The 70195-nt window shown below is 40.3% G+C and overlaps 3 protein-coding genes across 4 annotated transcripts; 1 reads left to right on the top strand and 2 right to left on the bottom strand.

The window, feature by feature from the left end:
- Nucleotides 26053-33335, bottom strand: LOC109223241 (methionyl-tRNA formyltransferase). 2 transcript variants are annotated; one of them, XM_019387467.1, is made up of 12 exons: nt 33025-33335; nt 32887-32949; nt 31989-32123; nt 31400-31502; nt 30737-30807; nt 30545-30649; nt 30117-30150; nt 29606-29706; nt 28142-28201; nt 27880-28083; nt 27119-27236; nt 26053-26418 (listed from the first exon to the last, which is right to left on the bottom strand). In XM_019387467.1, the coding sequence occupies exons 1-11, from the start codon at nt 33151-33153 to the stop codon at nt 27150-27152; spliced, it is 1092 nt and encodes a 363-aa protein (XP_019243012.1). In that variant the 5' UTR covers nt 33154-33335; the 3' UTR covers nt 26053-26418; nt 27119-27149. The 2 variants fall into 2 exon arrangements, with proteins under 2 accessions (XP_019243012.1, XP_019243013.1); XM_019387468.1 differs by having other exon boundaries at nt 26053-26415.
- On the top strand, nt 33817-38755 carry LOC109223240 (ATP-dependent Clp protease proteolytic subunit 3, chloroplastic). The gene is made up of 5 exons (XM_019387466.1): nt 33817-34205; nt 34804-34918; nt 35001-35176; nt 38020-38115; nt 38216-38755. Exons 1-5 carry the CDS (start codon nt 33900-33902, stop codon nt 38504-38506), a joined length of 984 nt encoding a protein of 327 aa, XP_019243011.1. The 5' UTR covers nt 33817-33899; the 3' UTR covers nt 38507-38755.
- Nucleotides 39102-43852, bottom strand: LOC109223239 (dentin sialophosphoprotein). The gene is made up of 4 exons (XM_019387465.1): nt 43477-43852; nt 42269-42681; nt 40504-40546; nt 39102-39894 (listed from the first exon to the last, which is right to left on the bottom strand). Exons 1-4 carry the CDS (start codon nt 43598-43600, stop codon nt 39440-39442), a joined length of 1035 nt encoding a protein of 344 aa, XP_019243010.1. The 5' UTR covers nt 43601-43852; the 3' UTR covers nt 39102-39439.

The raw sequence follows: 70195 nt of genomic DNA, 5'->3' as shown, positions 1-70195 counted from the left end.
ACAAAACCATTCTTCAACATTTCATTTGCTACCATGACAGATGCGGAGGATAACTTAGGACCCGGAATGCATTTTCCTTCAGGAATCTTCTCAACAGACACTGTTTCGAAAGTTTGTCAGACCCAGGGTCCCTTATCACCTCCAGCATCAATAAAAGGAACAATTGTGTCATTACAAGCTGATAAGTCCTCATCACCGTGCACAACTATTTCCTGTCTATCCCATTCGAACTTCACCATTTGATGCAGAGATGATGGGACTGCCTTAGCAGCATGTATCTAGGGCCTGCCCAACAACAGATTGTAGGAGACAGCCACATCTAACACTTGGAATTCCATTGTGAACTCAATTGGCCCTATCGATAATTCGAGCATTATATCAGCAACAGAATCTTTACCTCCCCCATTTAAGCCTCGAACACATACACTGTTCATGTGGATTCTTTTGGTGCCGATCTTTAACTTTTGCTGAGTAAACAGAGGGCGAATAGTTGCACTAGAGCCGTTGTCAACCAGAACCCTTGAAACAACAGAATCTTCGCACTTCACCGCGAGATAAAGAGCTCGGTTGTGTTCCGTACCCTCCATAGGCAGTTCATCATCTGAGAAAGTGATCCTGTTTACTTCGAAGATCTTGTTAGCTATCTTTTCCAAGTGGTTCACCGTAATATTATCACGAACATGTGCCTCGTTCAAAATCTTCATCAGGGCTCGGCGGTGTTCATCTCAATGTATCAGAAAAGACAAAAGAGCAATCTGAGCTGGTATTTTCCTTAACTGCTCCACAATGGAATAGTCTTGCACTTTCATCTTTTTCAGGAACACTTCATCCTCTTCTTCGGTGACTGATTTCTTTACTGGCATTTGGCTATCCTTGAATGGCTTGGCTTTCCTTAATTCTTCTGGGGTGAAATATCTCCCAGAACGAGTCAATCCTCCAGTTTCATTAACTTCTTCCTCTATTTCTTTTCCTTTGTATGTCACTATCACTTGTTTGTAATTCCACGGAACGGCCTTGGTATTAACCACTGGCAGCTGGGTCATTGGCTTAATCACAACAGGGGTAATAGAAGCCCCTTTTACAACTATGACAGGCTTACTTGGGACCCCTAGCACTACCACTTTTGGACTTTCCTGACTTGCCCCAATATCTTTCGACGACCCTTTCACGATCAACACCGGTGGCTTCAAATTGGGCGAGCTCAGCTTCTCTGTCACCCTTTCAACTGTCAAGGGCGTTGCTTTGGTAGAGTCAGGAGCTTTAACCAAATTACTTTCACTGGCCCGAATCGTCATGATGGACTTGGAAGACTTCCTGAGCTCCCCATACTTATGAATTATTTCAATCATATGCGTCTCTGCATGGGCTAGAAAAGGGGTTTGGTTGATGTTCGGTGTGTCTGGGCTTTGGACTACAATTTGGTTTGTTCAATGAGCTCCTGGATTGCCCTTTTCAAATGCCAACACTTCTCTATGGCATGCCCGCATCAGAACAGTAGGCGCATCTGAGGGAATAATCAAGGTTCTTTGGAGGGGGATTTGGTATCTTTGACTCAATCGTCCTCAAGACGTCCAACTGCCTCAACCTTCGAAACAAACTGGCATAGGACTCTCCAAGCGGGGTGAAAGTTTGTTTCTGCTGCTGCCTTTCTCTTTTATACTCTAGCCTTGGTCGAAAATTTGGACCAGTAGGGTTTTGGTAGGGTTGTGGAGGTGGATAAGTATTTTGTGTAACTGGAGCACGCCATTGCGGGTAAGGAGGGGGTTGGCATATGACTGTGCATGGTGAACATGGTATTGGGGAGGTCTGGCTGAGTATTGGGGATTGTGCGGGGAAAAGTAATGTTGGGGTGGATTATATGGAGCTTGGGTGTAAGATTAAGGTTGGGGTTGAGGATGGGTGTACTGATGAGGTGGACCCTCTGGCCATGCCATGGTCTAGAAACAACCATAGCGACATCGTCCTTCTTCTTCTTGCCTAGCAAATTTCCGGTACCACTCTGGATTGCCTGTGTGGCTGATTTAATAGTGGAGTAGCTCATGATCTTGCTCGACTTGAGCCCCTCTTCCACCATTTCTCCCATCTTTACCACATCATTGAAAGGCTTACCAATGGCTGAGATCAAATGGCCGAAGTAAGTAGGCTCCAGGGCTTAAAAAGAGTATTCAACCATCTCGTCTTCTTCCATCAGAGGATTGACCCGTGCAACTTGCTCCTTCCATCGGAACCCATATTCTCTAAAACTTTTAGTGGGCCTCTTTTCCACTTTGGTCAAATATAGGTGATCTGGGAAAATGTCTATATTGTACTGAAAGTGCCGGGTAAAAGCCTGAGCCGTATCATCCCATGTGTACCACCTCCTGGCGTCCTGGCGGGTGTACCATTCTAAAGCTGCCCCACTCAGACTCTGGCTAAAGTACGTCATCAGTAATTCGTCTTTTCCCCCAGTGCCTGTCATGTTACTATAATAACCTCTCAGATGAGCTACAACATCCCCATGTCCATCATACAAGTCAAACTTGGGCATCTTGAACCCGGCAGGCAGTTGGACATCAGGGAACAAACACAAATCCTTATAAGCCGCACTCACCTGGCTTCCTAACCCTTGCATATTTCTCAATGATTACTCCAGACTCTTTACTTTCCTAAATATCTCCTCTTGCTCCGCGTTTTTGGGTGGTTTCTCAGTTTCAACATGAGGCTCAAAGTGAGGAGTGTAGGAGTAAGGATCTGGGACTTTGAAGGTGGGTTCCGGGGCATAGTATTGGGTATCTGGAGCTTGGTATGCGGGCTCACTAGAGGATCGATGGAGGGTAGCTTGTGGAGGGGGTACAAAAATAGGAGCAGATGTCGGAGCAGGGTATGAGGTTGTTTTGGCTGGTAGAGCATGGAAAATTTGGGCCGAAGTGCCAGGGTAATTGTGGTAAGGGGTGAAGCCTGGTGCGTGTTGTGGGGAAAGATCAACGGTACTTAGCATCTGGGCTTGGGACAGTGGTGGAATGGAAGCAGGGTTTTCTGCACAATTGGTAGGAAATGAAGGTGGAGGGTGTCCCTTAATCTAGGCCTGGTACATTTCCTCAATCTGATGCTTCAACCTTTGGACCTCCTCTTTCAGTTCCGATTCTGACTCAAAAATCTCCCTCGACGGGTCTACAACTCCTGTGTCTGTTTTTTTACTAGTCATGACTATTTGGCGCTTTGACCTGGTGTTGTATGGATGACTTGCCAGGATGCCAACAAACTAACCACCTTCCTGAAATTGGAATAAAGATAATAGAGAAAAACAACACAAAGCCACCATGTTAGCGTTAGGGCATTTATCAGATAATACTATCACGTTACGTGCAATGCACCTAGCAATAATTGGCGGTTCTAAAATGGCTTTGAGGGTCGCAGGGTCATATGGCATCATCCCAATTTGCTCATTTCGATCTTCTCTTCTCTTTCTTTTCTAGCACCTCTTATCCTACATCATTTTCTTCCCACTCTTTTCTTTTGGCCTATCACTCTTTTTTTTTTTAAATTTAAAAAAAAAATGATTCGATCGAACCCGATGTAGGTTGCCTACGTATCATGTCCCTCATGAATCAAACCAAGCGTAGTTCTGCAGAAGTGGCAAAATATAAACTAAAAATAAAAATCTTTTTGGATTTTTCATTTAAAACTTTTCGGTTTACAAAATTGGAAGCACGATAACGAAAGACTGACAGACTCAACTACGACGGACTCTGACACTACCTTCAGTACTACTAGACAAGACTAGAAAATAAAAGACAACATAAACAGACTCAAACATGTGAATAATAAAAAAATCTTCCTCAAGCAACTCCTGGATGTGATGCCCCCGGCTGGGATGGTCCTGGGCTGTCCGTCATGCTCAAACTCTGTAACATGCCTCGTAAAGAAACACCGATGCTGGGAATAAAGACCCTGGCATGTGCCCCCACCTCCTAAAGGCCGGCCCTAAACAAATACTGGCCATGCTATTCCACGTTTGCTGGAAATCCCGCTAACTGAGACTTTATCAACTCAAGTTTACCCCAAGGATCCTGATCCGAAGACTCCTCAAAATCATCTGTCTGAACTGCCCGACCCCTAAGCTGTGCTAGCAATGGGGTGCTGACCCCTGGTGGGATAGAGTGCAACCAGATCAAGTACCCCTGAGTACATTCGGGCCTGCTACTGTCCTCTACTAATGTACTTTTCTTTATCCTCTTTGCATTGTTCCAGTATTGCACGTACTTGATTTCATCAGCCGCCTTTCTGCCAAAATTCATGATGTGCCTCCGGAGATTCAGAATTGGCGGCTCCTCTTGTTTCCTGCCCAACTCTCGCATCACCCTAATGGGAGTGTACGACCTGACACACTTAAGTCCTATCAATATCAAGAAAGGCTGCATGCGACATCCTACCAAGATCTCATCTAAAGATAGCCAAAGGTAAGCCCACAAAACATTCCATTTGTCCTCAAACCAAGGAACTCAATCCAAGCTATGACGCCTACTGGTATGTAAACTTAGGAGATTTCATCCTACACTCAATGCATACCACTCAATCCCTCAAGGCACGATCAATGGGACAAAGTAAGGAAGCGGTGTGTAAATGCTCCATCATTCACAATTGCAGCAAAAGGTTACTTCCCTTACAATACCTGACACCTCCCCTAACCTTACTCAGGGCTGGATACAACTCTGCTAAGATCATCGGCACAACGGTAATAGTTTTGCATTGCTTCTCATGAAATAGTGCCATTACCACTGATTGTAGACGGGTGCTAATGTGCCTCTCATCTAAAGGAAACACCAATAATCCCAACAAAGCAAGGCTGAAAGCTTTAAGGCGGTATCTTTGCCACTTTGCATTGGTTGTGCAAAACTCATCCCAAAAGACGTCAAAACTATCCTGTGGTCCAAATCTAGCAAACAAATAATCCAAGGATATCCAGGACTGCTCGAGGCATCCTAAATGCTTGTTGTCTTTCAGGCCCAGGTCGCTAAGGAATCTTATCCTAGAGTGATCTCGGGGAAGTATCATGTCTTTGCCTATATAGTTTAAACGAGTGAGACCAGCCATTTCTGCCAAGGTAGGAGTCATCTCACACTCTCCAAATCTGAAAACCGAATTTTGGATCCCAATAGGTCAACATCGCCACCACAAAGTTTGGGCGAGGTGTGATATCAAGAAGGGAAGTGAGGGGCCCAATTTCTCCATTAACTCATGTTGCTCTAACAGTGAAAACATTTTCCACCACTTGACTAACTTCCTAGGAATCTTTACTACCATCAGCACCTTAGATCGAATTAGCGGGTCCATATCTGAATGAAGAGAACATGGTTAGCGACTCGGGACACTACCTGACACCATAACACTTCCTAGTGGACAGATGCAAGACAAGATTGGGCTATTTTTACAAAATAGCGTAAGTGGTCGAGGGTAGCTAGAAGTGCAAACTCAATAAAGTTGACCTCTAATGCATGAAAAATACCCCATTTAAGGCATACACGGCTTCAAACTCCCAACAATCATGGCCTTAAACATTACTTTGCGGAGATGACCCATTTTGCAAAAATGACCGATATGGCCAAATGTGGCTAGAGATGCAAAGACGACAAAGACGGACCTTAAAGGAACGGGACACCTAGTTGGGAACCAAGATTGTAAGACATGGGCCACTGAACCACTTTTGCGAAAATGACCCCATTTTGCAAGAATGGCCGATGTGACCAAAGTGGCTAGACATGCAAGCTTTGGCTACGACCCCCGAAGCCAAGAACCTAAGACTCACTAGGAAGATCGGACCCTATGTGGGTTGCCTACGTATCCCGCCCCGAAAGAGGAGAATCAGGTTCGCGTAGTTCGAGAAGATTGGATACGGGATAGAATTTAAAAAAAAACACTAATTTAAAGAAAACATATTTTTGTCTCTTTTTTTTTTTGAAAAATGATGAAACATGTAAAATCTTTTTGGATTTTTCATTTTCATTTTTTTTGGTTTTTTCTTGAAAATTTTGTGAAAGAAAAATATAATTGGGCCCTACTTGCTTCATCTTTGTACTTCACCCTCTTTTCTTTCTCATTTACCCTCAACCATCATTGGTCCGCCAAATGACCTCTTTACCCATAAAGAATGCAGCATGTAGCACATAGGGATGATTAAATATCTTTTTGGGCCATGGGCATTTTGACATAATTTGGATTGGCCTCCTACAACGGGACACTGTACCTGGGACCGAGCCCTGCTAGGTCTAAATGACATGATGCAAATAAGAATGACCTAAAGGTTGACCTAAGTATGGGGTTCACTAACAAGAAAATTCGGGGGAGCGTATGGTCGATGGTGGCTGCTCAAGCTTTTCACCCACTCCATACGTCCGACGCCCCCCCCCCCCTCCTAAAATAAGGGTGACTCAACAAAGAGTTCGTGTACGCGACGCGTACTCCGAGACTTGTTGCAGAAAGAATTGACCGAATAATACATATAATGACAGTTATAATGCGGTTAACACATAAAAAGAAAACTGTAAACACATAGACAACTAGCAAATAATAACAAAGTATAAAAACATAATAAAAATAAGATAAAACTAAAAATGCATAAAAACCTCAACCGAATATTCTAAAAAGCCAACAAGATCGTAGTATCAGCTCGAACTTGCAAGTCCCCAGCAGAGTCGCCAGTGGTGTCACACCCCTTTTTACCTCTTAACCCCTTTAAAGATATAAAAGTGGTTTTAAAGCTCAAAAGAGTTTTCGATTATGAAAGTGGCAAATATTGTGTTTTTAAAAGATCTTTTAGAGTCGCCACCTGACATTTGATTTCGGTTTGTCAGGTCACCGTTTTTTAGAAATAATTTTTCCTTTTAAAACACTTTGGATTCCAAAACTAAGTCTACACCAAAGAATCAGGGTAAGGGGGTTCATATGACTCAGGGAGAAGGTGTTAGGCACTCCCCGAGTCCCGTAACTAGTACGGTTGTGTACCCAATCAAGTTGGCTTTTAAAATATATAAATTGAGGTAAAAATAAATGCAGAAAAGAAAAATAAACACACAAGAGGCTCGAGGTCATTCCCACCTACTAAAAGAAAAATGAAAATGAAAATAAAAACAAAACTACTACGAGTTCTGCTTTCGGCCTCCAATTACAGAATACTATAGAGCATTCCCCGGAATAGACTATATACAAATTCTTCTGGGCATTTCGCGGATAAATTTAACTAAATGAACGACCTCTCGCCTCAAAAACTAACAAAAATCCTAAGGCTTGCCTACCCGAGTGTGGTCGGCCTAAACATGCTGCTAGCAAATAATATAACTAAATAAGCGAATAAATAAAAGAGAATTCGAAATCATGATCAAAATCTCTTGACTTTTATTTTTATTTTTTTGGCCAAGCTCGATTCCTAAGATATGCAAACTGTTTAATCACTAATGAGCTCGGCCTTTTCCACCACCACGCCCCATAGTCATTCAAAATAATTCAGGCAAGCATCCGTACATAAAGATAATAGCAAACGATAAACGCACACATAGGAAAAAACGCAATGGACTGAATGAAATAAAATAGCGGATCCGAATATGATGAGAGGCTATTAAATAGCAAGGACTCATGTCAAACAGATTATTAAAGAAAAAACCAAGCAGACTATAGTTCAAGATGGATCAATTCCTTGAAGCAAGTTAAAAAGATAAAAGAAAAATCCTCAAACTTATCAGACACATCGACTGTTTTTCAATAGCAAGGACGGTAGGATTTCAAACAAATAGAATTTTAGAATTTCATGTTATCCTGACTATACACAAAAGGGTATTTCCTCATGAAGACATCAATTCAAGCATGATACTTTAGACAAAGTCATGACTCCAACAGATTTTAGGCAGACTAAAACATTAAGCTCATATTTGAACTCTAAGGAAACGAACAAGAACTTCCTGTAAGTTATCAAACAAATGCCCTGAGTGATCCTATTTAAAATCAGCATATACGAACAGGGGCTATTGATAATCACCCATGAATGTGCCAATTATTGGATATCAAAAGCAATGGCGAAACTATGAACAACTGTTCAATGCAACGACAACCAAACAAGACAGAATTAAGATGAAAGTTACAAAATAGTCGACGAGCTCATGATTGAAGCCACTAGCGACCTTTATACATCACAAACAGACTACTCGAACTGGATAGACTATTTCAGTCTCTTGACACCATATGGTCAATCCTTTAACAATGGAAGGAAACAAACAGTTTTTGAATTAGGATGTATTTTGATAATAGGTAAATTGGACTATAATTAGGCCCTAAAGAACCACATTTTTGTATAGCTTTTACGGTAAAAAGTGATAACAAAATGCTCTGATTAGTGCTTTTCATGCTTTGCAGGCTATATCCAATAAAAGAAGTCCGTGAAGTACTTTTGGGATTAATTACGGAGAAAAGGAGGCCAATCATACAATATCCACAAAGTGCACCAAGCGAAGGGACAAAACCGGAACTGAAGCTGGTCTGCCGCTGTCCGGGAGTAACCGCGGTAAGACCGCGGCAGAACGCTGCTGCAGATTCTGAAGGCCACTCTGGCCGCGGTCCTGGCGTAACCGCGGTAGGACCGCGGCAGGACGCATAAAATTTAGGGACCAAAGTGCAAAACACAGGATTTTAAGCCCTAAACCCTATATTAAACGAAGGAAGTCGGCCAAGAAAGAGGAGAATGATTTTTGGAAGTGAAAAATATCAGAAGGAAGGGCAAGAGGCAAGGAGGATCATTGGGCATCAATCTTTAATCTTCTTCTTTGTTCTTTTACCTTTGAATATGAATTCTTTTGTGATTTTTGTTATTTTCACGAGTAGCTAACTTTTCTAATCTAAGGTTTTGGTGGAACTCGTTGGGGATGAATTTATTGTGATGTTAATATAGTTTTGATTGGTTGTTAATCTCTATTTGTTCAACTACATTCTTGTTGTAGTTGATTGAAGGGCCCTCAATTAGCTGTGCCTATTTATTATGTATCTACTTGAGAGAGAGTGCATATTTAGGTAGTTGTTTGAACAACATCACTCCCGGAGTATAGACGAGAGTCATAACCGAGGGCTTAGAGGTTGGATTAGAGATAACGATACCTCAGGTGCAATCTAAGTGAACTGTAATGCGAATCTAGCTAGCGTAGCTTGAGAGAGTGCGTCTAGTAAATTATCATAATTGCTTGAGAGAGATTTATGATAGCTGGAGAGTTCATGATTGATAGAGGCAACTAAGTCAACGCTATAAGAAACATACAACCAAGGAAATCAACAACGGGGGAAACCATTACCTTAGACCTATTCCAATTGTTTACAAATCAAGCATAGTTAATTTTTAGCTGTTTATTTACTTTCAGTTTTAGTTGTTAGAATTACCATCAACTGTTATTTACAACGTTTGGGGAAGTTGATTCTATAGAATTTAGTAAGTCCAACAAAAGTAATTGATAGGTTAAGTCCCTGTGGGTTCGACTCTGGGCATAAATACTAAGATTATATTTGCAACGCCCGCGTAGTCTTTTGCGAGATTCAGTTGAGCGTGATCAAATTTTGGCGCCGTTGCCGGGGAATTAACGGTGTTATCAATTACAATTGAAAGAAGTACAAAAATTCTAAGTGTGGTCAGTTTTCCCTATACCCAATCTTTTCATTGAAATTCTAACGTTTGAACTCTTGTGGAAATCAGGTGTATGCCTAGAAGTTCCTCGAGGACTGGAGAACTGCTAGAAGGACTTTCAGACTCCGAGAAAACATTCAGGGCATTGAACCGCGCTAACAAGAGGCTCCAACAATCACATCAGTCACACCAGCTCGAATTTGACATGGGTGACGCAGAAAACAACACTGGAAACGTTGGGGATCTGCCGGCAAACCCCAACGTAAGAGTAGTGGCACCCCTTGTGCCCGAAGCTGCACTTTATGACTGGGCACAGTCCACAGCTGATAACTTGGCCACTGCCATAGTTGTGCCCGCAATTCAAGCGGAGACCTTCCATATAACCAACAACATGCTGCATCTACTGCAGAATAAAGGATTGTTCTCCGGATCACACATTGAAGACCCTCAGCAGCACCTGAAAAATTTTCTGTCAATTTGTGTGACCCAAAGGCAGCCAAATGTGACCCCGGAAGCTATCAAGCTGCTACTTTTCCCATTCTCTGTGACCGGGGAAGCTCAGACTTGGTTAAATTCGCTCCCTATCAATTCCATTGCCACCTGGGAGGAATTAGTCAAGCAGTTTCTGAACAAGTTCTATCCACCAAACAAGACTGCAAGACAGATTGATGAAATATTGCAGTTTAAGCAGCAGCTGACTGAGTCCTTGCAAGAAACTTGGGAAAGATTTAAAAGAATTCTAGTGAAGTGTCCTCACCATGGCATTCCAAACCAGATGCTCGGCCAGAGATTCTACATGGGGCTAGCTGACCATTTAAAAGCAAATGTGGATGCTTCAGCTGGAGTTGCATTATTGAGTAAGACATTCACCGAGTGCAAAATCCTTCTTGACAAGATGTCACAAAATTCGGGGTGGATGACTAGAGCTACAACACTGGCACCCATAGTGCACTCAGTTCCTCTTGACCCAAACAATTCACATGCAGAGAATATGGCCACACTCATGACCCAGATGAGCATATTGACAAAGAAGATTGATGAGATGGGCACAAAACAGGTGCACATTGTTGATACAACAAATGGAGGACTGTGTACACCTTGTATTAATCAGTCTTATGTGTGTTCATGGAGCGGAGAAGGCGAAAATCAAGGGGCAAGGGAAGATATGAATTATGTCAACAACTATGGGGGGCAGAGACAGGGAGCACAGCAATGGAGACCGCAGCAAAATCAGCAGTACAAGCCTAATATTCAACAGCCTGGGGGTATGCACCCTCAAAACCAATTAGTGCCAGTACCATATCAGAAACCACAGGGCTATCCACAGCAAAATCAGCAACAATTAGCTTATCAACCGCCTCCTCAGAAGCAAGATAACAATATGGTGGAAATCAGGGGTATGCTTCAGCAACTCATTGGGACAAATAATAAAGTGCAGGAAAAATTGGCAGTGCATGATTCAGCCATAAAGAACATAGAAACGCAGCTGGGACAGCTGTCCATGGCTTCGAACAACCGTCCTCAGGGAACCTTGCCTGCAGACACTAACATAAACCCCAAGGAGCAAAACCCAAATCAGCTGATGGCAGTAAGTCTCCAGAATGTGAGAGATTTAGATAGAGAACAGGAGAATCTACAAGCCAGGAAGGAGAGTACGACAGTCGCTCCAGTTCCGTTAGAGGTGGAGGATCCAACAGAGCTTACTGAAGTGGTGGTTGAGCAGAGTCAGGAGAAAGAAAAGATGAATGAGCAAGCTGCAGAACAGGTGGCACCTCTTGTGCCAGAAAATTCCAAGATAGAGAAGCCAGCAAGCAATGCACAAAGTTTGATACCTGCACCCTTCCCTCAGAGACTGGTTAAACAAAAGAAGGAAGTTCCATATAAGAAATTTATGGAGATGCTGCGTCAGATTCAGTTGAATATTCCTTTGATGGATGCTTTGAGGGAGATGCCCGGTTATGCAAAGATGATGAAAGATTTAATGTCACGAAAGTTTGATTTTCAGGATCTATCCATTGTGACGCTCGCACAGACCTGCAGCGCAGTAGTGTCAAGATCGATGGCTCAAAAGATGTCTGATCCAGGTAGTTTCACTATTCCGTGCACAATTGGGAGCTACGCCTTTGCAAAGGCCTTATGTGATCTGGGGGCCAGCATAAATCTGATACCGCTGGCTGTGTACACTAAATTGGGCATCGGCAGAGCTAGACCGACTTCTATGCTGCTACAGCTGGCTGATCGCACGGTGAAAAGGCCAACTGGTATTCTTGATGATGTGTTGGTGCAAGTGGGGAAGTTCGTGTTCCCAGCAGACTTTGTTATCCTGGACTGCCAGGTAGATGAGGAGATACCTCTCATTCTGGGTAGACCATTTTTGGCGACTGGCAGAGCACTGATCGATTGTGAGACTGGGGAACTAAAAATGAGACTAAACGATGAAGAAGTCATATTCAATGTTCAGCAATCTATGAGAAGACCCAGCGAATATGCTAATTGCTCTTTAGTGGATGCAGTAGATGTGATTCTGCAAGAGGATGACTCGACCCTTACTGTGAATGACCCATTGGATGCATGTCTGAAAAATCTAGAAGAGATGGATGGTGAAGGGTTAGCTGAATGGGTCATGGCACTTGAAGGCCGAGGATTCTGGACAAGGGAACTTCAATTTGAGTCCCTTGAATTAGAAAAAAGGGCTACACCTCCAGCAAAGCCATCAATAGAAGAACCACCCAAACTGGAGCTAAAGCCACTCCCAAATCACCTCAGGTATGTGTTCTTGGGCCCTGATTCGACCTTGCCTGTTATTATATCATCCGGTTTGCTAGATGTGCAGGTAGAACGGCTCTTACAGGTACTGCAAGAAAACAAGACTGCCATTGGCTGGACTATGGCAGACATAAAGGGTATCCGCCCAGCCTTCTGTATGCATAAGATTCTCCTGGAAGAGGGGCACAAATCTTCCAGGGAACATCAGCGAAGGCTGAACCCAAACATGAAAGAGGTTGTAAAGAAGGAAGTGATAAAATGGCTAGATGCGGGAATCATCTTCCCCATCTCTGATAGTAATTGGGCCAGCCCTGTCCAATGTATGCCGAAAAAGGGGGTAATGTCTGTTGTGAAAAATGACAACAATGAGTTGATCTCAACTCGTACAGTCACAGGGTGGCGAATTTGCATGGATTACCGGAAATTGAACACCGCCACCCGAAAGGACCACTTCCCCTTGCCTTTCATTGACCAAATGTTGGACAGGCTGACCGGAAGATCGCACTTTTGTTTCTTAGATGGATATTCGGGGTACAATCAGTTATCAATAGCCCCCGAAGATAGAGAGAAAACATCCTTCACCTGTCTGTATGGCGTCTTTGCCTTTCGGAGAATGCCTTTTGGGCTTTGTAATGCACCAGCAACTTTTCAACGGTGCATGTTAGCCATCTTCACAGATATGGTGGAGGATATTATGGAAGTCTTTATGGATGATTTCTCCGTGGTGGGAGATTCATTCGAAGACTGTCTTCACAACTTAAGCAGAGTGCTCAAAAGATGTGTGGAGACAAACTTAGTGCTAAACTGGGAGAAGTGCCATTTTATGGTACAAGAAGGGATAGTCCTGGGACATCGAGTGTCCAGAAAATGAATTGAGGTCGATCATGCTAAGGTTGACGTGATTGAAAAGCTACCACCGCCCACTTCCATCAAGGCGGTGAGAAGCTTTCTTGGGCACGCCGGGATCTACAGGCGTTTCATAAAAGATTTTTCCAAAATTGCTAACCCATTATGCAAACTCCTTGAAAAGGATCAGCCCTTTGTGTTTTCTAATGATTGCAGGTTGGCATTTGAGGAACTGAAGAAGAGGTTGGTAACTGCACCCATCATTGTTGCACCCCACTGGGAGCAACCATTTGAGCTCATGTGCGACGTAAGCGATTATGCTATAGGAGCAGTCTTGGGGCAGCGAAAAGATAAGCTGATGTATCCAATTTATTACGCAAGCAGAACGCTAAGCGGTGCACAGCTCAACTATACTGTGACGGAGAAGGAGATGTTAGCGGTGGTATTTGCTTTTGACAAGTTCCGGTCATATCTGATTGGTTCCAAGATAATTGTATACACTGACCATGCAGCTCTTAGGTACCTAATTGAGAAGAAGGAGTCCAAGCCGTGCCTGATTCGTTGGGTGCTGCTGTTGCAAGAATTTGACCTCGAAATTCGTGACCGTAAGGGCACAGAAAATCAAGTCGTTGATCATCTATCACGACTTGAAGGAGCTGAAAAATCAGTCGAGGTCGAAGAGATTCTGGAAACCTTTCCAGATGAGCAGCTGCTCGCAGCTACTCTGGAAGATGCGCCATGATATGCAGATTTTGCAAACTACCTGGCCTGCGGTATAGTTCCATATGACCTTTCATCTGTCCAAAAGAAAAAGTTCTTTCGTGATTGCCGCATGTATTATTGGGACGAGCCTCATCTGTTTAGAGTATGTGTTGATAATATTATCCGGAGGTGTGTCCCCGAGATAGAACAATTTTCAATTTTGCAGGCTTGTCACGCATCAGCATACGGAGGACATTTTGGAGGAGTCAGGACAGCTGCGAAAGTGCTAGAGGCCGGATTCTTTTGGCCAACTGTGTTTAGATATGCACACCTCTGGGTCAAGGGCTGCAATGAATGCCAGCGGACGGGAAACATTTCCCGTCGCCATGAGATGCCAATGAACCGGATTCAAGAGGTAGAGGTGTTTGATGTTTGGGGGATTGACTTTATGGGTCCGTTTGTCAGCTCATTTGGCAATAAGTACATCCTTGTTGCTGTGGACTACGTGCCTAAATGGGTAGAGGCTGCAGCGTTGCCCACTAATGATGCAAGAGTGGTGGTAGGATTTCTGAAAAAGAACATATTCACAAGGTTTGGGACACCAAGAGCGATCAACAGTGACGGGGGCACTCACTTCTACAATAGAGCCTTCGAGAAACTACTTGCAAAATATGATGTACGCCACAAGGTGGCCACCCCTTACCATCCGCAAACCAGTGGGCAGGTTGAAGTGTCCAACAGGGAGATATAAAGTATATTAACCAAGACGGTGAATGCCACACGAACTTATTGGGCAAAGAAGCTTGATGACGCACTCTGGGCCTATAGAACTGCGTTCAAAATACCAATAGGTATGTCACCATACAAGTTGGTATTTGGGAAGGCCTCATCTGCCTGTAGAGCTAGAACATCGAGCTTAGTGGGCACTAAAGCAATTGAACATGGATCCTGACGCAGTTGGACAAAATCGACTGACAGAGTTGCATGACCTGGAAGAATTTAGATATCAAGCCTTTGAAAGCATGGGGCTATACAAGGAAAGAATGAAGAAGATGCATGATAAACACATTGTGGACAGAGACTTCAAACCCGGTGATAAGGTATTACTGTATAATTCAAGATTGAGATTGTTTCCGGGTAAGTTAAAGTCCCGATGGTCAGGACCATTTAGAGTGGTGCAAATGCTCGCAAGTGGAGCTGTTGAGATCAAGTCAGAAGATGGGACAAACAAGTTTTCAGTAAATGGGCAAAGGTTGAAACATTACCTTGGAATAGTTGAAGAAAAAGGGGATACAATGATGATCAATTTGGAAGAACCCCAGTACGCAAATGAGGAATGATGGCGCAACTACTTGCGTCGTGCCGCGACGTTAAATCAGGCAATGCGTGGGAGGCAACCCACGAATGTGTTGTAAGTATAGTATGTAACGTCATGTTTAGAAGACCAAAAAAAAAAAGGTTGAGCGATTCTTAATTGCACTCGTGCTGCGTCGTGCCGCGACATTAAATCAGGCGCTTCATGGGAGGCAACCCACGATAGTATAATTTCTAACATATTGTATATATGCAGGATAGTGCGGAGGACCTTGCATCACGAGCCTGGGCATAACATGGGTAAGGTAGGCATTAAAAGAGGTAAAAATACTGCCTAAGGGGCAAAATAATGAAAAGAACCCCGAAATTAGCATCCAGGAACAGGCCCAGACCGCGGTCACGGAGTAACGACCGCGGTCAGAGATCCCCTCTGATGACGGCACACCGCGGTCACGGCGTAACCGCGGTAGGACCACGGTGGGTCGTCCTCTCTGATGATGATTCACCGCGATCACGGCGTAACCGCGGTGGGACCGCGGTAGGTCGGTGCGGGCCCTGGTACATCTGCAGAATTTTTTTTTTTTAATTTTTTTTTCCTCTCTTTCCCTCCTTTAATTAGCCTAACCTAACCCCACCCTCCCCATAACACCCGCCTTTCTCTCATATTCTCTTCTCTTCTCTCCACTTCTCTCATCTTCTCTCCACAACCCCCTTGCAAAACAAAAAAAAAAAGAAAAAACCTCCCCCCTACCTCTCCAAAACCCCCCCAAATCTGTCCCTCTTCTATTTTTTTTTCTTTTTTTTTCCCAAGACTCCGCTGTAATTTTCAGTAAGTTGTTTTACTTTTTCTTTTGTTTTGTGTACTTTGCATTATGTAGTAGTTACTGTGTAGAATTCTTGATTTTGGTTGCAATGGGGTCTTAGACTCCAAGTTTGGTGTTGTAGATGGTGGTTGGGGTTGATTTGTGTAGAAGTGGGGGTGTGTTCTTTGTTGACAATTTTTGTGTGGGGTGAAGTGCAGCATGTGGCTTGGGAGTTGTCTCTTTTGTCAAATTACTCGACTATGGAAGGCCATGTGGGGGGGTGGTGGTAGCACTTAACAGTTATTAATTTGTGGAAGCTTGCGTGGGGTCTTATAAGGCGGAATTGTAGCATTGATAGTGGTGTGGGGGCAATAGTGTATGTTGTCAACTTTGGCACCTTACTAGATGGTTATACTGGCCATGTTTGACATAAGGGAATTGTTTGGTGCCAGCGGGTGGCGAAGTCTGAGTACCCATCCGACTGGCACATGTTAGGCTGCACCTGATCGTTATACTGAATTGATTGCAGGTACTATGGCCCGAAAGAAGCGTAGGAACATGGAAAGCACTTCCGAATTGCCGACGTATGATGCCACCCGGTTCGAGTCACAGGAGGCAGAGGACAGGTTTCATGCTAAAGCTACAAAAAGCTTTGTCCCTGAGATTGCTATTGACAGGGCTGCCCTCCGTGTAGAAAAACCGGACATGTACGAGGAAATCAGACGGAGGGGGATGGAGTTCTTGGTTTCGAGGAACCGTGAAACGGCCANAAGATTTTTCCAAAATTGCTAACCCATTATGCAAACTCCTTGAAAAGGATCAGCCCTTTGTGTTTTCTAATGATTGCAGGTTGGCATTTGAGGAACTGAATAAGAGGTTGGTAACTGCACCCATCATTGTTGCACCCCACTGGGAGCAACACCCACTGGGAGCAACCACTGGGAGCTCATGTGCGACGCAAGCGATTATGCTATAGGAGCAGTCTTGGGGCAGGGAAAAGATAAGCTGATGCATCCAATTTATTACGCAAGCAGAACGCTAAGCGGTGTACAGGTCAACTACACTGTGATGGAGAAGGAGATGTTAGCGGTGGTGTTTGCTTTTGACAAGTTCCGATCATATCTGATTGGTTCCAAGGTAATTGTATACATTGACTATGTAGCTCTTAGGTACCTAATTGAGAAGAAGGAGTCCAAGCCGCGCCTAATTCGTTGGGTGCTGCTGTTGCAAGAATTCGACCTCGAAATTCGTGACCGTAAGGGCACAGAAAATCAAGTCGCTGATCATCTATCACGACTTGAAGGAGCTGGAAAATCAGTCGAGGTCGAAGAGATTCTGGAAACCTTTCCAGATGAGCAGCTGCTCGCAGCTACTTTGGAAGATGCGCCATGGTATGCAGATTTTGCAAACTGCTTGGCCTGCGGTATAGTTCCATATGACCTTTCATCTGTCCTAAAGAAAAAGTTCTTTCGTGATTGCCGCATGTATTATTGGGACGAGCCTCATTTGTTTAGAATATGTGTTGATAATATTATCCGGAGGTGTGTCCCCGAGATAGAACAATTTTCAATTTTGCAGGCTTGTCACGCATCAGCATACGCCATATGCGAGGACATTATGGAGGGGTCAGGACAGCTGCGAAAGTGCTAGAGGCCGGATTCTTTTGGCCAACTGTGTTTAGAGATGCACACCTCTGGGTCAAGGGCTGCAATGAATGCCAGCGGACGGGAAACATTTCCTGTTGCCATGAGATGCCAATGAACCCGATTCAAGAGGTAGAGGTGTTTGATGTTTGGGGGATTGACTTTATGGGTCCGTTTGTCAGCTCATTTGGCAATAAGTACATCCTTGTTGCTGTGGACTACGTGTCTAAATGGGTAGAGGCTGCAGCGTTTCCCACTAATGATGCAAGAGTAGTGGTAGGATTTCTGAAAAAGAACATATTCACAAGGTTTGGGACACCAAGAGCGATCATCAGTGACGGGGGCACTCACTTCTGTAATAGAGCCTTTGAGAAACTACTTGCAAAATATGATGTACGCCACAAGGTGGCCACCCGTTACCATCCGCAAACCCAGTAGGCAGGTTGAAGTGTCCAACAGGGAGATAAAAAGTATACTAACCAAGACGGTGAATGCCACACGATGATTGGGCAAAGAAGCTTGATGACGCACTTTGGGCCTACAGTACTGCGTTCAAAATAGCAATAGGTATGTCGCCATACAAGTTGGTATTTGGAAGTCCTGTCACCTGCCTGTCGAGCTAGAACATCGAGCTTGGTGGGCACTAAAGCAATTGAACATGGATCCTGACGCAGCTGGACAAAATCGACTGACAGAGTTGCATGAGCTGGAAGAATTTAGATATCAAGCCTTTGAAAGCACGAGGCTATACAAGGAAAGAATGAAGAAGATGCATGATAAACACATTGTGGACAGGGATTTCAAACCCGGTGATAAGGTATTACTGTATAATTCAAGATTGAGATTGTTTCCGGGTAAGTTAAAGTCCCGATGGTCAGGACCATTTAGAGTGGTACAAATGTTCCCATCTGGAGCTGTGGAGATAACAAGTGAGAACGGCACCAACACCTTCAAGGTTAATGGGCAAAGACTTAAAATGTATGTGGGAGTGGATGAACCGAAAGAGTTGTCTGTGGTACATCTCGATGAACCAAAAAGGTTGAGCGATTCTTAATTGCGCTCGTGCTGCGTCATGCCGCAACATTAAATCAGGCGCTTCATGGGAGGCAACCCACGATAGTATAATTTCTAACATAGTGTATATATGCAGGATAGTGCGGAGGACTTTGCATCACGAGCCTGGGCATAACATGGGTAAGGTAGGCATTAAAAGAGGTAAAAATAGTGCCTAAGGGGCAAAACAATGAAAAGAACCTCGAAATTGGCATCCTGGAACAGGCCCAGACCGCGGTCACGGCGTAACCGCGGTAGGAACGCGGTCAGAGATCCTCTCTGTTGAAGGTTCACCGCGGTCACGGCGTAACCGCGGTAGGACCGCGGTAGGTCAGAGCGGGCCCAGGTACATCTGCAGAAATTTTTTTAATTTTTTTTCCTCTCTTTTCCTCCTTTAATTAACCTAACCTAACCCTACCCTCCCCATAACACCCACCTATTCTCTCCTCTTCTCTCCACTTCTCTCATCTTCTCTCCTCTTTCTTCTTTCTTCTTCTTCCAAAACCCAAAACCCCCATTTTTATTCCTTCTTCTTCTTCCTTTCCTCCAACCAAACCCACCACCCCACTGACCCATACACAACTTTCTCTTCTCCCATACACAACCCCCTTTCCAAAACCGCCCCCTACCTCTCCAAAGCCCCTCCCCCCCCCAAAAACTCCGCTGTAATTTTCAAGTAAGTTGTTTTACTTTTTCTTTTGTTTTGTGTACTTTGCATTATGTAGTAGTTACTGTGTAGAATTCTTGATTTTGGTTGCAATGGGGTCTTAGACTCCAAGTTTGGTGTTGTAGATGGTGTTTGGGGTTGATTTGTGTAGAAGTGGGGGGGGGGGTGTTCTTTGTTGACAATTTTTGTGTGGGGTGAAGTGCAGCATGTGGCTTGGGGTGTTGTCAACTTTGGCACCTTACTAGATGGTTATACTGGCCATGTTTGACAAAAGGGAACTGTTTGGTGCCAGCGGGTGGCGAAGTCTGAGTACCCATCCGACTGGCACATGTTAGGCTGCACGTGATCGTTATACTGAATTGATTGCAGGTACTATGGCCCGAAAGAAGCGTAGGAACACAGAAAGCACTTCCGAATTGCCGACGTATGATGCTACCCGGTTCGAGTCACAGGAGCCAGAGGATAGGTTTCATGCTAAAGCTACAAAAAGCTTTGTCCCTGAGACTGCTATTGACAGGGCTGCCCTTCGTATAGAAAAACCGGACATGTACGAGGAAATCAGACGGAGGGGGATGGAGTTCTTGTTCGAGGAACCTGAAACGGCCAACCCAATGATGGTCCGGGAGTTCTATGCGAACTGCCCGGAACATATGTGCCGTTCTGTTATTGTGCAGGGCAAAGTGGTAGATGCCTCATTACTGAAGATTCGCCAGGTCTTGCAGCTGCCTCCGTTCACTGGTGAAACTAATTATTACCACAACTCCCCAGGGGTCGATTGGGACACTCTGATTGAGACAATATGCTTAGGGGGACGGCCAGTCTGGATACAGGAGTACATGACCCTTCATTCCAGGTCGTTCACATGGGAGGCTAAGTGCTGGTTCACCATTATTTGCAGCAGGTTATTGCCCACGGGCAACACGTCAGATGTGAACAACTTACGGGCTCTATTGGTTTGGTGCTTCGTAACCAAGAAGGTCTTTGATGTAGCGAAACTCATTGGAGATGAAATGTTCCTCCGGTCACCTCTGATGTCTAAGGGGTTTTACTTCCCCTCACTTGTGACGAGGTTATGTCTGCTGGCTGATGTCCGCCAGTCCTACAGATGGAACTTTGGCCACAAGAGCAGCATTCAGAGCTGCGAAGATCACAGTGGGCAGAGATGCACCCACACCCATTGAGCTTGACGACAATAATGATGCCCCAGTACCCATGGCACCATCCAGGAGATCTTATGATGTAGCCGGATCCTCTCGGCGACCCTAGACTGGGGAGGGGTTCTCTAGATCACCCTCCAGCCGACCCAGGTTGCCTTCTTTGGAGGAAGAGGTGGCAGAACTTCGCACCTCGGTAGATGGCCTGCATGTACGTTTGGATGCCATGTCTAGACGGCAGGCCAGGTCTGAGAGCCGGATGATGGCTTGGTTCCGCGCTATAGGGAGGGCTTGTAAAATGGACCTCAACACCTTCTCCGACTCCGAGTGATGACCAGGGAAGTTTTCTTACCCTTCTGCACTTTATTTGTTTTATGACATGGGGACATGCCATATTCTTTTTGTGTGGGGTGGGAGACTTGATTTAGTGTTGTGTATTGTTAGTGTATATATGCATTAAGTATGTTGTAGTTCTGTGCCTCTGTTTTTGTGCATAATTGTTTGTACTTATCTTAGACGTCACCGACTTGGCCCAACGACGGACACTTGTCGACGGGTTTCTTGAGGGCTAAGGTCGGATAAAAAAAATCTAGAAAATGTAGGAGACTCTTTCTGATGACGGACCACTTAGACAGTATTCTTGAGGGAAGTAGTCTAATANAGAGCTGAAATATCAATCGAGGTCGAAGAGATTCTGGAAAACTTTCCAGATGAGCAGCTGCTCGCAACTACTTTGGAAGATGCGCCATGGTATGCAGATTTTGCAAACTACTTGGCCTGCGGTATAGTTCCATATGACCTTTCATCTGTCCAAAAGAAAAAGTTCTTTCGTGATTGCCGCATGTATTATTGGGACGAGCCTCATTTGTTTAGAATATGTGTTGATAATATTATCTGGAGGTGTGTCCCCGAGATAGAACAATTTTCAATTTTGCAGGCTTGTCACGCATCAGCATACGGAGGACATTATGGAGGGGTCAGGACAGCTGCGAAAGTGCTAGAGGCCGGATTCTTTTGGCCAACTGTGTTTAGAGATGCACACCTCTGGGTCAAGGGCTGCACTGAATGCCAGCGGACGGGAAACATTTCCCGTCGCCATGAGATGCCAATGAACCCGATTCAAGAGGTAGAGGTGTTTGATGTTTGGGGGATTGACTTTATGGGTCCGTTTGTCAGCTCATTTGGCAATAAGTACATCCTTGTTGCTGTGGACTACGTATCTAAATGGGTAGAGGTTGCAGCGGTGCCCACTAATGATGCAAGAGTGGTGGTAGGATTTCTGAAAAAGAACATATTCACAAGGTTTGGGACACCAAGAGCGATCATCAGTGACGGGGGCACTCACTTCTGTAATAGAGCCTTCGAGAAACTACTTGCAAAATATGATGTACGCCACAAGGTGGCCACCCCTTACCATCCGCAAACCAGTGGGCAAGTTGAAGTGTCCAACAGGGAGATAAAAAGTATACTAACCAAGACGGTGAATGCCACACGAACTGATTGGGCAAAGAAGCTTGATGACGCACTTTGGGCCTACAGAACTGCGTTCAAAACACCAATAGGTATGTCGCCATACAAGTTGGTATTTGGGAAGGCCTGTCACCTGCCTGTCGAGCTAGAACATCGAGCTTGGTGGGCACTAAAGCAATTGAACATGGATCCTGACGCAACTGGACAAAATCGACTGACAGAGTTGCATGAGCTGGAAGAATTTAGATATCAAGCCTTTGAAAGCATGAGGCTATACAAGGAAAGAATGAAGAAAATGCATGACAAACACATTGTGGACAGAGATTTCAAACCCGGTGATAAGGTATTACTGTATAATTCAAGATTGAGATTGTTTCCGGGTAAGTTAAAGTCCCGATGGTCAGGGCCATTCAGAGTGGTGCAAATGTTCGCAAGTGGAGCTGTTGAGATCGAGTCAGAAGATGGGACAAACAAATTCTCAGTAAATGNGACTTTTTGAACCTTTACCTCCTAGAAGCACTTGAATCGTTAAAGATCATATAAAAGTCAAAGTGTCGGGTCGTAATGGAGCGGGAAAAGGAAAATCAGGAAAATACTTGAATGGTGCAATGGTTCTTAAAAAAATATTGAAAAATAGAAGAAGGGCCTTGTAAATAGGTGGTCCTAAAATATTGAATGGCAAGAAAAAGCCAGTTGCACCTAGGAAAAGTGGAGGGTAGCTTATAAAACAAGTGTGGAAGAATGACTGGGCTGAACATAGAAATTGGAATAAGGGGAACTATTGTATTAAAAGTGCTTAGGGAGGTTAGTCACTATACCAACCAAATGAAGCCCAATTGATCTTAGACTGAACAACTCGATTAGTAGAGTATTACACTAAGGGCAAGCTTATGGTGTATCTGTGTGGCATGTGAATGTTCTTTGCTGAGAGTGAGTGAATTCGTTCTATCTATAGTTCTTTGTTGTTTGATTTTATGTGTGTGGAACTTCTCTAAAAAATGTGATGTGAGGGCATGTAACTCCGGAAGAAAAAGCAAGTCTTCACCTCTGTTTAGAGTACATAGAGTAAGCACGAGTGTGGCATGGCATTAGAGTCTTCACCTGAGGTGTGGCTGTTGCACTGCTTAGGTTGTTCTTTCATAATGGCGGGTGTGACATAAATAGGGTAATGCATCAAACGATTAGGCCTAGAAGTGTGGTTCAACTTGCTCGAGGACGAGCAAAGATTTAAGTGTGGGGTGTTGATAATAGGTAAATTAGACTATAATTAGGCCCTAAAGAACCACATTTTTGTATAGCTTTTACGGTAAAAAGTGATAACAAAATGCTCTGATTAGTGCTTTTCATGCTTTGCAGGCTATATCCAATAAAAGAAGTCTGTGGAGAACTTTTGGGATCAATTACGGAGAAAAGGAGGCCAATCATACAATATCCACAAAGTGTACCAAGCGAAGGGACAAAACCAGAACTGAAGCTGGTCTGCCGCTGTCCGGGCGTAATCGCGGTAGGACCGCGGTAGGTCACTACTGCAGATTCTGAAGGCCACTCTGGCCGCGGTCCTGGCGTAACCGCGGTAGGACCGCGGCAGGACGCGTAAACTTCAGGGACCAAAGTGCAAAACACGGGATTTTAAGCCCTAAACCCTATATTAAACGAAGGAAGCCGGCCAAGAAAAAGAGAATGATTTTTGAAAGTGAAAAACATCAGAAGGAAGGGTAAGAGGCAAAGAGGATCATTGGGCATCAATCTTTAATCTTCTTCTTTGTTCTTTTACCTTTGAATATGAATTCTTTTGTGATTTTTGTTATTTTCATGAGTAGCTAACTTTTCTAATCTAAGGTTTTGGTGGAACCCGTTGGGGATGAATTTATTGTGATGTTAATATAGTTTTGATTGGTTGTTAATATCTATTTGTTCAACTACATTCTTGTTGTAGTTGATTGAAGGGCCCTCAATTAGCTGTGCCTATTTATTATGTATCTACTTGAGAGAGAGTGCATATTTAGGTAGTTGTTTGAACAACATCACTCCCGGAGTATAGACGAGAGTCATAATCGAGGGTTTAGAGGTTGGATTAGAGATAACGATACCTCGGGTGCAATCTAAGTGAACTGTAATGCGAATCTAGCTAGCGTAGCTTGAGAGAGTGCGTCTAGTAAATTATCATAATTGCTTGGGAGAGATTTATGATAGCTGGAGAGTTCATGATTGATAGAGGCAACTAAGTCAACGCTATAAGAAACATACAACCAAAGGAAATCAACAACGGGGGAAACCATTACCTTAGACCTATTCCAATTGTTTACAAATCAAGCATAGTTAATTTTTAGCCGTTTATTTACTTTAAGTTTTAGTTGTTAGAATTACCATCAACTGTTATTTACAACGTTTGGGGAAGTTGATTCTATAGAATTTAGTAAGTCCAACAAAAGTAATTGATAGGTTAAGTCCCTGTGGGTTCGACTCTAGGCATAAATACTCAGATTTTATTTGCAACGCCCGCGTAGTCTTTTGCGAGACTCAGTTGAGCGTGATCAACGTCTCAAAACAAAAAGAGAAACATATAATCTAGAACAGATGGAGCACTCTCTTTCACATCGAAAAAAGGAAATGTTTGATGGATGATGGTAAATATAACATCAAACTTTTTATTATTTTTTAAAATAAAAATTTACATTTTTGAAACTAAATGAAAAGTACTAGATATTATAGTTTTGCTTAGTTAATCTTTTTTTCAATTTTATTTCAAAATCATATATATTCGGTCATCTAGTTAATTCTCCGTATAATATTAGTGTCATTCTCTTTTGAATGGAGAGCATAACAAATGATCAGCCCAAAGTGCTTCAATAATTGGAGTACATTTCATAGTCGTTTTAGTTTGGGGGACAAACTATAGGCTATAGAGAACCTTGGTATTCATTCCAAAGTGGCCTAGTGGGAAACAAAACAGAATCATACTTTGGTGAAGAGAATATATATTCGACCATCTTCCAACTTATCTGCAAGAATTAGGACTCTATCGTGAGAATTCAGATTGAAATATTTAAGTGGCGACCTACTTTTGGGATAATGATTCATAGGTTTCAACTTTGGACTTACTTTTGTTTTTCACACTCAAAATTTCACCTTTATTAGAATTCAGTTCTACAATAAAATAAAGGATGTTAAATCAACGAAACAGAAGGAATTTTATAGTAAGATTTCTCCAGTAATGCATTGGGTATTTAAGTGAATATACTAATATGACACTGATGAGTCATGACCCTTTAATTGATCCATATTGCTACAGATTATCGATAATCTTCAATGTTTAACAATTGTCACTTGAATCATCACCTGACCGCTTCAAACTCACCTTGTAAAACTATTTTTTTTACATGATCATATGCTTTTTCAATGTCTAAAGAAAGTATGCATAAATCATTATAAATAAAGGAGAGTTATAGTGATGGTTTATAGTCATCGTTGTTTAAATCATGTTAGACAAGGGTGACTCAATAACACTAATGGCCTAACACTAAATTTAATAAAAGGCCTTAAATTTTTTAAATTGAACACAAATATGCAAAAAGTTAATGTAGCATTTCTTCTCTTTTTATAATATAATATAGTAGCCTTAAAAGACATTGAGCCTTTAGTTTCATATAGTAATATCATTATTATATTGGTAAAGGTTAATTTCAGGTTGATCAGTGTTAGTCATGTATTTACAATATATTACCTTGGATGTTGTTAAAAACTATGTTTACTAATATCAATATTTGAATAGTTTAATTCAACATTCAAAAATATTTCTAAAACTAAAATGTCGGCAACTTTTTTTTTTTTTGAATAAAGATTATGTACATTCTCTTTCTACAAACTTCAATATTGTCTAAGCGAAAATAAAATAATAAAATTTATTAGGCCTCAAAATTTTGGACCTTATTAGCCTCCCCTTGAGCCACCCTGATGGTAGATAGCCTACATAAAAAATTCATCACCTGCTCTCTATCTATTTAAGCTCCTGAATAGTCTACACTTGATAGCTAGCTAAATAGCTGAAACATGAATATTCTCAAGTCAACAAATAGATAAAGGGAACTTTACCATTAAAAGAAACAAAATCAAGCATACAAATCAGTTCAAATTCGTAAAAACAAATTTATTAGTCCTTTCCTGAAGCTGGAATATATCTTGTTTAAGAAATGTGACTTCCTTGAGAAGTCTGAATTATCCCGAGAACGGAGAAGATCACGATAAGAATCAGAAGCATCCAATCAAAGTTAAACGCATCATGTATTCTCCCAGTTCTGCGTTTTATGATCAGATATGCAATGAACTCTCCAGAACAATGACATTTTGTACGACCTGTCGACTTCTGCTGCAAGCCAAAAAAATGAAGCATCAATCTTTTTTCTGTTATGCTCTGTGGATAATGGTTTGTTTGCTTTTTGACTGCCAAGTCCAATTGGTTTACACCACTTGAACAGAAAAAAGGAGCATATATTCCATATACCACCAGTTTGTGGCTTTTGGTATCTCATTGCATTTGTCAGTATTTCAAATCACTTCACCCTTACATTGTGTGTGTTTTTACTTATTTGCCAAGATACATTAACTGGATTAAACTAGCACATGACCATGGAAGTAATTTAACCACTTCCATTTATCTGATAGCTTTTGCTTTTACCGCATGCTAACTGCAACCTTAGAACATTAATCTATACGATAAGTTCCTAGTAGTCATAGAATGGTAGTTGACTCGTTATTCTTCAAAAGTAAGTCTTTGCAAAAGTCATATTTAAGGTACAACTCCCGAGTAACTCTACACCATGTATTATAAGCTGAAAAGGAAAATGAAAAGAAAAGGAGTCACTAGAACTAAAACAAGAAAAAGAAAAGGAACCTTTTCCCAAAGAACAAGGATAATCAAGTTAGTTACTAGGATGTTTAATAAATTATTGTGGGTTTGGCATTCAATGGAAACCAAAAAGATAGAGCTGGACAACTAGAGGAATGGCTTACATGTGGCAGTCGCAGCAAAGAAAAAATCATTAACAAGAGAGTAATTTCAGCCTTACATTTGGTGTGCTTGACCGGCTTTGTAATCCATCATTTTTTCAGTATTTGGCCTCTTAAACCGTTCCAAAATGAAGCTGCATTAACAGCCCTCTTGCCGGGAAGTTGAACTTCCAAAACCTGAAATACCAGAACTAGTGTTATCAATCTCTAATATTGCCCATATTCGCAGCAACTCTCTCTCTCTCTCTCTCTCTCTCTCTCTACACACAAATCACTTCAAGACAAATACATGAGATAAACTTTAACGGATGCAGGTAAATACGTATGCATATAACCAATGATAGTAGGGCTTCAATCCACAAGAAAAAAAAAGAAACCAACCCTCTGTTACCGGATTCCCAAGAAACATCAAATTTAAAGTTTAATTTGAGCCAGCATAGAATATAAAATGTCGTTACACACACATACATACATACATACATACATATATACATACATAGATAGATACATAGATAGATAGAAAGAAAGAAAGAAAGCCAACATCAATTGTGGATATCATGCAGTTATCCAGATTTAATAAGACATGAAAATAGAGAATCTATGTAAGTTGTATAGGATAGCATTTTTCAGTCTCCTCTTCTGTATATATGGTTTTGCACAGCGTTTGTGCAGTGATATATAAAGTTTGTTACCACTTCAAAAAAGAAAAAAATTAAGACATGAAACTAGCAACCCATAACATCTAGGATTATAGACGCTGATAGAAAACTTGCAGCTTGAATCAAAATATTCTTGAATTTTAGGTACAAAATCTTCTCACCTCCAGTGCCGTGTCCCCACCGCAAGGAATTACCAGTGAACCTTTAGTAAAGAGCACATCATTGGCTTCTATATCTTGACTTCTGATACCGGTGTAAATCCGAGTAGTGATAATTTTAAGCTCTATACTACTGCTCTCGCCACTGCTAGGGTCAATGACCATAAGTCTAGCTCGAGTTCCAGGCCATCCTGCAAATGCCCGAACCTAAAGCTACTGTGTCATGATCCCTCAGCCCAGATTGAAAGACAACTTAGAAGAATACCTTATTATGAAGCACTTGGGCATCTTCATCAAAGGATAACCATGACTCCTCAGGAGTTATCTGAAAGAAGCAACAATCAGAGCTCATTCCCAGAATTTGATGGGAAAGGTTTATTTTATCTGGATTCAATTAGCCAAAAAGAAATCCAAAATCTGCATAAATGCATTGAATGACGTTTGAAACAAATTAATATTTAGGTATTGTACAAAAAGAATTATCTTGTGCAACAGTTTGAGACCCACTATTGGTGTCACTCCAACCGTCCAACGGTATTATCTCATTTTCAAGATGAATTTAGTTCTCATGTAAACCTACCTACCCATTGATAGTGAAGCATGGCACAAAGTTTCAAGCGGGGACGGGCTTACTGTCAAGAGCACTAAAAATTCAAGTATGGAAGAAACATGCTTCGTGAAGTAGGATCCACTGTCTGCCTGTGATAATATATGTGTAACCTTCAATCGATTAATCTCTAATATCACCCAATAGGAAAAGAGAAAAGCAAGGATTTTGCATGTGAAGATATGCTGACAAGTGAACAAATACGGCTAGCAATATGGAGGGAAGTGAATCCAAAGTTCCTTATGTTTCATGAACAGGATATGCAAGACTTTTCAATTTTGAGCTCACATCCTCTAGTGAAAATGGACCTAGGCTTTTCAGTAATATCTGGATGGTAAATGAAATGGTGAATAAATCATAAAAGGACACGTGGGCACCTATTAGGTGCTTACATTGTGCTCCATGAGTTCACCTAATGGCACTAATAATTAGACACTGATCTTCACCTCTGCACTAGGTAAAGGATCCCCCCCCCCCCCCCCCACCCAATGCTCCCTTTCATTTATATATTGACATCTTGGTTCCTAATCGAAATATGGGATTTATTACTCCAGAATTGGAGAACTAACTTGACGAGCGGAGTATTCTGTTAGGGCTCATCTCGGAATTTTATTCACATCATCTCAATTTATCTTGCAAATGCATTTGGGATCCTTCAACTAGACTCCACCCTGAACCCCAAGCCCTGATCCTTCAAGGTAACTTTAATCAATATCAGGCATATTTGCACAACACACCACGAGACTGTTCCAGAGTCATGATTCCATCCATAGCAGGGCCTATTATCTTCCTACAACAGGCCGATGGTGTCATCTTCAAGTGATACACTTAATGTAATAATAACGAGAGGTTCTAGGTAACTGAAAGACATATACAAAAGTTGAAAGTTTTGTTATGCACGTCTGGCCGTAAGACTTTCCTTAAACTCAGTATACAATACTGGGGCATATATCCAGGCAAGATGGCTGATATCTTAACATTCTCAGGACCTCTTGCTGTTGCTGATGCAGGAAATTTGGGGTTAAATATGCCACGATGTTTAACAAACCCACATCCAATTGGTTGACCATTACACTTGAACTCAGAACCAAACAGTGGACATGCTGTGGGGGGTGATTTTACCTTGGGAGCTAGGGTAGCTTTAGAGTCATCTTGCTCTTTTGCTCTTCCACTTGCAGACCCATCAAATATAGACGGAAGTTCACGAATTAGAAGTTTGGAACCTGAATGGAATAAAAGCCCATGAGCTATTGAAAAATGGAATCTGGATCATGACAAATATTCGACATCCCAATATCTGCACACAGCAAGAAAACAACACCGAATGTTCTTTGGGTACATGAATTTTGTAGAGCAATGATGACAACATTGCACTGCAATACTACCTCTTACGAAAAACCCTGCCAAAGATTCTCAATAGTTACACAATTAACTTGCTGTGACCAAAACTGAAAGCTGAAAACATATCTCCAATTTTACAGGACAAACAATGCATTCAATATCACAGACAGAAAGAAGATTGTCTTTTCAACTAAGGTCTAAGAATACAAATTTTCATCTAAGGAAGACAAGCATGGTAACAATGAAATGTTTCAGTTAGTGAAGAGCAGGAAGTAGAAGACGAGTAACAAACCTAGAGCAAATAGTAAGTCAAGTAAATCTGGAGCCTGCAAAAAAAGATATTATAAAGCATCAGTCAGAAATTTCATTAAAAAATGAAGGTGCTGTCAAGAAATGGGCAGTCCACATGCATATAGTTCCAAGGAAAAAAATAAGACGAGGAGCAACTATGTGGTTAGGCCAAAACTAATCAATATACTGACACATTTTTCATGTATCTGCATCATTATACACCAACCTTAACTGTTTCACCTTACCAAGCAAGAAAAATAAAAAACATGGAAAAAGGGAATAATCACAAGAATCTTTTTCCAATAATAGCAAGCAGCCCGAATCATTTTTTTTGCTGCATACAGCACAATGGGCTTTCAGAACTTAACACATCCATCCATGATAACAAAACTAATAAAAAACAAATTCTGGAAAGAAAATCACAAAGACCTTTATTTGATCATCAACTGTTACTCTTTCAAGCGCGATAACTGGTCCAGCATCCAATTTGCGAACTGTATAAGCTAGCGACACCCCTGTTTCTTTAACACCATCCTGAAATTACATATGCAGTTCCACAAATGAAAAATCCATCAAGCGAGTAACCCATATAATTTCCATAAGCTTTCAGGAGAAAGAAACCTGCAATGCTCTTTGAACAGGGGCTGCACCACGATATAGAGGCAGTAAACTTGGGTGTATATTAACTGTTCCTGCTTGATTGGACCAAAAAGGCTAAAGCTCATTCAGAAATTGAGCTTAAGCAGAAAAAATTTCTTTGTAAACTCCAAAAAGAGCAGTTGATCTGTTTAGGCGTTAGCTATTCAGAATCCCCTCTACTCGTCTAAGCTTTAGTATTCATATTACAATGACATCCCTTCTTACTTAGTATGCAAACTATTGGAGCTTCCCCTGCCATCAACATCGCCAGCTAAGAATGTTAAAAGGTGCTGACACCTGGCAGCTGCCATAGATTGTCCATTGTGAATCTCAACCGAATGTGCTACACTCAAATATTACATTCCAAGTTTTCACAATTAAATTTGACTAGAAGATTCTTGAGAAAACATCTTCTTAAACCACAGGAATGCCAAGTACAAGAACAATGTGGCTGAAAGCTATATCATGAACTAAATCAAAAAAACTAAGGGCTCCTCATCAAGTTTCAAGTGAAAGATGCTTCTACCTCTGATAGTTACCAAGCTCCAGCTCTTAAAAAAATGACAATGAAGCATTACCGAAGAATAAATGAAACCACTAGTTTAAAAGAAAATTGCATAATAATTGAGCGATCTATTGCCTAACCTTTTGACGGAATATTCAGAAACTTTGTGGGTAAAATATTTCCATATGCAGCAGTAACACAAAGCTCTGGCTCCAAAGCTTTAAAGTTAGAAAGAAATGCTTCCTGCATTAGAATAACACAGTTAATAAGACGCATAAACAGAATCCAGTCACTATAATTTTACAAACCACTGAGGATTGACCGGCAGAATCAATGATAAGAGCTTGGAAATTTTTCTCAGTGAAACACAAAAGCATAAAAATGCATCAAGAAAGCTATCGGTTTCTTACAGTTTCATCACTTAAGCATCATATTTACACTTATTAGGATATAAAACCACCTGATCATTAAAAGAAAGGTAACCTAATTTCTTTACCTGTCTTGCTACCCAAGAGAAACTATCCGAGGTTGGCCACCATACTTAATAATGGTTGATGTGCACATACTTTTCATGTCTTAAAGAATTTAACAAAAACTAGGGTCTCTACAAACAAAATGATTTCAGTGAAAAGTCACCATGGCAATTTTTCATAAGGAAGACAACCCAGGAGCAGGGACGCAAACTAAAAATATATACAAAATTCATAAATACGTAAATAACATAATTACCTCACCGGCCTTCACAGGTGTGAAAATCAAATCAGAAGGGAATCCTCTGTCAAGAGCATGTTGAGCAACCGGTGAAGGCATTACTTTTCTTCCTCTATCCCTTCTGGTGGGTGGTTGCGTAACAATAGCTGTGATCTAACCAGTGTCAAACTAGCTCAGTTTTCCACACCATCCGCAAATTAAGTACAACCCAAAACTGAAAAGATGCTTATAGTGACTTTAGCTACGTAAAAGCTACTGACCATAAACATCTACCCCAGATGGTATGCAAAAGCTAGATGCAACCCAAGGACGTAAGAAGTCGGCTTCATTCAAAGAAGAAAATAAGTTTGTGAAATTTTTTAGTTATAAGCACACACAATAAAAAAAAATGCAGACCCGTCAACAAAATTAAGGGAACAACTTTTTGTGCCGCATTACTAAAAACAATTACTTCAAAGAAAAGAGAGCTAAGAATAAAGAGGAATGAGCATAAATTACTTATGATTATGTAGAATAAAATTCAGCAAAATTAATTAGGGAAAGTGGTTAAGTCCTTGAAACTCGCATACACAATAAAGTTACCTTTAATTGTAAAAATCAAGTCTTTCGAGTCATTCTTGCTCAGAGGCATCGAATATGTTCGTGCACAAACAGCTAAACAACATTACATATATGCCCAGATGAAAAAGAATACACTTCAGTTGGAATAATAACACCACAACCACTACCCCTCAATCCTAAACTAGTTGAGGTCCATTATACAAATCATCTATATCCATTCTACTACATATTGCTCCAGCTTCATTCCAAAGCTCAACTATTTATCTTTAAAAACACAATACTGCAGCAAGAAATATAGACATTTGCTTATGACAGATGTTACACTAGTTTAATTTACAAATGTCTGTAAGCATACCTCAAATACGGAATCTTGGGCAGCAGAAGCATTGAATAAAGCATCAAGAACTGAAGCAGAAACCTGAAATTATGCAATTAACAATAAATATTGCAATAGTACGAAGAAAGGGGAGATTGGAGCAATATACCAACGAACCTGAGGAGAACCCAGAAAGACAAGACGTTTCTTCTTTGAATTGGAAGTGATAGTAGAAGGAGCAGAAGAAGAAGAAGCGGTAACAGTGAAGCTACAAAAGCGTCGAATCATCACTGAAGAAGACAGCATCCTAATTCCCTCCCAAACACAAACACAAATATATGTAAAGATGAGGATGTTTTACTTTTTCAAGAATAGTTTGTTTGGATACAAGTAGGTGTTTGCCTTCTCTTCCCCTACTTCCTCCTTTTCCTTCTCCTTTCACCCCTTTTTTTTTGTTTTTGGGTTAAGTTATTCCTTTTTCTCTTCCTATTTTGCTCCTCACAAGTTAGACAATTGTATATAATTTTGTAAAAACTTAATTAAGAGATACTCCCTCCGTTCTAATTTATGTGAAACTGTTTGATTGGGCACGGAATTTAAGAAAAAATAAAAACTTTTAGAATTTATGGTCCTAAACAAGTCCAAATGGGGCCAGAGTATTTGTGTGGTTATAAAAGCTTCTCATTAAGGGTAGAGTTGTAAGTTTAAGCTAAATTGTTACCAAATTTAGAAAGGTTCGTTCTTTTTGAAACGCACCAAAAAGGAAATAGGTTCACATAAACTGCAACAGATGAACGTAACTTTAAAAAAAAGGTGGAAGTACAAATAAAAAAAGCTCATATATCAGAATTTACATTGTAAAGACCTCGGGCCTAATTAAATGTTTTTTTTAATATATATAAAAAAAATATAATACACACACATATATAAAGTAGGACAGGGAAATGTTTTTCTTTTCCGGAATATATGTATAATATCTGTTAAAAGGAATTGAAAAAATCAACTTCTTAGCCAAAACCCCTAAAAGCAGAGAGAAAGAAGCGAGAGCTTAGATGGAGGGAGGTTGTCTAACATTCACTACAACACCAACAAGACCTTCAACCTTATTCAATTACAATCCTACAATTACCAAACAATTTTACAGCAATTCACTACCAAATACTATTACACACGATAAACGAAGAAGAGGATTGTCAATAAAAGCATCGACCCACAAATTTTCTACGGCGAAACCGACGCTATCTCGGAACTGGGATGTTTCTAGTTACTCAAAAGCACCTGCTTGGTTGCCCAGATTTGAAGAACTTGATACTACCAATATGCTTCTTCGTCAAAGGATTATCTTCTTGGGTTCTCAGGTTGTCACTTATTTTAATAAAGATTTGTTTTTTGGGTTTTGTTAATTCACTCTTTATAATAAAAATTTAAACTTTATACGTGGTTTTGTTAATTGACCATGTGGGTGTTATGTTTCTCATTCATTCTGCTTAGCTTAATTGGTGTTAGGTGTCATTACTCTGGTAAAGATTTGTTCTTTCTTCTTTTGTGGGTTTCTAATTCAATAAAGATTTGAATTTTGTACGTGGTTTATTTAATTGGTCATATAGGAATGAGTTTTTTGTCTTTTTCAATTCCGTTTTGATTTATCAATTTGCTGCAGCTAGCTTAGTTTAATTAGTATTGCTTGGATAATTTGTCACTGCATGGATTTGTTTTCTTAGATGGGTTTCCTGTTTGTTAACAACAATTCACCCTATACTATTGGCCAAACATATAGCTCTTCGTTCTGCGCGAACAAACTTTCATTTGATTCTTGTGGAGTGACAACTGAATGATACGCTATCTGTGATGGATTATGTTATGATTAGAACTTGACAATGAGGAATTATCTTATATTTGAATCCTAGAAGTGCGATGTTGTTTTTAAGACTTGGGGAACTGTTTGGTGATGAACAGGTAGATGATATGACTGCAGATTTTGTTATAAGCCAGCTATTATTTCTTGATGCTGAAGATCAGAAAAAGGACATCAGATTGATCATTAATTCACCTGGTGGTTCAGTAACTGCTGGTATGTCTAAGTGTTTCACTCACTTTGGTTGTAGCTGATGCTATCCTTTTCATCTGAAGTTGAACCACACCATTTTTTATAGGGATGGGAATCTATGATGCTATGAAAATGTGCAAGGCTGATGTTTCTACAATCTGCATGGGACTGGCTGCATCGATGGGTGCGTTTCTCCTCGCATCTGGCAGCAAGGGAAAGAGGTACTGCATGCCGAACGCAAGGGTGATGATTCATCAACCACTTGGAACTTCTGGTGGTAAAGTATGTGCTTACACTTCCCTTTACTCATCAATTTGTAGTGTTTTCTTTTTTGCGTGACACACTTATTCGAGAAAAACCTAAGTTATGCAAGGGCGTGATTGATGGTTCAACTTTGATGTACTATTATTTGTTTGTGCTCACTGAGCTTCTCTGAAGCTTTTTGTATTTTCTTTTGCTACATATATACATCCAAACACACAGAGAAGACTTTCTTACCAGAATTTTTTCTATGAAATACGCATTTGCCTAAGGATTTTTAATGAAAAACACTGTTCTCTTACCACTAAACACTGTTCTCTTAACACTAAACACTGTTCTCTTAACACTGCATCTTGAGTTCCCGATTCTGCAAGATATTTTACTCTCTGATTTCTGAACAATTTTCATTCTGTTTGTTTTTCTATTCTGAAGTTCAATAAGTTAGCCCTATCAAATTTGGAACATCCTTATCTTTTAGACCCGGTGCTTACTGGTTGTCCTACTTGTTAGTATTACCCCGTTCGTATTCAGTTCTCTTTATGGATATATCTGAGTTCGCTACATATAACTTTTGATTTGCTCAGTCAGTTGATAGTGGCCTCTCCTGCAGCATTTCATTGCTGGGAAGGATTGGTGTAAAATTCTGAATCAATGTATAATAAATACTAACTTGACTGATGGATTGGTTCTAAAACTGTTCGACATATAGTTAATAGTTTATTGGTCTAACTAACTTATTCTTCTAGATGCAAAAATCTTTTAGATCTTTCTCTCTCACTTCTCCTCCCACCTCCCTCTGTGTCCCGCAGTCAAAATGTCTGCAGTTGTCCACTCAAATGGGGTTAAAGCTTTTGCTTTACATTGTATGCTTGTAATGGGTGTATGCACATACGATATGCATGATATAGCCAGCAATCAGGTTTCAGGTTGAGCTTTCACTGGCCATTTTTAGATCTAGACAGCCAAGCTAGTATTCTTCTGTATGAGTATGACTGAAGTTCAATAACAGTTGCCCCTGATGTCTTGAACTTATCTGCATTTGCTGTTCAGTTTTGAATTTGTTCTGTCAGATTCCCTAGCAGCTTCAGGAGTTACTGGGTGCACTGGCTATTTTGTCAAACATGAAGCATAAACCTCTCGTGTTCCTGTTGTGCCAATAATCTTTTGGATAGCCTAGCTAGTGCTGGTTTAAATAATGAATACATTCATTCTGATATCACAGAGCAAAGATGTGATTCAGGGATTCATTTGCTAATATTATTTGGGGCTAAATATTTGATAAAATGGATCTTGGGCCTAACTCAACCCCAAAAGCTAGCTCATGCGGTGAGGATTGCCCAAGACCATATAAGGAGACCAAGACACCCATTACCCACCGATGCGGGACACAACTCAACAATATTTGTCTTATGCTCTCTGAATATTTTGGTCCAGCTCGATGCCAGAAGTCTAACTGAGCTGTGTTGAGGGAATCCTTTTGGCAAGTGTCAGCTTCAGTATAGGAGACCTGAGAGAATGAAGTCATAGGGACGCCTGTCAAATCAGCTAGCAAAATCACTATATTAGGGATTATAATTATCCTTTTCACGCACACATGTTGCTCACTCTGATTTTACACTCTATACGATTCTCCGAAACTAATTACCAAAATTCAGTCAACTACTACAACAATTTATATAAACAATTTCTAACAGCACTTTCCAGTACAGTGGTCAACCATAGCTTTTTTTTTTTTGTCATTAAAAAATATATAATTGGGTAGAACCAAACCAAGGAATGTGCATGCTTTGGTTTCATGTTGATTCCTTATGGACATGCAAGTACACAGTGGTCTTACAAGTAATATTGAGTGAGCGAGTGTTGATCCAACGGCAAATTGATGCCAAGTAGTGTTAAGAACCAAAAATAAACCTCCTATACTTGGTCAAACGACAATTAATGAAGGAACTAAACTAATTAACAATTTAATTAATATCTCAATAGTGGTGCTTGTAATGGTTCTGAAATTCAAGTGAGTTAAGCCTAGAACTATGATTTTCTCTAATACTGTAATCAGTCAATTGCTTCTTTCAAGGTAACTATCTTTCAAGTTGCTTATAACCCTATCTTAACCTATTCTCTTTATGTCTATGAGGATACTGCCAATGAAGATGCATAAAGCTCCACGCCTAATTATGGTTGCATAAGGCAATCAGGTATATGTTCTTCATAAAAAAAAAAGGCAATTAGGTATGTGTATAATATATCCTAATTGTAAATCAGTCCACCTAGTGAACTCAGTAACCTGATCTTATGCTATTTGGCTTAGTTCTAACCCGTAATTTGCTACTCCCTCCGTTCCAATTTATGTGAACCTGTTTGACTGGACACGGAGTTTAAGAAAAAAATGAAGATTTTTGAAATTTGTGGTCCTAAACAAATTAAAAAGGGGTTCAGAGTATTTGTGTGGTTATAAAAGCTTCTCTTGAAGGGTTGAATTGGAAGTTTAAGCTAAACTGTTTCCAAATTTAGAAAGAGGTCATTCTTTTTGGAACGGATCAAAAAGGAAATAGGTTCATAAACTGGAACGGAGGGAGTAATATTATTGATGTGACATTAATTTATTTGAGGAAGTTATGCAAGCACTCGGTATCATGTCAATAAATGTTACTCATAAGCTACTGTCTCTTCTCTGGATGCATTTCAAGTAGGTCAATTTCCGTCATCCTAGCATGCATCCTTCCTAGTTTAATTACTTTTTTTGTTGTTGTCTTTTTCCTCGTTAATCAAGATATACTTCCTTGAACTCATCTTCATTGCTAGCACATCGGTATGTCTCTTTCAACTATTTTCACAATTAACTTTTATTTGACTTGATATTCCAGGCAACAGAGATGAGTATACGGATCAGAGAAATGGCATACCACAAGACTAAGCTTAACAAAATACTATCAAGAATTACTGGCAAGCCTGAAGAAAAGGTGATTATTTTAGATACCGTCTCTTACTGTAAATGAATTATTTGTGAAAGTTATATAGCTCTTATATTTCTCTATATCCTTTCTTCTTTTTTTCTTCTAGATTGAAGTGGATACAGACCGTGATAATTTCATGAATGCTTGGGAGGCTAAGGAATACGGATTGGTTGATGCTGTTATCGATGATGGAAAACCAGGATTGGTCGCACCAACTGCAGATGCCACAGCTCCGCCAAAAACACGAGTTTGGGATATGTGGAAGATTGAAGGAAGCAAGAAGGCAAAGAAAAATTTGCCTTCTGAAGAAAGGATGTTGCAAAATGGGTATGTGAGTACTCAGGATGATGAGCAAAAGAGCAATGAACAGAAAGATGAAGCACCTACTTCTCTATAGTGTATTGGCATACATGTAACATGTTGCCTTGAACAAATGTACTAGTCGTATTCGAATTGAGATGTTGTCTCAGGGATTAGTTGTAGATTAATACTAATTTCTATATTATGCTCGAGGTCTCTTGAGCCTTCTGTTGTACCAATGTCTATTCTTTTAAGGTTGTTCAATATTAGAATTGGTATTCTGTTAAGGATTTAGGTCTATTGTTAGAAAACAATTCGAAATGCAAATTAGCAGAATGTTATGCCAGCTTGCATGACTCGTTTAAGTTTAAGCATTAACGATTAGCATTTTACAAATTAATAATCCCTCCTGAATAATGATTTTTTTGGAAAGAACTCTGTTCACCTAATGATTGAATGAAATCTCCTATAAATTAGCCAATCAAAGAACTTTACTGTTGTAACAACTGTGCAGCAAATATATTGCTTAGTATTATCAAAGATACAATTAGTTTACATGCTATACCTAATATTTGATACTTAAAGGAAATTCTTTGTATTGTCAACCAAAGCAAATGAAGATTCTTCCTCATTGCTTTCCTCTTCAATGAAAGCTTCATTAAACGCATTTGCAATCCAGTAAAAGGTCAAAATATAAAATGCCAGAAATTAAAAAACTAATGGACGAGAGCTTCATTACATGCATTTACAATCCAGTAATTATCTTTTCTACAATACAATCTTTTTTCTTTCAGTTTCCGTGCATCTGTAGATAAAAGCCAAAAATGACATAAATAGAAAGAGAATAGCAGAAAGGAAAGGCATACTGCAAAAAAAACTACAAAATAAGAGGACATGCCAACAAAGATTTAGCTTGATCCTCGGACTGTGTTGTCAGTCAACTGAACCTAAAAGCAATGTAGTGGCTTCTTCTGGAATTATTTCAAACTTGAAGCATCCATCCCGAAAACCACCAGAATACTTCAAGTTCTCAGATAGAGTTGACCGTGTCGCTGCTTTCACTATCACTGCTGCTGCTTGCACTATCACTTCCACTTCCACTCCCGCTGCCACTCCCACTTCCACTACTGTCACTCCCACTACTACTGCTAGAACTTGAAGTATGACCCTCTTTTTCCGCTGCATTTACCTGAGCTCTAAGTTCTTCTGCAGCATTGCGGCCCTTATCCTCATCATCATCACTTACATCCACATCAGCTATCTCATCATCTGTATCGTTTTGGTGTGGGATATTAATATCAATGCCTGTTCCAAATTCTTTCACAGTGATAGTCCCTCCATTGGCTGCTGTAGTATCATCCTCGTCGTCATTCAGTATATCCAATTCTTCCTCCAGGTCATCATTCTTCATGTCTGGTGATGCAGTTGACTGATTTGCATGTGAAGATGGATATTCAGAAATATTCTCAATTTTGTGTCTTGAATCTAGAAGAAAGAAGCGAAGAGTCAGCTACTAAATAAAAGGCATCAATGACGGATGAGGAATCAGAAATTTCAGGGTTTCTTTAAGAAAGAGCTCGCCTATCCCACAAAATGATGCAGATTGAGATAAACCATTGAACCAAAAAAATGAACAAATAAGTGAGAAAACAACAGCTTAGCCATCAATCAATCAGAACAAATGCAAAATGATTTTCTAGGTAGAAACAGATGGATGTGCGCAGCTTAATTCAATCAAACTACTGATTAGAAAGAAAAAAACCTCAATCAAACTATTGTGCCGTGGATGATATGATACAACTTAGCCTATCCTAAACTGTGAGAGCCAAATGGCAGAAGACTCCAGACAACTTAGTCCCGAAGGTATCTTCTTCTTGGTCAAGCTAGGTCCTTGAATAATTAATTTCAGCAACTTGAGTGATCTTTTATACATTTTTCATCTCATTCTTTTTCTCCCCTGCATTTCTAATCTGTATCTAATAACCACTTACACTCCTTCATTGGATAATTCAACCAAATATAAGGTAAAAACCCCTTCTTCCCTATCTTTTCAGCGTAACACCACCATACAGAGCTCACTTTGAGAATACATACCTGAACTTCGAAAATCACCAACTTCAATCCGTTCCACCTCAACCTGAACAAGCATCAAACAGAAAAGTTTGAGATATTGGTCTAATAGTCAAAACTACAAAGGATATGGAAACGGACAAACTAATCATTTTTCCCCTTTAGCATGAGGGGCAAAAATAAAATAATAAGGCTGAAATTGATATACTAAAGGCAGCTAGATGTTATGGAAAAAAATGAGAGGTTGATGAGACACATCAAACAGCAACGAAGACATGAAAGGAGTAAACGATTTTATCTGTATTCGGTAAATTCAAAAAATGAGATACAATGAAGAGTAATGTTGCTGGCAATACAATCATCTGAAGGCAATTTCAAGAACTAATCTAGACAAGTTCAAGCATGATTTAAACAAGAAAATTCTGTCACTCAAGACTGCAGTTTTAAACTAATGGCTGTAAAAGTTGTTGGCAATAGGCAATGCACCCATCGACTACAGACCCCACCATTTCTTTTTGTTATGTTGAAACAAGTAGAATGGACGGAGAGAAGATACCAACATGTGCAATGATAATCACTTTGCCAAGTACTACATGTAATAATAGGAAGTGGCGGCAAAGCCCCAGCATCTAACATTCCACCAAAATGTGTAACTACACCACTGCCCAGTTATTTCTTTTTTTTGACAAAGCCACATACCAGTTATGCAAACATACATATAACACTATGTCCTTTCTTCTGCTACGCAGAAGCATAACACCAGCGCAAGCAAAGGTAAATTGTGCTTTCCAGCCAGACTCAGTTTAGCATTTTAAAATCGTGGGGAGTCTCAACAGAAGAACTCAAGTTAGAGAAATCAAACAAGTAATATCTTTCACTGATCTAAAGAGTGGCACAAAGCAAAGGCATACAGGTTGAAGATGAGTTGAGAAATAATCATGGGAGAAGTCACTTTCATCTTTCATCACATCGTAATTTAGTTTGAATGGACCAAAATCAGGATAAAACTTGCTTTTATCTTCACTTTGAGATTGATTCAAGGGTGAAGAAAGAACATGTGCATAACAGAAACCAACCCAACTGTCCTCCAAAAGGAGTGCATTCCAGTAGGAAACTACAAATGCAACAAGGAATCTGCCACCTAAATTTGATCTATGATTGAGCAAGAGTCCTTGTTGCTCTCCAGCCAGAGAAGAATATCTCATTCAAAACTCAGAGTTGCAAAGCAGATGATGAAATGACACCTGCTGATTGGACAGAGCAGCAAAAAGAAGCCACTGCCATTGTTAATTTTTGAATGAATAGTTCGAAAGTAAATTGGAGATCTGCTGATTGGAGTGAGGTTTACCAAGGAAATAAAAAATGATCAATGTCAAATGTCACGGTTCATTAGGTCCCAATTGAAATAGACTTCTGCATGTTATCAAAATACTGGAGCAGCCATAATATGTCAGTTCTATCTGGATCAAGCTACTACTTGGACTATGGAATATGGATATAAGTATATAACTGCAAATTAAGCTTATTTCATTTTATCTGTTTCAATAAACTTGTGAACAGATATCATCCATGTTACTAAGAAGGTGAGTTTATCATAATTTATCATCTTGGGAATCTCAATTACCTTTGCCTAACTCCCTTGAAATCTTTTATCAGAGAATAAGGTAAGCAGGTTCTTCAAATGGTAAGCATAAATACAAAAATTCATGTATAAAAATCTGCAGAAGTATCACATTGCAGTTCTAAGCAATCTAGAAGAAACTGAAAGTAAGGTTGGAAAAGAACTTACTGGTACAGCAGGAACTGCAGTCTTATTCTGAGACTGAAATTTAGCCCCTTTGGAAACTGGAGGTGAACTCGCCTCTGCAGGCATTCCAACCGGTGCAGATACCGGTGAAGGTGTAGGTGCACGTGCAGGTGTAGATGAAGATGCAGCTACTGCTACTGCTGCCGCAGCGGATTCTCCGGGGAGTCGGTTATACCTCAACCGCTTAACTGCCGTGTGTAACCGCTCCAACCGAAATGACTCACCATCAAAGAAAAGAACAGCATCATTTTCCTTGTAATCCTCACTACTCCCATCAAAGGCGACTTTGGGTTTACCAGGCTGGTTATTTTGAAATTCAACAGAAATCTTATTGTCCTTGGTCTTGTGTAGTTTTCCAGGTTGGTTTTTATCAATTGAAGCAGGTTTAAATTCATCTGGAGATATAGAAAGGAATTGTCATTTTACCTATTCCAGCAACAACATTAGGATAGCACAAAAAAGAAGATAATGTTAGGGGAAAATTGTACAAATCTCATCCTTTGTCATTTATGCAAATGCAAGTTAAGAACAGTATGGGCAGTTCTAATAAGGGGATTCAAAAACAAAAACAATAAGGACACACATGGGATTTAAAAATGTGACCTAAATCAATACTTGAACCATCATTGCCACTATATTAGAAGTTTTCCTTGTATCAAGGAGATTCAGTAGTGTGTTTTTTTTATCCTATTTGCATAGTATAAGGGGATTCATGTGAACCTCCTTTACTTGGTGTAGCTACGCCCCTAAGTATGGTCAACTAAAACACAGCTAGCTAATTCAGCATTTTCACCATACTTGGCTAAAGATTGATCTAAGAATTTAAGCTAGTGAACACGGAGTACCACTGCATCACTAGTATAACTGATATTGGGAGAGAACTAAGTACATATCTCCAAATTTCACATATACATAATGCATAAATACGCTCACGCACAAGTTGAGGCTAAAGATACAAATTGCTGCACCTCACGAGTAATTGCAATTGTTCTTGACTTGTCTTACACAAGAAGCAGCATAATAGCAAAAAGATTTCAACACAGTTGAAATAAAGTTAGTATAAAATTACAGAACCCGAACATATTTATTAAAACAAAGGAAGTTTGTTCCTCGTATTCATCCATGTAGATACTAATAGAAAAAAAACGTGCACAAATAAAGGGAGAGAGTGGGAGATCAGGAGAACATACAGCGTAAAGTACAGAACTTGGAGGAAGGATGGTGGTCTTTGAAGGAAGAGCCTAGGCTCAGATTGTACCACCGATCTGGCTGTGGCGCCGTGCTTGGCTCCTCTTTGTTGTTTATGTTAGCCATTTTCAACAGCCCTAGCCGACAAATTCCTCCGAAAGACGAAATACAAGGTCGGAGAAGACAATAGTGGGCGGTTTGCAACTTGCAGCTAATTTTTTTTTTTTTTTTGTGTGTGTGTGTGTGTGTTATTTTCCTTTTTCCTTTTCTGCGAAGAGTTTCTCTATGTCCCCAAGAAACAATTACTCAATTAGGGCTCTAAGTCGAACGTGCTCAACAGACTGGTCCACCAAAGGTCCTTTGGTTAAGAATTATTATGCAAAATTGTTATATACTGAATAAATGTGTAATTTCTTTTATAAGGAATGAGTAACATATAATGTGAGTAATAACACATGAATTATTTATTCGCCAAATAATAAAGCAAAATTGTTATAAGCTATGAATTTGTATGTGGTGAAAAATACTACACGGAATGTTATGCAGGAACCACATATTTTAGGATATTTTTGTTTTTAGTTACTTTTAATCGCACATTCTTAATATTAATAGTACAAAGTGCCACATAAATTCAATGCTATGTGCATCTCTGGGACATAAGATTCGCGCGACACATTTTGAATCAGAAAGCTAAAGTTAGAATTTAGCCTGTTTGGCCAAGCTTTCTTTTTTGTCCAAAAGTATTTTTTCTGGCCAAAAGCACTTTTAGTCAAAAATTAAGGTGTTTGGCCAAGCTTTTGGAAGGAAAAAAATGCTTTTGAGAAAAAACAGAAGCAGTTTTTGAGAAGCAGAAAAAAGTAGCTTCTCTCCAAAAACACTTTTCTAAGAAGCACTTTTGAGAAAAATACACTTAGAAGCAGTTTTCAAAAGCTTGGCCAAACACTAATTACTGCTCAAAAGTGCTTTTCAAATTAATTAGTCAAACACAAACTGCTTCTCACCAGCACTTTTTTAAAAGTACTTTTGAGAAAAGCACTTCTCAAAATAAGTTGATTCTAGAAGCTTGGCCAAACAGGCTATTGGAGAGATCTCCCAATTTCTCAAAGTTAAAAGACCGTACGGATAACCTCAGGCAAAAGAGTAAAGACTACGAACTTAACCCATAGGGCTCGTTTGGTATACGGGATAAGAACAATAATTTCGGGATTAAGTTTGGGATAACTGTAGGCAATTAAAACTTTATTGAATTTAAATCCATAAGAAATTTAGATTTGATCTCAATTAAATATATTTTGGTCCAAATAAATATCAAGCCACATTAAAAGGCCACGTGTGCAAGTGACATGTTCTGGCCAATCAAATGCGGTCTTGTCATACTTCAATTTGATTGGTCGGAAAGAATTTGTTCTTATCATAACTCTTCCCTCCCACAACTATAAATAGAGGTCTTCATAACCTAGAAAGCGCACTAGAAATTATAACAAATGGCTAGTTTTTTTTTTTTAAATGTTGGTTACCGTTGGCAACGGTCACCTGCCAAGGAGTCATCGCCCAACGGCTGATTTGCACAATTAACCCTTTTTGGGCCTTTTTATTTTAAAATTAACACTTTTTGTAATTACAAATTTAACCCTTTGAAAAACTATAAATACACCCCCCCTCGTCTTCATTTCTTCACTCATCTCTCATTTCTCAAACTCAAATTCTCAATTCAAGTTAAATCGTGCCCAGTACTTCTAGAGTGAGCTCATATGTTTGGGAACGCTTTGAGGTGCTAGAAGAAAATGAAGAAGTTCAGAAAGTAAGTGCAAGAACTGTGGTCGAGTCATAAATCTTCGTCCAAAGTGTGGCACAGGCAGTTTAAGGAGGCATATGAAGAGTTGTCTTGAGCGTCCTCCAGAAATTTGTATTTAAGTTGATTTGAGACAATTTGAGTTATTTTAAAATTATTAGACGTATTTATGCTTAATGTTTTAGTTTGTTAGATTAATTTGAAGTATTATTATGCATGAAAATTTAGTTCTACTCTTTTTTCGTTAATTTACTTGTTAAATGCAAACTTCAATTTTGTAATTTTGAAATAAATGTAGCACTTGCAATTTATAAGTGCAATTTTTCCCCATCTTCATTGTATTCTTTATATTTTTACTTTATATTAATATAACTTACAATAGTTATACAAAATACAAAATACAAAATACAAAAAAAAAAAATTAAAAATTACACTAACCCGGCCTGGCCCAGCCCCTTGTACCCGTAACCCGTACGGTTCATTTTTTACCCGAATGAACCTGAATCCGTTAAACCCTGTAATCCCTAACCCGTAACCGGCCCGGTTCCCAACCCGTCCGGTTCCAAAATTTGCCTACCCAGCCCGACCCGCCCACTCGTTAGACACCCTTAATATAAAGGAAGCATCAGGTGCAGCAGCGCAGCCAAGATCAAAGGGATATTCTGCTTGGTTATCTCGTAATTAGTGCAATGTTAATTGGCAAGTATGTCTATTGTCTAGAATGGAAGAAATTTGTGCATAGTTTACACATCGAAAATTTTCCCCCATTCACCTTAACGAGTCGATCGTTTGGACAATAGTGGGATATCTCCTAGGATAAGATATTCTATAGGATTAGTTATATCATCTTTTATATGTGATAATTAATCCAACTGTCACGATCCAAAATCCACTAAGGGTCGTGATGGCGCCGGACACCACTGTCAGGCAAGCCAACCAAAATACTTAATTAAATTTTCGTTTTAATACTCTTGAAATCTATGATTTTCCTTCAAATTTACCAATTGAAAAGATAACCGTCTCAAATCAAATTAAATGATAAGCAGTTAATATAAAATACTTTATTACCATCCCAGAACCCGGTGTCACAAGTGCATGAGCAAATTTCTAAGAATTTGAATAAAGTACAATAGCTGTCCGAAACAAAAATTGGACAGAAAGTAAATGAAATTCTGAGAAAGACTATACTAGCTGCGGGTCGCCTCAAGGAAATACAGCTCACCTAGTCTCCATGTCACCCATACTGCAACGCCCAGTAGGCCACTAGAAGTACCTGCACCTGTGCAACAAAATGCACAGCAAGTGTAGCGTGAGTACGAAAACAACGTGTACTCAGTAGTATCCCGCCTAATCTTGAAGAAGTAGAGACGAGATGGCAATTTCGACACTTACTAATGGTCCAATAATAATATTATTAATGCGATAAATCATGGATTTATTAAGAACGACAGTAAATTCGAATGAGTCACAAACAGGTAAAGGTTCCTTTTTATTGAAAGTCTCCGGATTCATAATCCATTAATTAACAATTTTCTCAAGTCGGGGCGAGCATATATCAGTATCAATAAATATCAAGGCAAGCAATACAAGCATGCGCAACTCATGCCGTGGTCGTACGGCCCGATCCAACATAAATGCAAAATGTGCACTGCCGAGGGTCGAACGACGCGAACCATAGATGCATCTATTACTCCGCTCGCGAATCATACATGCGACGCGGTCAAATTAACTAAAAGATCACCCTGCTCACGAATCATACATGCGACGGAGGTACACATAGAAATATATGCTCAAACAGCAAATTAAGAATTTATCGGGGAATATTTATCCAAATAAAATCCAATTCTCTTTTAATGATTTCAAAAAATGTAGTTTAATCCTCTTAGAAATTCATTTACCACTTAGATAGGATTTAAAAAATTCAATTGTCAATAAGATCACAGATATTCCAAGTATAGCATGCTTTTTGGGTCCTAGACTACCCGGACTTACGCATATTAGTATCTACGCATGGACTCTCGTCACCTTGTGCGTACGTAACCCCCACAAATAGGAGCACACAACCAATTATTTCACATATGGGGACAATTCCCTCTTACAAGGTTAGAAAGGAGACTCACCTCGCTCCGAAAATCCATAACCGGCATTCCACGCCCTTCCGAAGACTCGAATCGATGCTAAATGCTCCAAAGCTAGCCAATAATTATGCAAATCCATTAATATATGCTCAATTACTCATTAAAATCCTATTTATAACAATTCCTAACCCCGATCGAAAGTTTGACAAAAACACCCTCGGGCCCACGTGCCCGGATTCCGAAATTTTTCGAAGAACAAGTTACCCATAACCCCACGGACTCAAATATATAATTTACTCTCAATATCATACCCAAAATCGTGGTCAAATTCCAAGAATATAAATTTCTAGGTCTTCCCACCAAAACCCCAAACTTCTACCAATTTCATGCTCAAATCCGTACATAATCAATTTATTTAACTCAAGATGGGTGGGGATAGCTTACTTTATCATTGATGATGAAAACCCCCTCTTGAAACCCTCCAAAAATCGCCCAAGCCAAGAGAAAATGAGAGAAAATGGCCAAATCCTGATTTTTAAAACACTCACTGCCTCCAGTCCTTTCGCACATGCGGTCCCGCAGGTGCGGACCATTTGTCGCTTCTGCGGTCTTCCCCCAAGCCTTCAACCTCCGCATCTTCTCTTCTCCTTCCGTAGGTGCGATCCCGCATCTGCAGCAAAACGACCGCATCTGGCCCCAGCCTAGCCGTCCATTTCCGCTTCTGCGGCACGAAGGCCGCTTCTACGGCTCCGCACCTGCGGCCCAAGTCTCGCAGGTGTGGTTATACCAGCAACCAGCAACTTCAGCCTTTTCCAAAATTCTATTTTTGATCCGTTAACCACCCGGAATCCACTCGAGGCCCCCAGTACCCCAACCAATCGTACCAACGGGTCCCAAAACACATTACGGACTTACTCGAGGCCTCAAATCATATCAAACAACGCTAAAACCACGAATCGACCCCCAATCCAAGTTTTATGAACTTTAGAATTTCAAACTTCTACTTTCGATGTTTAAACCTATCAAATCACATCCGATTGACTTTAAAGTTTGCACACAAGTCATATTCGACATTACGGACCTGCTCCAACTTTCGGAATCGGATTCCGACCCCGATATCAAAAAGTCCACCTCCGGTCAAACTTCTCAAAAACCTTTAAGTTTCTATCCTTATCCAAATGGCTCCAAAATGCTCCACGGACACTCGCATTCACTCCCGATCACGCTCCCAACTCCAGAATCACCATACGGAGCTACTCCCAGACTCGGAATCCCAAACGGACATCGATAACACTGAAATGCACTTCAACCCAAACTTATGAAATTTCTTTCAAAATGCTAACTTCCACAATAGGCGCCAAAACGCTCCCGGGTCATCCAAAACCCGATCCGGGCATACGCCTAAGTCCGAAATCATCATACGAACCAACTGGAACCTTCAAATCCCGATTTCGAGGTCGTTTACTCTGAAATCCAATCTTAGTCAATTCTCTCAACTTAAAGCTTCCGAAATGAGAATTTCCTCTCCAAGTCAACTCCAAACTTCCCGAAATTCAATTCCAACCACGCGTACAAGTCATAATACCTGAATTGAAGTTGCTCATGGACTCAAAATGCTGAACGGCGCGCTAGAGCTCAAAACGACCGGTTGGGTCGTTACATCCTCTCCCACTTAAATATACGTTCGTCCTCGAACGTGCTAGGAACTGTGCTGGGGTTTGTTTGAAATCACTGTTTAACACCTCGAGCACCTACCCGTGCTACCACAACTCAGCTGGGCGCCCTAGCTCGGTCAATCTGAAGATATCCTTTTTCACTTAAGCAAATAAGCCTTAGAGCCCAATTCCATCATCCGAAATTCTCTGCCAGGCCTGTTCCAACATACGCTCACCATATCAATAAATACACGCAGCACCAAGACATGACTGCATACTTTAGCTGAATTCACACCTTGCACCACTTCACTCACAGGACCACAATAGAATTCCCTGATTGAATAAGTCAAAATTCCATGAATCTGATGCTCCCATTGCACCTCATGATCTACATAGGTCTTGCTCTAACTCTTACAATACCGCCACGACGGAGGAGATGTGTAGAAATTCATAACCAATTGCCGAACCAAGAAATCATTGGGTCTATACTCCTGTCAAGAACCATCACCTCATCTTGAACCAAATAATGGCCTTAGCTCCTTAATGTACTTCATATAATCCGATCGCACTGATCCTAGATCCAATACCCTTGTCTCACCCAGTACGAACTGCCCAGGCAATAAGCCACCCCGGACATGATCAAAAGTCTCATATGATGCCACAATGTGCCAATACGCTACTAATTCGAACACGATACAAAAGGAAAACAACTCTGGAAAGGAAATCCAATTACCCCGCTCGCGAATCATACATGCGACGCGGGCACACAGCAAATAGGAGCTTTCCTCAGGGAAAATAGGAAACAAATGCATAAAAACAGCTATAGGGAACTGTACTCAACATCATACTGTTGCGGCGCGCAACCCGATCCAAACAACATACCCAGGGCGGCGTGCCACCCGGTCCACACATAAAATTCACGTAAGGAGGTACACTTCGAGCTATATTTCTCATTACAACAAGATACCGAACAATGGTTACAAGCACGCCAAGTGCATAATACCATCCCTGGGGAGACATATAGCGCTATAAGCTACAAAACTCAAGCACAACTGGGGTGCGATATACGATCTGAACCTCAAGAGCCATTCTGCTTATATAACATCACCTCAACGCGGAACCTCAACGCATAAGCAATTCACCGAGCCGTCTCACAACTCACACGGCGCAATACATCACTACTTGAAATAACTGACAACGAAATAACACCCTGACTGCTCTTCTACAAGGAGCGCATTACTGAAATGAACACCTCTGGCCTGATATAGCGCCCATATTCACATTTCAATCCCTCCACAGACCTCAAGTTGGTTCTGACCGCACTGAGCTAGGCTAATAACCTTTCAAAGTTCCATAATAACCCCTTCTCCCAATAACACACAAGAACAACCATCATAACCGAAGTAATCCTCCACGGTCCACAACCTGATAAACCGAGTGCCCTCTAGGCATAAATCCTCAAATTAACCATATCGTCACCATCTTCATACTTGGTTTCATTCTCCAATCAAACAAGTGATTACCTGCCACACTTATACAATCTTCCCATGGGACACGCTCCCACGATCTTCTGTAACAGATAACAAGCCTGCACATCCAGGCTACCGGTTGCACTAACGCTGAAAAGCGATCAGAATCCATAACCAGGATGCAAGGCCTCTCTCACAAAACACCGATCCCAGGTGACGCTGAAGACAATGCCAGCTTACTCTAATCATTCAAAAAACCCTTTCCTGCTCAGCCGAGCTCGTGACATCCTTGTCAACACCGAACTGCAACCTTGATCCTCACTTCAAATTCCATACCACTCACTGCACCCAACATGCCCACATACGATAGAACACAATTTTCATCATAACTCTGTAACCACTAATGGATTAACACTTCATCATATAAAACTTTTCACTTAACTCACTTAAGGAGAACCATAGCAACACAAAGGTGAATTCCCATAACCGTAGAATATACAAATCTCTAAGTAGTGGTCTGAGCCACCATAGCCCTTCCGGGATCCTCCTACACATGACAGGCCATAACAGTGGAATACTTGTGAATAACATGAATTACGGCGGTCGACAAACCTTACACGTGCCATCACAAATCACTTGCATAACTTGATCACGTTGAAGGAACTGATCACTACCACCAATATGCCAACTCAACTATGGCTAACCAATCTATCTTCTTCCAAATTAATTCTTGATTGCCTTAGGAATAATAATAACTCTATTCAACACATAACACACTCCATCTGCACTCATCCCGAGTGACCTTGAATCACGAGACCATGCTGTCTCAAATCCCATGAACCATTTCATACCTCCCAAATGCTACACTGCAAGTCAAAACATCATAGAACATTCTGACTCTTCTCATAAGCTGCTACAAAGCTTGATTCTTAACTGTACCTATAGGCTCGCAATCATTAGGCACCACGCTTTGCCCCTTTGAATCTACTAGGACCGTTGTTGAGAGCCACCCGCTATGACTTGGCTCTAAATATAATCAACTCCATGAATCTTCTAGCACATGAATACCCTCTCAACAAAGCACCCGGTAGAATCACTTCCCTCGAAACCCACCTATACAAGGCATAAATCCTGAATCCTTCCCCAAGTCTGAACATGAGCCAATAAGGCTAACCATAGCATACCTTTAACAATTCCTTTGCTCGAATTACTACTTATGTTCTTTACGAAGCTGAAATGACCCCTCAATATGCTAATAACCAGAAACCTCACAAGTAGTTAACCATGCAACCCAATCATAGGCGGCGGGACTCTCCCATTTAGCTTGAAGCCACTGATACACAATCTCTGGAATTCGCCAGCATTCTTTATCTCATATTGACATAACCTTCCGCCATCAACCACCAACATCCCCGGAATCTTTCTGTAAAACCCTTTTTTATACTCTGAATCATCAACCACAGTCGCACGACCGATCTCTTTGTTGTATAACAAATAGAATTTTTCGCAGAAGCTTCGCCAACCATGCGACCGCCGATCTGCTCACTAGAGATAACCCACATGTGGAATTTACGTGCCGACGTCTTCCAACGCTGCTGCACGGGGTACAATCCCCACGACATCAATGACCCATCCTGAGTCCGAGTTCACTCCCTAGCTGCACAAGTCTATTCACCCCTCGTGGACATCAATTAAATGTGCGACAACATCCTCCCAATTCAAAGTTAGGTTGTATCCTTCTTCATTTCAAGCAGCTCCTTTCCGTTACGTCAAATCTCCTTCCGCATAATAGTCCATACTTCAAATTAATACGTAGGCCCAAATCACTAATCACTAAAATTCCCAAATCACTCCAAACTCTCTTAAGGTGCGTGGTCATCCTACCACAAACCCATATGCAATTCCGCCACTCTCCTACTTTGGCAAAACTCACCCCTTCAGTCGACTACTCGACCTTGCTTCTTATACCTGGCCTTCTAGAAATTTTAACCTCCGCTTGAAACTTCCCACATGCCCTTCTTTATCCTTTGCTGCTCAGGTGTTGCCTTATAAAATCTATATTCGCAGCACTAGAACCCACAAATTGCTACAAACTTTAAACCCTTCCGGGGATCACCTTTCTCGAGCCGTCGATATTTGAAACACCGATTCAAACCTGAACCACCGCACCCCGCGATCTCTGACCGTCGCTTCTTCAATACCGTCTCGCAATATCTTGCTCCAACGGCGAATTGTAGAAGATCATAACACCGGCGAACTTAGTACATTCAATTAGGACAAGGACACCTCATCATAGAAGAAAAATCCACCACGCTCGCAAATACCAAGTCTCGTTACTCCATCAACCCAAATCTGAACATCCTTAGTCCGATTGCCTTTCCCCTGTCGGGAATAAAATACTGAATCTCTAGATCATGCACTGAGTAAACCTCCCTTCAAGTCATTCACTGGCCCGATACGTAGGCAAACATCCTACCATCATATCAATACTGCAGAACAATCGTTCATAGCATCATGACAACTTGTGCCTAGCCTCAGAGCTCTCAGAAGTACCGCTACTGAGCTTAAACGACAGAATATCCTTCCACAAGGCGACGATAATAGCTCAGACAACTATGCAGGGAGAAACATCCCGCACCACCTCGGTAGTACCATTGAAATTCTTCCATTCTCGATTTATAACAAGCGGTTCGCGTCGAGTAGGATTGAGTAGGAAGGAAACAGGGGCATAAGCCTCCAGGAATCAAATCGCACGATGAGGAATCAAGAAGGGAAGTACTCCTAACAGTCCTGCAGCCTCTCGAAGATAAGTACAGACGTCTCCGTACCGATCCGTGAGACTCTACTAGACTTGCTCATGACTCGTGAGACCTACGGGAACCTAGTGCTCTGACACCATGTTGTCACGACCCAAAATCCACTAAGGGTCGTGATGGTGCCGGACACCACTGTCAGGCAAGACAACCAAAATACTTAATTAAATTCTCGTTTTAATACTCTTGAAATCTATGATTTTCCTTCAAATTTACCAATTAAAAAGATAACCGTCTCAAATCAAATTAAATGATAAGCAGTTAATACAAAATCAGTGGCGGATCCAGGATTTTAAAGTCATGGGTGCTCGCCGATTAAAATTTCAAAAGAAGAGGAAAAAAGAGTTTTGTTGTGGGTGCTCACTCAATATTTATCTAAATATTTGCGTAATTACCTATGTAAATTACTAAATATGATCAAAAGTAATGGGTGCTTAAGCACCCATAAGTGTGTATGTAGATCCGCCAATGTACAAAATACTTTATTACCATCCCATAACCCGGTGTCACAAGTGCATGAGCAAATTTCTAAGAATTCAAATAAAGTACAACAGCTGTCCGGAATACAAATTGGACAGAAAGTAAATGAAATTCTGAGAGAGACTATACTAGCTGCGGGTCGCCTCGAGGAAATACACCTCACCTAGTATCCGTATCACCCATACTGCAACGCCCAGTAGGCCACTAGAAGTACCTCCACCTGTGCAACAAAATGCACAACAAGTGTAGCGTGAGTACGAAAACAACGTGTACTCAGTAAGTATCCCGCCTAATCTCGAAGAAGTAGAGACGAGATGGCAACTTCGACAATTACTAATGGTCCAATAATAATATTATTAATACGATAAATTACGGATTTATTAAGAATGACAGTAAATTCGAATGAGTCACAAACATGTAAAGGTTCCTTTTTATTGAAAGTCTCCGGATTCATAATCCACTAATTAATAATTTTCTCAAGTCGGGGAGAGCAGATATCAGTATCAATATCAAGGCAAGCAATACAAGCATGTGCAACTCATGCGGTGGTCGTACGGCCCGATCCAACATAAATGTAAAATGTGCACTGCCGAGGGTCGAACGACGCGAACCATAGATGCATATATTACCCCACTCACGAATCATACATGCGACGCGGTCAAATTTAACTAAACAATCACCCTGCTCGTGAATCATACATGCGACGCAGGTACAAATAGAAATACATGCTCAAACAGCAAATTAAGAATTTATCGGGGAACATTTATCCAAATAAAAGCCAATTCTCTTTTAATGATTTAAGAAAATATAGTTTAATCCTCTTAGAAATTCATTTACCACTTAGACCAATCTTTGTTCTGTTCACAAACTCCTACAAACAATTTGAGTTGCTTTTGAATTCATGTGTTGTCACCGTAATTAGACCAATCTTTCGTAGAAGACACAGTCAACTCCTATATGAAAAACAATTGTAGCAGCCGCCTTATACACCGAATCCCACATCGAAAGTTGCTTTCTTATGCGGTTATTTTCACACCTATATATGGCTACATGATCCTCCTTCACAGAACATCACTTTACATTATTTTCAAATCACAAGAAGTACAATGCCGAGGTAACTCTTTTGCAATTTCTCTTTTTTTTAGTCAAACAAGAAGGATATGTTCTTGTTTAACGAGATGATCCACGCATAAAGAAGGTGGTCTCAGGGTGTGAAGGGATGAGTACTCAACATGACCCGAATATCGGAGAGATTACTCTCAAGGTGGACCGAATATCGGAGTGATTACTCTTAGGGTGTGAATGGATGGATACTCATCATGGCTCGAATATAGGAGAGATCACTCTTATAGTGGCCCAAATATCAGAGAGATTACTCTCAAGGTGGCCCGAATATCGGAGAGACTACTCTCAAGGTGGCCAAAATATCAGAGAGATTACTCTCAAGGTGGCTCGAATATCAGAGAGATTACTCTCAAGGTGGCCCGACTATCGGAAAGATTACTCTCAAGGTGGCTTGACTATCGGAGAGATTACTCTCAAGGTGGCCCGACTATCGGAGAGATTACTCTCAAGATGGCCCGACTATCGGAGAGATTACTCTCTATGTGGCCCGACTATTGGAGAGATTACTCTCAAGGTGACCCGAATATCGGAGAGATTACTCTCAAGGTGGCCCGACTATCGGAGAGATTACTTTCAAGGTGGCCCGACTATCGGAGAGACTTACATATCCACCTTAATATTGGAAAGTATAGTTTCTTTTAAGGACAAACCCACGAAGAGGCCAGCTCTAGGTGTAAAGGGACTTAAATGTCCACCTTAAGATTGGAAAATTAGAGTTCCTTTCAAGGACAAACCCACGCAGAGGCCAACTTAAGGTGCAATGAGACTTAAACAATTCCACTTTAAGACAGCGAATTTAAAGACTTCAACTTGAAGACCGACGGACTTGAAGACTTCAACTTGGAGACTTGGAGGGTTTGAATATTTCAACTTGAAGAGCGGCGAGCGTGAAGACTTCAACTTGAAGACCGACAGGCTTGAAGTATCAACTTGGAGACTTGAAGGTCTTACATATTTCAACTTGAAGAGCGGCGAACTTGACGATCGGAGGAATTAAAGATTTGGTGAACATGAAGACATAGTGAATCCCTGAACTTCAGTGCAAATACTTAGTAGTCTCCTAAAGACTATAATCGTCCCATTGAAGACACTGGTTTATCATGGAGGTTTGCCCCCTCTAAGTCATATGAGATCTAAAGTTCAAAAGAAGGTTGAAATTTCAGCCTGATTTTCATCTGCTGGTTGAATGAATTACTTCCATCATACTTCATTTGGACAACGATTGGGGGATTATGTATCTTTTGAACTTTTGCGACTAAACTTAGAATGAAACTCTAAGCTGCCTACGTGCCTCAGTGAAGTGGATCAATTCATACCGTAGTTCAGAATGGGTATATTTTTTAATTTTGTTTATGTCCTAAATTTTGCCTCGGCTGCCTCTTTCGAGGTTTTCAACCTAGCGGATTTTTTTTATGTCCTAACTTTTTCCTAGGCTGCCTCTCTCGAGGTTTTCAACCTAGCGGACTCCCCCTTTTTTTTTTCCGTACACAATTTAGACTCATGCGTGCCAGGAGTGTAGGAGCATGCAGTTTAGGCTCATGCGTCAAGGAGCGTTACAACTTCAAGGATAATACTTCTTTTAGAACTTGCCATTAATATGGCCGATTGTCATGTCATCTGCATCAACCAGCTTGTAAGCCCCACTTGAATAAGCTTGTTGTACGATATATCGCCTATCCCATTTTGAAGTGAACTTCCCTACATGTTTATGGGAAGTAATAATGGGTCTTCTTATGGAAAGGACTTGATCTCCTACTTGAAAGTGTCTTGGGAGAACTCTTTATTGAAGGCGTGAGACAATTGAGCTTGATAACATTCAAGACTCTGTTGAGCTTCCAACCTCTTCTCATCAAGAGCCTCCAACTCTGCTACGAAGTCGAGCATTTTCTTCATCAGTTATCCCTTCTTGAATAGCTAATCGTAATGAAGGTATTTGACGCTCGAGTGGCAAGACGGCTTCGACTCCATAAACGAGTGCATAAAGGGTCGCTTGTGTTGGCGTGCGGTGAGTTGTTCTATATGCCTATAGATCTTCTTCCATACGGTCATGCCAATCCCGTTTTGATTTGGAGACGACTTTCTTTAACAAGTTGCATAGAGTTCCGTTGAATGCCTCGGCTAGACCATTGGCGGCAACATTGTACATAAAAGAGTTACATTGCTTGAAGCCAAAGAGTTCACAAATCTTGTTCATCAACCAATTGTCGAACGACTTGCCATTATCCGTTATTATGTAACGAGGAATGCCAAAGCAATAGATAATGTTTACTCGGATGAAACTTGCAACATTATCCTTCTTTACTTCCTTAAGAGCAACATCTTCAACCCATTTTGAGAAGTAGTCAGTTGCAGCCAAGATGTATAGATGCCCACCAGAGGACTTTGGCAGTGGCCAACAATATCCAATCCCTAAGCGTCAAACGGCCGGGATGCAACAGTCTGGTGCAACACTTCAGGAGGTTGATGAATAAAATTTGCATGAAATAGACAAGCCTTGTATGTTCGAGCGTAGTCCAAGCAATCTTTTACCATCGTTGGCCAATAATATCCCATCCTTTTTATATGGAAGTGGAGCTTTGATCCAGACTGGCGTGACCCACATACCCAAGAATATGCCTCTTGCAAAGCTTGGAGTGCTTCTTATTCCCCCTAAGCATTGCAAGAGTACTCCCTCGAATGACCTTCTTTATAGGGTATCTTTGTAGTAAAGGAAGCGAGGTGCACGACAACGGATTTCAGTCATTCTCCTCAGATTTTCTGGAAGTATCCCATAGCTTAAGTAGTTGATAATGGGTTGTCGCCATTCTTCTTTCTCAGCTTCAAAAACAACGACAAGATGCTTGAGTTCATTTTCTTCATCTTCAGCCTTATTTGGCAGCGGTACTACCCATTTTTGGCAGACAGTAACTTGCGCTTGATCAGGCAGGGTTAACGATAAAGCTAGGGCAGCTAAAGCATCAACCTTCTTGTTTTCTTTTCTTGGCACATGTTGAATAGACACGTCACCGACCCACCCCATCAATTTTTTAGCATAATCATGATATGGGCGTAGTTCAGGTTTCTTGACCTCGTAATTGCCTAAAATCTAGTTGATCACCAACTGAGGGTCACCAAAGACTTACAAATGCAACCGCTTCATTTCGACAACCATTTCAAGCCCAAGTATTAGTGCTTGATACTCAGTAACGTTCTTAGAGCAGAGTTGCGTCAACGTAAAAGAGTAGGGTAGAACTTCACCTTGAGAAGTGACAAATACTACACCAGCACTAGCTCCTCCATGATGTGCAACACCATCAAAGTACATCTTCCATGGAGGTTGAACTTCAATGACCATTGCGTCCTCATCAGGTAGTTCGTCAGTAAGTTCCCAATCATCAGGTATAGGGTGATCTGCCAAGAAGTCCGCTAACGCTTGTCCTTTTATAGCCTTTTGAGGGATGTACACAATTTCAAATTGTTGAAACTAGAGGTCCCACCTTGCTAGTCGATCACTAAGGATAGGTTTTAACATCACGAACTTGACGGGATTTGCTCTAGAAACCAAACGAACGACATGACCTTGAAAGTAGTTCTTCAACTTTTGGATTGAGAAGACTAGCACCAAGCATAACTTTTCGATTGGCGAATAATTTAGATCGTTTGGTGTCATCATCCTGCTCAAGTAGTAAAGGAAGTTTTCTTTCCCTTCACTAATTTCTTGGGCCAACAGCGCTCTAACAGACCTTTCTTGTGCTGAAATATATAGTATCAACGGCTTTCCAAGTATAGGGGCTGCCAAAATTGGAGGCTTCATCAAGTAAGTTTTGATACTTTCAAAGGCATTGCTACAAGCTTGGCCCCACTTAAAAGGAATGTCTTTCTTCATGAGGCGGCCGAATGGTTGGCACCTCCCGGCTAGGTCTGAGATGAATCTCCTAAGGTATGTTAGCTTTCCTTGCAGACTTTTTAATTTATGAATATCCCGAGGCTCAGACATTTTCAAAATTACATCTACTTTGGCTTGATCAATTTCGATCCCCCGATACCGGACAATGAAACCAAGGAACTTTCCAGAAGTAACTCCAAAGGCACATTTTAATGGATTCATCCTAAGTTTGTACCTCCGGTGCAATTAAAACACCATTCTCAAGTCTTTCAAATGGTCGCTCTTCTTTCTTGATTTTACCACCAAGTCGTCAACAAGGCATTCGACATTCTTGTGGAGAAGGTCATCAAAGATATTTTGATTAGCTCTTTGGTAAGTAGCACCAGTATTCTTCAAGCCAAAAGGCATTACCTTGTAGCAATAAATACCCTTTGGGGTACGAAATGCAGTAAGCTCTTCATCTTTTGGTGCCATACGAATTTGGTTATAGCCTGACGAACCGTCCATGAAAGACATTGCCTCATAACCAATAGTAGCATCGATCATCAGCTCTGGAATAGGAAGTGGGAATTCATCGTTCGGACACGCATTAATGAGATCCCTGAAGTCAACGTACACTCGAATCTGGCCATTTTTCTTCCTTACCGGGACAATACTTGAAACCCATGTTAGTTATTTAACTTCACGAATAAAGCCAGCTTCGATGAGTTTGTTAACTTCGGTTTCAATCAGGGGGACCAAGTCCGGCTAAAGCGCATTTGAGCTTGCTTAACAGGACGAGCGCCATTCTTGACTGCAAGGTGATGGACCTCTACTTTAGGTTCCAAGCCAGGCATCTCTTTGTAACTCCAAGCAAAGACATCTTTAAACTCCTTGAGTAACACCATATAAGTGATTTCTTCATCGGCTTCTAGTAAAGCACTTAGATAAGTGGTCCTCGGTTCTTCATCAGTGCCAAGGTTTACTTCTTTCAAAGCATCCACTGTTGTCTTTACCCCTTCTTCAAGTCCAGGCGGAGCATCCTTTGCATCTTCATCTTCTTGAGGGTCCCCATCGTCTAAGGATATGTGATAACGCGGTGAAACATCATCCAATTCTGCATTATCCTCAATTGAAGATGGAACACCATTCTCGCCTTGTACAGTAACATGATACGAAGAACCCACACTTTCTTCATATTCGTCACGTTCCTTAGTGTAGACCACAATATATGGTTTACCTTCAATACTTCTTTACACGAAACCACAACTTTTGTTTGTCACCTCATTCTAGAAGGCACCAAACTTTGGAAATCCTTAGAGATCTTCTGGATTTTGGGCGAAACGGGTGTTGTTATGCTTTGATAATTTCTCTAGAACTTGTTCCACTTCTTTAATGGACCCAGTCACTCAAATATGGAAGTCTTAACAATTGATTTTCCAAGCCGATTAAAGATTGAAGGCTTGTACCCCAAACCTTCATGTGGTTGCTGTCACGACCCAAATCAGATGGCCACGACAGGCACCCGGTGCCTACTCAACCGAGCGCCACACACTTTTTTTTTCTATTAGACTCGTCACGGCCATGATAGGCCACTATTATATATATAATTAATAATATTAGAACTTAACTCACATATCTAATTCAAAAAGATTTATATAGATACATAGGGGCTGACAAGGCCGTTGACATATCATGCCTAAAGCTATACACAGGACACTGTTTGCAAAATCTCTAAGAAAACATGATCATAATATATAAGTTGGGACAGGGTCCCCGATATCTTCATAAAATAAAGTAACATATATAGAACGTGACTCGGTAATACTCCAGGAAGATGTGGAGCTCACCAACCAAAAGCTGATATCTGGAGGCAGCCTACAGTGGATGGTCCTCACCTCGCCTATCTACACCTGCGTGGCATGAAACACAGCACCCCAGGAAAAGGGACGTTAGTACAAAGAATGTACCAAGTATGTAAGGCAGAAATGAAACATAATAATAATAAGATACTATCTCGAGGAGAGATAAGAGTCAACTTATAACTTCTGACTTGCCGCTGAGGGGTGTAACATGTAGAATAAAACCCCTTTGTATATATAAATAAAACTACGATCTAGTAGTTCTGATTACATCATTCTCGTAGCATTAACTGCCCAATTGATCAGTGGTAACTGCCCGACCGGCCGTAGCTCGGTGGTAAACGTGTAACTGCCCAACCGGTCGTGGCTCGATGATAAATAAATATGCATAACTGCCCAACCGGTGGTAAATAATGATACATAACTGCCCAACCGGTGGTAACTGCCCGACTAGTGAAAACATGCCACTAATGGAAGTAGAAAATATGTATTCTAATCCTTATTTTCAATTACCCTCTTGGAGTACCTATCTCAGAAAGGACAACTAATAATCCCAGTCACCTTAGGGCTACCTCGTATGCTATTACCTCTAATATAGATATAATAGTTTGGAATGGATTCAACTTAAGGAACACAATTATAACTCACCTACTCTTTACTATACATATACACTTACGCAACAGATCAAATGAAGGACTATGGAACTTAAGAACAGATTTGTACTCATTTACAATCAAACTATTCACAACATAATCAACAATATAACAACCATCAACTATAAGAGTGGAATATCTATAAGAATTATGCTTTTATTTTTTATACCTTTCTAGAGTACGCATTCTATTGAGTCATGCCAATTGAAAAAAGGGACATCCATTACATACCTGTTCCTGAAATTATTTGAACGAATCAGCTTCTGCGAAATATGAACGAAATTCTGCTTGAAATTTTGAAACGAAATTTGGTTGCTCTTTGAAATTTCAATCGAAATGTTGGCTTGGATTTGAAATTTGGACGAATTGATTCTGCTTCTCACGTTTTTGGTTTCAAGCCAAGTCGTGAATTGAAGCTAAGACAGAATGGATAAGTCTTAGAAAGACTTAATCCTTAAGTCTTGATTTTGTTATTCACACTTTAGTGTTTACAAGCCAAAGACAACGAATGGATAAGATTTTTACAAGTCTTTCCAAGACTAAATCTTTAAGTCACTTTAGACATAGACACCTATCATATTTTAATGAATCATCCTTCCTAATTAGTGGCCTTGTGCCACGTGTCTTTTGGACATAATTAGTTAAGTTTTATCCGCTTATTAGTTAGCTGGATAATGTTCTGTTACCCGGTAATTAATTAATTACCCGCATAATTTAAAAATTACCACAAATTACTTAAAATTCTATTTATTTTTAAAATACTTCATATATACTTTATATATTATACTATCATGGTTATATGGTATCTTGCATGGTACTAGTTCATAAATATCGGGTATTATCGCTCGACCTGTATTTTATTTCAAATTGGCCACTTTCAATGAAACTCGTTTTCTTTAATCCATGTACCCCTTTATCCTTCATAATCCTTATTTATCGCTTGTTATAAATAACATAAGTACTTTAACGTCAATATAATCTCATCCCTGAGTTTACGTCAATTAACTGAAGACGAAACTTTTAAGGTACGAAACGCAAGATGTAACAATTGCCTTGTAGCAGCTTCTGATGGGAGCTTCCCTAATTTTGATGGCTCATTGGGATTGTATCCAGCTTTTGCAAATAGCCTGTAAGCATTAGGATCAAAGCCTTCATCTTTACGCTTTGTAGGGAGTGCTACATTATGCGAAAGATTTTGGGCCACAAACCCTGCAAGTAGCATTGAGGGCAACTTTACTGCCTCAATTCGTTTGATCGAAAAAGTTAACTCCCTTAGCATATTGGTTTGTAGTTTGGCCGATTATCCCTCATCTTTCTTCTTTTTAGGGACATAGCAAAGCGCAGGAGTTACTTTCTTGCCGTGAGACACAATGTTCCTTTTATGAGATTTATTTGAGCTAGGGTGCACTTCCTCAGCAACATCTTTGGTTTTGTCGGCAACCACCCCAGCTCTGTTAATCGTGGACTCGTCATTCTTGCCACTCATGACATCATCAACTTTTAGCTCCTTCGCTATGCGGTTATTCAGGTAGAACTTTGCATCGGCGAAGTGTGATTCAGCCTCGGTGAATGACTCGTCATCAACAACTATCTTCTTCTCGACTCCTCCCTCATAGTACTTCAAGCAGTGATGGTAGGTAAATAGAACCAATTTATTCTCATGTATCCAAGGCCTTCCAAGCAAGATATTGTATGAAGTATTTGCATCGATCACATGCAGCCATGCACTTGATTGCATATCTTCAATGGTGATTCCCAACCTGATCGCACCTATGCTCTTTGCCTCCCTTAGTTAAATCCTTGAATCATGACATGACTTTTCGAAAGTTCGTTCATGGGAGTACCAAGTTCTTTCACAGTGCCAATTGGCAAGATGTTCACTGAGGATCCTCAATCAACCAAATTCAGATTACCCTTTCATCACGCATATAGCCAACCAGGTACAACGGGCGGTTATGAGTAGTGTCACCTAGTAGAAGATCGTCATTTCTGAACGTAACTTTTTTCTTGCAAGCATTAACTTCTTGAGGGATAGACTCGATGAGCTTTCCTGAAGATGGTCCCAACGGTAGGTTGTGAGCATGTGACTTTTGCCCTATTCAAAATACTCCTATAAAATCAAAGAGATAGATTTTTTTCCAATTATTTGCCATTTTATAGGATTTTTTGTAGGATTTTATTAATTGTTTGCATTTTTGTGCACGTTTAATTTTTATTAAAAAAATCATGAAAATGCCCCAAAAATATCAAAAAAAAAGCATGCATTGTATTTATATTTTTTTTTTTATATTTTTAGGATTAATTAGTTAATTAATTGCTTTATTAAAATAAAAATCACAAAAATTGGCTCATTTTTACATTCTTAGATTTTAATTTTAGATTATTAATTTTTCTCTTTTATTTTAGGGTCAACTAATTGTAATAAACTTTATAATTGGATAATTAGCTTAATTTTACAATTTAGATTAATTTAGGAATTTAATTATGGATTTTTCATTAAAGAAAAAGAAAAAAAAACAAAGAAAAAGGGAATAAAAAAGGGGCAATTGAACAAGAGGGTTTAATTGAACTTGGGCTAATTTTTATACCCAAATCCGTCCCCAAACCCAGGCCCAAAACCCAGCCTACCCGGTCCACCCCTGATAAAATCAAAACGACCCCGTTTACCCCATCCCTCATCTCAACCGTTGGATTCGTTTGATCCAACGACCCGGAACTAGCCATCTATTTACTATAAGAGTGTCTGAACGAGACCTAAGCCCCCCCCCCCCCCCGACTACACCCCTCATTTCGTCTCACTCATCTGAATAAGCCAAACCCTAGCCGCCTCTATACCGTTCACCGGCTCCGCCATATTCCGCTGCCGAAAATCGCCCCACGGCGGCGGCGACACCCCAAACTCCACCAAATTTACACCTTATGATCTCTTTTCCCTCCCCTTTCCAAATTCCCAAACCGTTTCCCTCAAATCTTCACCCTATTGCTCGAATTTTAGATCTAAAATCGGAACCTAAAAACCCTAGTTCCTCCAAATCAACCCAAAACCTCACTAGACCATCTCCTCACTCCCCTCACCCCTAATATCTCACTAGTTTTCCCAAAAAAACGTCTCAAAATCAAGTAATTTCAGATCGAAATCTGAAACCCTAAAAAGTCTACACTGAGTGAATCCGAAGGAGTTAATGGCTCAAACCTACATAAGTCAGTTGCTCTTGACAAGAGCAATTGATTCATGTAGGTTTGATTTGTTTTCAAACCTGCCAGAATCCGGTCAAACTCCGCCGAGGTCAACCAAGTCCAGCCAATTTCTTACGGTTAGATTTAGGTACTTTCCCTGACCTTATTTCCTCATGTAGATGATTATTTAGGTCTAATTTCTGATTTATTTGTGACTTTGATTCTTAGTTTAGGTTTTTCTTTGAATATCTTCTCCTTTGGAAATAGTTGATTAATTGTTTATTAACCATTTTTTTCACTTCTTAGTTCAGTCATACATTTTAGCACTATCTGAATTAATGACCTAGGTTTAATTTCTAGTTTCATTATTTGATTCAGAACTGTTAATTAGGTTTTCATATAATTCCTCAGTTTTGTTAATTAATTTTGAGTTGTCAGCCTAGGTTTTCATAGATAATTGATTAGTTACTGATTTTTACCATTATAGTAGTCATGCATGATTAGGGTTTATTTGTGTAGGTTCAATTCTGAGTTGTTAACTGAGTTCTGATTTTGTCCATAATTAAGAGTCTTGGCTGTAACAGCTCAAGAAACTTCTAAAATGGAGATAAATATCAAAATAAAATAATAAAGGCATTAAATCAGAATTTTTTGGGGTAAAAATAGTAATTTTTCTGAAATAGAAAGGCTGTAAAAAGAGAAGAAGTTTCTAGAAATGGTACAGTTGTCCTAGCTGTTACAAAAGATGCTGAAAATAGGATAAGGAGTACAGCTGCACTGTACTATTTTCAGACTTTAGGATAAGGAATATTCCTAAAATATACCCTCCCTAGGCAGCCTATATATAGGCTACTCTATTCTGAAAATGGGGATCAGATTTTCAAAAACCCTAAAAAATACTCTCTAAAGTTCAGCTACTGTTTCTTAAGAGCCGGTTCTCTTGTTCTTTCTGAGAAAAAAACTTTAAAAATTTCTTTGGGATTTTTCTGGGTTTCATAAGTCAAAAATGGTTTGATTATGAGGACTTTTTGGTTTCTTTGGGATACACTATGGTTAACTGTTGTAGCTGTGTTGAAAGTTTGGTTTTGATTTTGGTTGCTGACTGTTTGGGTTCTGCGGTTGCTCCCTTTCTTTTGAGTTTTAGCCAGTTTGTTCATCTTATATTTGCTGGTTTTGTTGCTGTTTGTTCAAGGTACTGAATTCAACCTTTCTTCATGTAATGTTTTGTTACCAAATGATATAAATTAAGGCTGCACAATAACATGTGATAAATGAATACACTCTCATATTAACTGTTGATTGTGCTGATATGAAGTTGATTAGTTTTCTTTTTTTTTTTATTCTGTGAATTTTAAGTGTAAAATAATCTGGCTTGAGTAGTTTTGATCAACACATTGAGGCTTGAGTTCCCTCCTGAAAGTCGTTTGATTTAAAGATGATTCTTTAGTTAAGTATTCTTCTGTTTTCTGAGTGACAATTGTTTTAATGTCATTTTTGCTCCTTCTTCTTCTGTTAATGAGTGAATTGATAGTTAATTTGAAGTCATTTGGGGTTGTTTGCTAACCATGAGCTAGTACCTGCAGATTTGGTCACTAGTTGGCCAAATCAGCAGGTCCAAAGGCTAAGAGTCTAAACTTTACTGTTTGGCATGCTGAATCTAGTGTTCTTCATGTGAGAGACCAAGCTTTTGATGGATAAATCATGTCCAAAAGAGGCAGGTGTTCACTAGTCTATCAACTACATGGGAGTTGTAATAGATCACTGGCTAGTGTAGTAGTTTATGTATTTAATAGGATACAATGTAATGTTTTTCCCGATTTTGAAAAGATGTATTTTTATATGGAGTGTTATAACGAGTGAAGTTCTGATTTTATGTGCTAAAATTAAATCAACTGTTGTTAAGAGTGTAAGTATTCTGTTGTGATACTTTCATAAACATGATGGTGCAATGGGCCAGGCTATGAGCCCAATCTGTAAGGGTAAAAGGGCTATCCACTGATTCAAGTGGGCTGAACTTGTGAGTAAGCCCAGATGGAAAAACAAACCCCAAATGAATCTGGGCCTAGGCAATTGGGCCTGGGCCTAGGCAATTGGGCCTGAGCCTTAAGCCCGAAAAGCTTGGTCCAGTTGTAAAAAGCCTCTTTTTATAAATTATGGTATAAATGTATGCTTTGTTTATCTTGCAAATCGTGTGATTAATTTTCGAACTGGAATTGTGCTTTAATCTTTGGATTCTGATTTTACTTAAAAACGAATTGAACGCAAATGTGTAAGTATGCTTAGTTCAGATGTAGAGGTGGATAGGCCCAGCTAGAAAATAAATAGTGACTGGGCCCGCCTATTATAAGCCCAATGTGGGCCAGTTTTGTTCAAAATTCGGACCAGCTAAGGCATTTGAGGCTCTTCATTTTTGGGCCAAGTCCTGAGTCCAAATGCTGCTTCAATGCTGATTTTCCCTAACTAAATAATCAATAGGTTACTGCTGGCCCAAACCCCTTATCAAAATTGTTTAAAAGGCCTAGCTTTTCACCATAAGTTTGTCCATAATTGAAAGCTTCTTACCGAAGTAGTTTTAAATAGGGACATCCGTTAGCTTAATTTAATTAAATACAAATCTTTTAAAATAAGTCGAGGCGTGCCATTCACAATTGAATCACTTAATCTATGGACCTCACATTAGTATTATAACTTAGTATAGAAAATATTTTTAAACATTCGTAGTTTGCTTTTGGCGCGTTTATTATAAAATCATCATAGCTACGGGTACGGTTCCCTTGATGTAGCTGTGATAGCTAATTTCCAAATCCGAGGGTACATTTATGTGACCCCGCCACAACTTCTAATAAATTTAAATAAATTAAACATGTTGTAGATCATGGTTACGGTTCCCGTGACATGATTCGCAATGTGTATCAAACAAACAAGTGTACGACAATCGTAACTTGTTCCAGATTAATTCCATAAAATAATTAAAAGCGGTTATACAACTAAAATACACAATAGGTTTAAAATATGTAGTAAATTAGATAATTAGGCCAATTTTAATAGTTTGAGCGACCGTGCTCGAGCCACGGAACCCGGGAATGCCTAACACCTTCTCCCGAATTAACAGAATTCCTTATCTAGAATTTCTGGTTTCGCAGACTTTTAAATAAAGTCGAAATTTCCTCGATTTGGGATTTAAAATAAACTGGTGACTTAGGGAACCATAATAATTATTCCAAGTGGCGACTCTAAAAATAAATAAAATAATCCCATTTTGATTTATATCACTTAAATTGGAAAAACTCCCTTATATCCACTTTCAGGTGGTAAAAAAGGAGGTGTGACAGCTCTGGTGACTCTGTTGGGGATCATAACCTAGAACTTTTGGTTCAGGGTTCAAGAATTAGAGCTTAGAATAACTTTTATAATTGGCTTTTATTTATTATCTTATTTTTATTACATGTTTGGGCCTAATGTGCTAAAAGCCGCTTTTAATGCTTTGATATTATTTGAACTGTATATAAACTGCTGCAAAACCCTTCTCTTCTCATCTTCGGGGAAGTGCACACTGGCGTGACTTCTTTTCTGTTGGTGTCATACCCTATTTTAGAAAGAGGTTCGGACAAGTTATAAAAGCCGGATGACCTTTTGGTTCCCGGTACGTAGCCCCCCCCCCCCGGCTCGAGTTGTCTACTTGGGTATACCAAGTCTAGAACAATACACCCAGGTATTAAACCTAGAATAACTCAGCCTCATGCTGGATCCCTAGTAGGAAAGTTTGTTTGCATCATGTGCATTTGACTTTGGGGACTCAACACAGAGGTTGGGTCCGTCTAGGACAGGTGTACCCCAAAAATCGAAAGACCATCCTGATGCATTTTATGTGCTACTTGTACCATTATTTGCTTCGGATTGCATGTTGACCGACTTCTAGAATAGAGAAAAAATTGGGAAAAATCATTTTGAGGTATGAGAGAGATAATTATCCGCTTTTGAAAAAACTGGTGTTCAAAATATACCGAAACTCTGCCGAAATTTTGAAAAGAAAAAAAAGAGAAAAAGGAAAAAGAAAAGAAGGGAAAATTGTTTCAAAATTTCATGTTTTCTGTAGCGTCAAAACTGACCGAACTACGCGGGTTTGATTCTCACCGGACGTGGGATACGTAGGCAACCCTCCTCGGGTCCAGCCCCATTTTTGCAAAAATAACCCAATTTTTTTTTTTTTGAAAATATCGTCATTTGTGGTCATAAATAAAGTGAGTGATGCCGTTTTGTCTAAATAAGTCGAACGTCCCGACGGGGCGCCAGAAGGCTGTTTTTGCAAAAATAGCCACCGATGGTTTCTTTGCCAATTTTTGGCCACCTAGCAAACACAGCCCTAAAATCTTACTTTTGAAGTGCTAAAGGGCCATATTTGCAAAAGTAACCGTGTTTATTTAAATTTTTGCAAAAATGACCTCTTTTTGTCAGCTTTAACAAAATTCACTTTGTTTTTAAATCACCTTAATCTAAATGTACAGAATGAGCACGAGTCAAAACTTACCAATGAAGGTTATGACCAAGATTCCGTTGGAACTACACATGTGGTGGGAAGATTTGGGTGAGCAAGGACAAGACATGGTCAACCATTACTTGGGTGGCTCACTGGATTACTAAAGATCAGGCCTAGGGGGGACATAATAAAAGCATTGGTGACATTTTGGGACCCAGCTCACAACGTTTTGCATTTCTCTGATTTCGAACTTACACCTACTTTGGAGGAGATAGCGGGTTATGCTGGGAGTTCAAAGGATCTTAGACATAAATACCTGGTCGCTCCAAGGGCTGTCACTTCTCACAAATTTTTGGACTTGCTAAAAATAAGCAGGCAGGTCCATTATGCAGATTTGGCGAGTGGGTTTTCCACTTTACACTTCCTATATCAGCGGTATGGACATATAGGGGGCTCGAAAATCTGGAGATCAGAATCTGTAGTAAAGGAAACCGACTAAAGTGGGAAAAGCATAGATGCTTCGCTTTCATGGTGGCATTCTTGGGACTTCTAGTGTTTCCCAGGAAAGACGGGAATATTGATGTACGGGTAGCCGAAGTCGTCAATACTTTGATTACCAATGCCAAAAGCACCCTCGCACCTATGATAGTATCTGAAATATTCCGAGCTCTCATAGCTTGCAAAGCCGGAGTAGATTTTTACGAATGGTGCAATTTGTTACTGCAAATGTGGATGATTGAGCACCTGTGTCATCGTCCTCGGTACATGAACTACGGATCTACAGGGAAAAGCTGCATAGAGGAGTTTGATACAAGGGTCGATGGGTTCAAAATGCCAGAAGGGGTCGTAGATTAGAATCCTGCCTTCGCTCCGTCAATGTAGATCAAATAGAATGGACGCTGGGTTGGCTTCCTGTTAATGAGAACATATACATGCCTGCCACCGGTCCCCACTTCCTCCTGATAAGTCTCAGAAGTATCCAACCTTATGCCCCATACCGGGTTTTGAGACAGCTAGGAAGGTGTCAAATAGTCCCCAAGGACGAAGACCTTAACATTCATGCAGTCGAGATCCGCTCTGATGGCCAATTTCATGAAGCAGTTGTTCGCCAAATCTAGAGTGAGTGCCAATATATTGACGGCAAATAACCGAGTACGTGATTTATCCAAAGGTAAAGTCTCATCAGGTTACCTTGCTTGGTACAAAAGGAGTGTTGAGTTTGGAAGACCAGCTAAAAGACCCCACCTCCAAGAATTTGTTGAAGCATCACAAGAACAATGGGAGTGGCTGACCAAA

The sequence above is a fragment of the Nicotiana attenuata genome, chromosome 3 (assembly GCF_001879085.1).
Source record: "Nicotiana attenuata strain UT chromosome 3, NIATTr2, whole genome shotgun sequence".
NCBI lineage: Eukaryota > Viridiplantae > Streptophyta > Magnoliopsida > Solanales > Solanaceae > Nicotiana > Nicotiana attenuata.
This window is presented reverse-complemented; position numbering and strand designations above follow the sequence as displayed.

What these genes read in the sequence shown, in the direction of transcription:
- LOC109223241 (XM_019387467.1), bottom strand. Translation starts at nt 33,153, where the DNA reads ATGCTGTCTTCTTCAGTGATGATTCGACGCTTTTGTAGCTTCACTGTT. An exon ending in TCTGAATATTCCGTCAAAAG is followed by an intron (nt 30,808 to 31,399) that starts GTTAGGCAATAG and finishes CCAATCAAGCAG; the next exon opens with GAACAGTTAATATACACCCA. An exon ending in AAGCTACCCTAGCTCCCAAG is followed by an intron (nt 28,202 to 29,605) that starts GTAAAATCACCC and finishes TGCTTCTTTCAG; the next exon opens with ATAACTCCTGAGGAGTCATG.
- LOC109223240 (XM_019387466.1), top strand. Translation starts at nt 33,900, where the DNA reads ATGGAGGGAGGTTGTCTAACATTCACTACAACACCAACAAGACCTTCA. An exon ending in TGGTGGTTCAGTAACTGCTG is followed by an intron (nt 34,919 to 35,000) that starts GTATGTCTAAGT and finishes CATTTTTTATAG; the next exon opens with GGATGGGAATCTATGATGCT. An exon ending in TTGGAACTTCTGGTGGTAAA is followed by an intron (nt 35,177 to 38,019) that starts GTATGTGCTTAC and finishes TTGATATTCCAG; the next exon opens with GCAACAGAGATGAGTATACG.
- LOC109223239 (XM_019387465.1), bottom strand. Translation starts at nt 43,600, where the DNA reads ATGGCTAACATAAACAACAAAGAGGAGCCAAGCACGGCGCCACAGCCA. An exon ending in CAAGTTCTGTACTTTACGCT is followed by an intron (nt 42,682 to 43,476) that starts GTATGTTCTCCT and finishes CTATATCTCCAG; the next exon opens with ATGAATTTAAACCTGCTTCA. An exon ending in CTGCAGTTCCTGCTGTACCA is followed by an intron (nt 40,547 to 42,268) that starts GTAAGTTCTTTT and finishes ATGCTTGTTCAG; the next exon opens with GTTGAGGTGGAACGGATTGA.